General features: G+C 33.6%; 1 protein-coding gene across 3 annotated transcripts; it reads right to left on the minus strand.

The window, feature by feature from the left end:
- Positions 1–20,213: 20,213 nt before the first annotated feature.
- Positions 20,214–49,581, minus strand: LOC145683755 (uncharacterized). 3 transcript variants are annotated; one of them, XM_081755309.1, is made up of 3 exons: positions 49,449–49,581; positions 35,083–35,618; positions 20,214–24,540 (listed from the first exon to the last, which is right to left on the minus strand). In XM_081755309.1, exons 2-3 carry the CDS (start codon positions 35,523–35,525, stop codon positions 23,025–23,027), a joined length of 1,959 nt encoding a protein of 652 aa, XP_081611435.1. In that variant the 5' UTR covers positions 35,526–35,618; positions 49,449–49,581; the 3' UTR covers positions 20,214–23,024. The 3 variants fall into 3 exon arrangements, with proteins under 3 accessions (XP_081611435.1, XP_081611437.1, XP_081611438.1); XM_081755311.1 differs by lacking the exon at positions 49,449–49,581 and adding an exon at positions 47,785–49,428; XM_081755312.1 differs by lacking the exon at positions 49,449–49,581 and adding an exon at positions 47,083–47,777.
- Positions 49,582–51,411: the final 1,830 nt, after the last annotated feature.

Below are 51,411 nucleotides of genomic sequence, written 5' to 3' on the forward strand. Positions count from 1 at the left end.
ACCACTAACGCTAGTGCTTCATTCTTGTAGGTGCTAAAAGTAAAATATCTTTCGAGGTTTGCTTGAATCCCCCCCCCGAAAAAAATAGTGATATTCATTAGTATATCGATAGTGCTTCCATTAAACACTAACAGCTTGTATGGAATTTTATGTTTCTGAAGTTGGCCCTTCAATAAAAATCTTCAATAAATCACAATATATGGTAGCACTAACGTTAATGCTTAGTACGTTTAAATGCACTAACAATGCTATAACGATTGACGTTAACCCCATGTTTCTACATCAGTTTTATAGATATGGATATTTCTGGAGTTGTCCCCCAACCAAAAATCTCCAATAACTCGTAAACTCTGATACCACTAACGTTAGTGCTTAATGCGTTTACGCGCACTAACGATGCACTAAGGATTGCCATTAACCCCAAATTTCTACGTCAATTTATATGGAATTTGATATTTTTGAAGTTGGCCCCAACCAAAAATCTTCAATAACTCGTAAACTCTGATATCACTAACGTTAGTGCTTAGTGCGTTTAGTGGACTAATGATGCACTAACAATTGCGACGTTTGTTGTAATTTGGAAGGTGGGAGCCAAACTTCAGACACGTCGCATAGAAAGAATATTAGTACTATGTATGAACGCGCTTCTAGTTGGCTCCCATCTCTTCCAAATTACTCGAAACGTCACACATCGTTAGTGCATTGTTAGCGCACTTAAACGCACTAAGTACAAAGGGTAGTGCTATCTGAGTTTACGAGTAATTGAAGATTTTTGGTGAGGGGCGAACTTCAGAAATATCAGATTCCATAAAAAATTATGTAGAAACATGGAGTTAACGGCAGTCGTTAGTGCATCGTTAGTGCACTTAAACGCACTAAGCACTAACGTTAGTGCCATCATATTTTGTGATTTATTGAATACTTTTGGTGGTGGGGCTGCTTCAGAAATATCAAAATCCGTACAAATGGACTTAGAAACATGGGGTTAACGGCAATCACAAATCCATCTTTAGTGGGAAGAATAACTACATATGAAGTTGGCCCCTACCAAAAATCTTCAAAATCTCGTAAATTGTGATTGCACTAACGTGCACTAACGATGCACTAACGATGTACGACGTTTGTTGTAATTTGGTAGAGGTAGGGAGAGGGCAACTTCAAACACGTCGCATAGAAATAAAAATATTGCTATGCATACACGTGCTTGAAACTGGCCCCCTACCTCTCCCAAATTATACCAAACGTCGCACATCGTTAGTGTATGGAAAGTGCACTTAAACGCACTAAGCACTAACGTTAGTGCTATCAGCGTTTACGAGTTACTGGAGATTTTTGGTGGGGGCAACTTTAGAAATATCCAAATCTATAAAAATTGACGTAGAAACATGGGCTTAATGACAAATCGTTAGTGCATCGATAGTAGATCACTTAAACGAACTTAACACTAACGTTAGTGCTATCATCTTTTGGGATTTATTCAAGATTTTTGGGGGAGGCAACTTCAGAAATATCAAATTCCATATAAATTGACGTAGAAACATGGGGTCAACGGTAATCACTAGTGCATAGTTGTCCCCTTAAACGCACTAAGCAATAACGTTAGTGCTACCATATATTGGGATTTATTCAAGATTTTTGGTGAGGGCAACTTCAGAAATATCCAAATCTATACAAATTGACGTAGAAACATGGGCTTAATGACAAATCGTTAGTGCATTGTTAGAATACTTAAACGCACCAAGCACTAACGTCATTGCTACCATATTTTGGTATTTCTTCAAGGCTTTCGGTGGGGACAAACTACAGAAATATCAAATTGTATACAAGCTGTTAGTGTCTTCTAGAACTAATGAATGACACTAACTATCTCGTTAGTTCTTGAAGTAGGGAAAGTTCAAGCCAACTTCCAAATATATTTTACCTTAGCACCTACACTAATTAAGCACTAACGTTAGGGGTTGGTACACTAACAAGCACTAACACTGCACTAACGATTGTACTAGAAGAGGTCATGAGTGCTTTTAAATGTAGTGGAACTTCGATATAGTGAGAAATTCCTCATAAATTTCTTATAAACACTAACGAAACTTTTTCTAGAAGCACTAACGATGCACTAACGAATCGCACTACTTTTTCCTAAGTGCTTAGAGTAGGGCCTAAGTTCATACTATTTCCCAAAGTATTTTACTTGTTGAACCTATACTAATGAAGCATTAACGTTACGTGTTGGTGCATTAAAAAGCACTAACGATGCGCTAACGAATGGCTCTAATTTTTTCCTTAGTGGTTGGAGTATCTGTAGCAGCGAGAAATTGTCCCACGAAAGGGTTTTCCTTCTAATACCTTCATTAAGAAGAACTAACGACGTCCCTGAACATAACCTCCACATCACGCACTAACGATAAATTTAGTGTCAATCGCTAGTGCATCCCTAATGATTCTTAGTGCATTAACGCCTATCGTTAATGCTTTATTACTATAGGAACTACAAATAAAAACCTTTTATAGCGCCAAGTTGACACTGCACCTGAAATTTCAAGAACTAATGAAAAACTTAGTGCTTCCTAGTGCACCGACAACTAACGTTAGCGCTCCATTAGTGTAGGCACTACAAGTAGAAAAACATTTGTGACCAGCGTGAATTTGGCTCCCATTTTAAGCACTAACGGAAAGTAAGTTTCATTCGTTCATGCATCGTTTGTGCTTCTACAAAACACACACAGTTTCGTAAATGCTTAACTATTGATATAGATATGGCTAATTACATGTCACGAAACTCCATAGGAAATTCATGGGGAAGTTTTCATTGCGTTAAATTTCCATCAAAAATCAAAAGCACTGATGATCCCTTCTAGCGCAATTGTTAGTGCTTCTTAATGCACAACAACTTACCGTTCCTGATTTATTAATGTAGGTGCTACAAATAAATACAAAATCTTTGAAAACAGCGTAAACTTGGCAGAAATAACGAAAATATTAGTGCCGTTTTTGTCGTTTGTGTAACAGCACTAATTTTGAAAACTATGCCGAAAATTAGTGCTTAATTAGTGCTGACGATACCGCATAGAAAGAAAATTAGTGCTATGTATAGCATGATAAAAATGAGGATCGATTGTTTTCTTTGATGACGCCGCCATATTAGATTTCGAATATATTTTTCCTACTGATAATGTCACTAATTTTCTTTTTATGCGGTATCGACAGCAATAATTTAACACTAACATTGTGCATAGGTTTCATCTCAATCGGTTGAGTTGGTGGGGCCAGGTTCACGCTAGCCCCACCCACAAATTCTTGGCTTTTTGACGTTTCATGACAGCACTAATTTTGAAAACTATGCCAAAAATTAGTGCTGGCGATACCGCATAGAAAGAAAATTAGTGCTATGTATAGTATGACAAAAATGAGGATCGATTGTTTTCTTTGATGATGCCGCCATATTAGATTTTCGAATATATTTGTCCTACTGATAATGGCACTAATTTTCTTTTTATGCGGTATCGACAGCACTAATTTAACACTAACATTGTGCATAGGTTTCATCTCAATCGGTTGAGTGGGTGGGGCCAGGTTCACGCTAGCCCCACCCACATATTCTTGGTTTTTTGACGTTTGCGTAACAGCACTAATTTTGACAACTATGCCAAAAATTAGTGATAAATTACTGCTGACGATAACGCATAGAAAGAAAATTAGTACTATGTATAGTATGATAAAAATGAGAATCGACTGTTTTCTTTGATGATGCCGCCATATTAGATTTTCGAATATATTTGTCCTACTGATAATGGCACTAATTTTCTTTTTATGCGGTATCGACAGCACTAATTTAACACTAACATTGTGCATAGGTTTCATCTCAATCGGTTGAGTGGGTGGGGCTAGGTTCACGCTAGCCCCACCCACAAATTCTTGGTTTTTTGACGTTTGTGTAACAGCACTAATTTTGAAAACTATGCCAAAAATTAGTGCTTTCGATACTGCATAGAAACAAGATTAGTGCTATATATCTTATCATAAAAATGAGGGATCTTTTGTTTTCTTTGATGATACCGCCATTGAACATTTTCCAATATATTTTCGCCTTCTGATAATAGCACTAATTTTCTTTTTATGCGGTATCGACAGCACTAATTTAACACTAACTTCTGATATAGGTTTCAGAAACCTAGCCCCACCCAGATTTTTTTGTTTTTTAAGTCTGTGTAACGGCACTATTTTTTTAACATTACAGGTCGTCAGCACTAATTGGGCACTAATTTTTGGCGTATGTTTTAAAATTAGTGCTGATGTGGGTGGGGCCAGGTTCACGAACATATAAAATGGGCCTAAAACCAAACCAGTGGTTGTACTAAAATTTGGCAATTTTGTACTCCTAAAAGGGAACGAGGTGGACCACCCAAATTTATAATAATCTATATTGGGTCGTATTTTATAATACCATATGTTTAAATTGGACAATTTCCAAAATTTAAGGGGTGAGCAAATGTACCCATCCCAAAATTTTAAAGGGGTGCATCAATGTACCTGTGTTTTATGATAGGGAATTAACACCTATACATAACCATATAATAATATAAGGTGTAGGACCTCATCAAAGGTGATTATTTAGGTCAAAAACCAAGCACGTAGTACGACGTATTACTTACGTTTATAATTTGGCAATTTTGTACGCCTAAAAGGGAACCAGGTAGACCACCCAAATTTATAGTGATACATACTAGGGTTCTATACTGTTATACCAAATGTTTAGATTGGACGATTTCCAAAATTTAAGGGGTGGGCCATGGTACCCCTCCCAAACATTTAAAGGGGTGCATCAACGTACCCATATCTTATGAAAGGGAATGGACCCATGAATACGCCCATATAACTATGTAGGGTAATAACACCTCATCAAAGGGGTTAAAGTAGGTAAAAAAAAAACATTTAATATTTTGGCAATTTTTTACCCATGAAAGGGAACGATATGAACCCCAATACTAATAGAAGTGCACACCCTGGTCTTAGCCTACCGTACCTAATTTTTATATTTGGCAATTTCCAAAATTTAAGGGGGTTGGTCCTAGGTACCCCTTGCAAAATTTAGGGATTGGGCAAAGGCACCCATGCTAAAATCTAGAGGGGGTGGTCCGAAGTACCTCTAGGTCATTGAACCCTGGCCAAGGTCATTGACCTTTGACCTATGTCGTCACAAATGTCGGGGTCAAAGTCCAAACTGAGATCAGGTGTCCCCATTCATACTACAGGATTTGGCTCGACTCGATTCGAAACTCTATGAAAGTTTTCGAGCCGAGTTCTCGTGTCGAGCTAAATGATGTCGGTTTCGAGTCGAGTCGAGTTTCAAAGAGAACTCGCTCGTGCCCATCCCTACAGATACAGGTTGATGATATATTAATACATTTAATTTCAGCAATGTTGCTCGATATAAGTTTAAAAATTACACAATTATAAGAACACGGTCTGTAACGTATAGGTTTGAGCACACTGTGAACTTGTCTGCGAAATGCAACACTGTATTACAAAGAATATTTAAAATAAACATGGAAAATTCCCTTGCGCCTGATTAATTAGCTTGAAGCAATGAAGATGGTACGTAAACCTCAAAGACTATGTTACATCAAAATTATTTCTTTTTACCAAAGCCATTAGAAAAGTGATCTGTTCCCACCTTAAATGAGGAAACTCCAAAGTTGAGATTGAATTCACCCCTTTTCTTTGGTTCAGTGATGATTTCAGAGGTACCGCTGTTCTGAAAAAAAAAAAAAATCTAGTTTCCAAAGAATTCATTGTTTGATCGGAAACAGCATTGCATTTATAGTACTAACTTGACTGTTCTTTCTTTTGTCTTTCATTTCATGAGAGTTCCAGACGCTTTTGACTTTCACAGGCAGGAATTCTTTACATTCACTGTTAAAATTACAGATTCATGTCGTAATCAATTTGCAATTTTCACCTGCTAAAGAATTGAAAAAAGAATGAGCTAACTGTTCGATACATTTCAAATGCTTTAATTTTTGCGTGGCCCAATAAGGAAATTCGTATTTCATAATAATATCATTTAAATAAGATGAACGCAAGTTATCCGTAGCCTTTACTCTACGGACCCACTTGCACTCTTAGTGTTACTACGATATATGCACTACAAATTAACACGAATCGCTGTTTTTTTTTATTTTCAATAAACATTGAAAGATAGTCAAGAGTAAATCGTAGTTTCCTCGTTTCTGAGAATAGTTTTGATAATAAGTCAACCACTTAATTCTGGTTTTTCAAAGTCACCCTCACTGTGCAACTTCATTGAGGTGCTAGAAATTTCCCCCTTGAGGAAATGTATCTCCCTGGAGAAGAAAATTTTCATCTCTGGCAGTTATAACTTTCCCTCCTCTACATTTTTTCGAATTGGCATGAAGATAGATGAAATGACTTATTGTGGCTAGCCAAACTAAGAAAACACATTTTACTGAATTTAAACATTTTATTAGACATTTCGCATCTCAACCTTTTTATAGCCGTTATAATCACACACTTTTGTTCCTTGAAATATTTATCTATTCATGTGGAAAGTACAATGTTTTGCAAGGAGCAATTTGAAGAAGGTTGAAGGGGTGGAAAACTCAACAAATGTTTAGGTCTGAATTCCTGGAAAAGCACTCGTGTCAATGCCACATCATTCACTCAAACAGGTCATATTGTAAACTAGCCTGTGGTACCAGCAAGAACTTCGTGTTTTTTTCTATAAAGGGGAACGAGAATTGTTATTGTTAATACAATTATCATTGAACATCGTTTTATAAATACTTTGCAACTCTGATCAAAGAGCAGCATAAATAGGATGAAGTGAGCCGATGTGCTGAACACACTCCTCAACAAAACGCTCTGTGGCCAGCGATAGTCCTTTCGGGATCTAAAGCCAGGGACTTACGTTAGTCAGTCCTTTCAATGCGTAAAGCAACTCCACCTCTATTATTTTGAAAATATAACCTGAAAAAGACATGCTTTGTTTCTCTTTTAGTGCTTCTTGAATGACACGTAAAGTTTGATTTCTGCGAATTTACAGTAAACTCACAAATATTTTATTTGGTAACCTGTGCGTTAATTTGGTGATATGTACACACAATTTGCTACTGTTCTTACTATTCGACATTCTATCTGTGACTCTTGTCATTCTTTCAATGAAACGTACATCCGATGTTATCAGAAATGATTTTATTTTTATAACAATAAAATATCGTGTAATTCTAATCAGTGGTAGATGTCCAAGTATAAAACATACACTATTTAAAGAGAGCTAGTATAACCTGAAGCTGTATGAAACGTGGAAGCCTCTGTCAACAGATGGAATCACGATTCTCGCTGTCTATCACATGTATTTTTTGAACCCCCCCCCCCAAATGTACAGTGAACGTATACATATTTTAACATTTATTTCAAAAAATAAAATTGTTTTATTTATATTTTGAAAGGTAAAAAATCAGGACTTAGCACGTATTGCACTCTTCAAAGCGTTATAAAGCCTTTGGAAATGAAAAATAAAATTTGTAAGTTTTACGTCCCAGGTTATGTCGGCTAGGCTAAAAGATACGGTGATGCTGAGAAATGAATGAAATGGTGAATGAAGAAAATGGGAGAAAAGAGGAGAACCCCGAGAAAACCACAAACATGGTTTTTGTCCACCACAAAGTTCATTTGGCGCGAGCTGGGATCGAACCAGGGATCCCAAGCACAAAGGTAAGCCTTGAGCCACCGCGGTCCATATGAATGAAGCCTTTGGGTTCCAAAATTTGTCTTCCTTAGTTGAAATTTGTAATTTTGAGTTTTTGTCAAAAAAAGAAAAAAGGAAGAAAAAGAAAAAAAACTGAATACTCTGCTATCTATTACTGAAGCCAACATACAGTATTTCAAGCTCCACTGTAGTTGTACGTGTTTACCTTCCCACTTTAATTTAGCTAAAGGAAAAACCAACTAGTTCTAATCAACTATAATTAAAAAAAAATATTGCTATTTTTACGAAAACAATAGTGCTGTACATAATTTCTACGAATTTATTGAAGAAAAATTACTCTGCTCTTTCCGCTCAATCCATCTGCAGAAAAATAAGTAAAATGTTCAGAACTGGAACGGCATACAATAGTGTTACGAACTCGTACTCATTAGTGTATTATTATTATTATAATTGTTAGTAGTGGTAGTATTAATTGAGGAATAAATTAATGTTTTATATAAATGGCCCAGTTTTTTTTTTTTTTTTTTTTTTTTGCTCAAGATGATATTTCGCCGATGCTTTCACAATATAAATAGCATATTTTATGTAAGCAAATACAATTATAAATGAACCAATATATTCTCATGTTTCTTTGTTTACTTACATCGTGACATTTCGATCTTACAGTGAACACTTGATTGAACACTAACATACACAACAAGTTATTACATTGCTCAGTACAAAATGGATTTTACGTAAGAAAAGGATAACGAGATCCGCTGTTCGAACAAAAGAATAACAAAATATTGTTAGCGCATAGTGCACTTGTTTTCTGTAGTAAAAGATATAAGTTGTTGTTTGCTTGTCGTTCTCCTTGCATGTATTTTAAGCTCACAACAGATTATAATGCTTTCAGCACCAAAAATGTTTTGACCGTTATCACTTTGCCAGGGTTGAGAACCTGTCTCCTTCCCCTCCCTCTTTAATGACTAAAGAACAAAAATATTTCACTTGAGATATTCTGTTAAGCTTGATTACACAATAGTCATGACATTTTTTCAGTATCTCGGAGAATTTCTAAGAAACAATTTCCTTTCTTTTACCCCCTTCATTGACCATCCTCAACTTTTACACGTTTAATTTCCATATTTATGTGTGAATTATTTAGCATCAAAGATGGATTATAAAACATTAACATCTTTTTACTTAATCTCTGATTTCATGTAATGCTTACACTTTTTTCATATCAATTACCACGTATGAGATTTGCATCTATGAGCAAATATATAGAAAAGGAAATGTTTGAGTTAGTCCCACTGCTTTGCCTGTTAGGCTAAGGGAGACGATGATTAAAGCAAGTGAATGATAATGTAAGAATTGGCAGAATGAGAAATTGGGAGGAAACAGGAGTGCCCCGAGAAAACGCAAGAGCACGATGTTTTCCTCCACAACGTCCTACAAATATGCCCTTTAGCCTAAAATTCCCTTGCGCCTGATTAATTAGCTTGAAGCAATGAAGATGGTACGTAAACCTCAAAGACTATGTTACATCAAAATTAATTTTTTTTACCAAAGCCATTAGAAAAGTGATCTGTTCCCAAAGAAGTACCAAAGAAATGAGGAAACTGCAAATTTGAGATTGAATTCACCCCTTTTCTTTGGTTCAGTGACGATTTCAGAGGTACCGCTATTCTGGAAAAAAAATCTAGTTTCCAAAGAATTCATTGTTTGATCGGAAACAGCATTGCGTTTATAGTACTAACTTGACTGTTCTGTTGTTTTGTCTTTCATTTCATGAGAGTTCCAGACGCTTTTGACTTTCACAGGCAGGAATACTTTACATTCACTGTTAGAATTACAGATTCATGTCGTAATCAATTTACAATTTTCACCTGCTAAAAAATTGAAAAAAGAATGAGCTAACTGTTCGATACATTTCAAATGCTTCAATTTCTGCGTGGCCCAATAAGGAAATTCGTATTTCATAATAATATCATTTAAATAAGATGAACGCAAGTTATCCGTAGCCTTTACACTACGGACCCACTTGCACTCTTAGTGTTACTACGATATATGCACTACAAATTAACACGAATCACTGTTTTTTTTTATTTTCAATAAACATTGAAAGATAGTCAAGAGTAAATCGTAGTTTCCTCGTTTCTGAGAATAGTTTTGATAATAAGTCAACCACTTAATTCTGGTTTTTCAAAGTCACCCTCACTGTGCAACTTCATTGAGGTGCTAGAAATTTCCCCCTTGAGGAAATGTATCTCCCTGAAGAAGAAAATTTTCATCTCTGGGAGTTATAACTTTCCCTCCTCTACATTTTTTCGAATTGGCATGAAGATAGATGAAATGACTTACTGTGGATAGTCAAACTAAGAAAAAAACATTTTATTGAATTTAAACATTTTATTAGACATTTCGCATCTCAACCTTTTTATAGCCGTTATAATCACACACTTTTGTTCCTTGAAATATTTATCTATTCATGCCTAAAGTACAATGTTTTTGCAAGGAGCAATTTGAAGAAGGTTGAAGGGGTGGAAAAGTCAACAAATGTTTAGGTCAGAATTCCTGGAAGAGCACTCGTGTCAATGCCACATCATTCACTCAAACAGGTCATATTGTAAACTTGCCTGTGGTACCAGCAAGAACTTCGTGTTTTTTTCTAGAAAGGGGAACGAGAATTGTTATTCTTAATACAATTATCATTGAAGATCGTTCTATAAATACTTTGCAACTCTGATCAAAGAGCAGCATAAATAGGATGAAGTGAGTCGATGTGCTGAACACACTCCTCAACAAAACGCTCTGTGGCCAGCGATAGTCCTTTCGGGATCTAAAGCAAGGAACTTACGTTAGTCAGTCCTTTCAATGCGTAAAGCAACTCCACCTCTATTATTTTGAAAATATAACCTGAAAAAGACATGCTTTGTTTCTCTTTTAGTGCTTCTTGAATGACACGTAAAGTTTGATTTCTGCGAATTTACAGTAACCTCACAAATATTTTATTTGATAACCTGTGCGTTAATTTGGTGACAATATGTACACACAAGTTGCTACTGTTCTTACTATTCGACATTCTATCTGTGACTCTTGTCTTTCTTTCAATGAAACGTACATCCGATGTTATCAGAAATGATTTTATTTTTATAACAATAAAATATCGTGTAATTCTAATCAGTGGTAGATGTCCAAGTATAAAACATACACTATTTAAAGAGAGCTAGTATAACCTGAAGCTGTATGAAACGTGGAAGCCTCTGTCAACAGATGGAATCAGGATTCTCGCTGTCTATCACATGTATTTTTTGAACCCCCCCCCCCCAAATGTTCAGTGAACGTATACATATTTTAACATTTATTTCAAAAAATAAAATTGTTTTATTTATATTTTGAAAGGTAAAAAATCAGGACTTAGCACGTATTGCACTCTTCAAAGCGTTATAAAGCCTTTGGAAATGAAAAATAAAATTTGTAAGTTTTACGTCCCAGGTTATGTCGGCTAGGCTAAAAGATACGGTGATGCTGAGAAATGAATGAAATGGTGAATGAAGAAAATGGGAGAAAACAGGAGAACCCCGAGAAAACCACAAATATGGTTTTTGTCCACCACAAAGTTCATTTGGCGCGAGCTGGGATCGAACCAGGGATCCCAAGCAACAAAGGTGAGCCTTGAGCCACCGCGGTCCATATGAATGAAGCCTTTGGGTTCCAAAATTTGTCTTCCTTAGTTGAAATTTGTAATTTTGAGTTTTTGTCAAAAAAAGAAAAAAAGAAAGAAGAAGAAAAAACTGAATACTCTGCTATCTATTACTGAAGCCAACATACAGTATTTCAAGCTCCACTGTAGTTGTACGTGTTTACCTTCCCACTTTAATTTAGATAAAGGAAAAACCAACTAGTTCCAATTAACTATAATTAAAAAAAAAACATTGCTATTTTTACGAAAACAATAGTGCATACATAATTTCTACGAATTTATTGAAGAAAAATTACTCTGCTCTTTCCGCTCAATCCATCTGCAGAAAAATAAGTAAAATGTTCAGAACTGGAACGGCATACAATAGTGTTACGAACTCGTACTCATTAGTGTATTATTATTATTATAATTGTTAGTAGTAGTAGTATTAATTGAGGAATAAATTAATGTTTTATATAAATGGCCCAGGTTTTTTTTTGTTTGTTCAAGATGATATTTCGCCGATGCTTTCACAATATAAATAGCATATTTTATGTAAACAAATACAATTATAAATGAACCAATATATTCTCATGTTTCTTTGTTTACGTACATCGTGACATTTCGATCTTACATTGAACACTAACATACACAACAAGTTATTACATTGCTCAGTACAAAATGGATTTTACGTAAGAAAAGGATAACGAAATCCGCTGTTCGAACAAAAGAATAACAAAATATTTTTAGCGCATAGTGCACTTGTTTTCTGTAATAAAAGATATAAGTTGCTGTTTGCTTGTCGTTCTCCATGCGTATATTTTAAGCTCACAACAGATTATAATGCTTTCAGCACCAAAAATGTTTTGACCGTTATCACTTTGCCAGGGTTGAGAACCTGTCTCCTTCCCCTCCCTCTTTAATGACTAAAGAACAAAAATATTTCACTTGAGATATTCTGATATGCTTGATTACACAATAGTCATGACATTTTTTCAGTATCTCGGAGAATTTCTAAGAAACAAGTTCCTTTCTTTCACCCCACCCCATTGACCATCCTCAACTCTTACACGTTTAATTTCCATATTTATGTTTGAATTACTTAGCATCAAAGATGGATTAAAAAAATTAACATCTTTTTATTTAATCTCTGATTTCATGTAATGCTTACACTTTTTTCATATTAATTACCACGTATGAGATTTGCATCTATGAGCAAATATATAAAAAAGGAAATGTTTGTTAGTCCCACTGCTTTGCCTGTTAGGCTAAGGGAGACGATAGCAAGTGAATGATAATGTAAGAATTGGCAGAATGAGAAATTGGGAGGAAACGGGAGTGCCCCGAGAAAACGCAAGAGCACTATGTTTTCCACCACAACGTCCTACAAATATGCCCTTTAGCCTAAGTAAGACATTGATTACAGAAGAAATGAACGATGATAGAAAAATTGGTGCAATGAGAAAATGGGAGGAAACAAGGGTACCTGAGAAATTCCATGGTCACAGTGATCTCTACCAGAAACTTACTTGGCCGTAGGTCGAACCAGAGACCCCAAGCAACAGGCTACCACTAAGCTACCTTGCTTCCCGTATGACAAAAGTGAGACCCCAAACAACAGGCAACCACTAAACTACCCTGCTTCCCGTATGACAAAAGTGAGATAGAATAATGTCAGTCGATTCTTTCGAGTTTCAATTCTCTGCTTATCACCTGGAGATTTTAATTTAAGAAGGCATGCAAGTTTTTGTTTCATTGAGAAGAACATAGAAAATGAACACACTTTCAGACCTGTCACATCATTATGCGTGCTAGCGCAATATAAATGTTAAAATACTACACAAGTCGAATTAAGAAATAAGTTTTTTTAATATTTTTTTTTACGTGAACAGAAAATCCTAGACTGAGTCTTGATAAAATCTCGGTACTCCAATGTCTTTTTAAATGGTTATTTAAAAGGACATTGTAGTAGCGTTTGGCTTAGTAAGTATTATTTTACTTTAAATTTTACCTCAGCTGTTACGCATACTATGGTTATTGCGAGCAAACAAGAAAATATTTCGTAGATGATGATAGTCAAACAAATCCTTCATTGCAGTTCACATGATTGATGGTTGTCATCAGTATGTTAAAATGTGCTTTTAAGTAGATAGTTTATGAGAAACTTTGTAATATCTTCTGTGTATGAATTCTTCGACATTTATCTACTAACATAACACCTGTCATAGTTGAACTTCTACTAAATTCTTTACTACAATCATCTTTGTTGGAAGATATTTGAATGATATATTTAAACATATGCTTTGCCAAAACGGCAATACACTAAATCCTTTATCAGATTTCTACACGGATGATCTTTTTAAACTCCATGTACTGAAATGCGTCTTGCTAGTACCGGAAAGAAATTTTCCCATACTTTCAAATATATATCTTACAGGTTAGGTGTATACATTAGCATGTTCTTTGCGAAATATAACTGCTAACTAGAACGTTTAGCAAGCTCCGCCTACGTGTTGTGTTTTTCAGCAATTCTCACCATCATATGGTTTCTCCAGGCTTCACTTTGGGTAAATCCTATATAACACCCGTAACTCTATGACGTCTTACATATGTATGTATTACTGTACTCTTTTTCAAGCATTAAAAAAAAAAAAAAAAAAAAAAAGTTGAAATCCTCTACCACACTTTTTATACGCGGTATTAAACTTGCATGCCACGATATATTCCTTGACAAGTTTTAAGTATGATTACATACATAAATGCATTGTTCACATTTATGAGTACTCTCACGACTATGTACAAACACATGTCTTTTCAAAGTCTCAAAATAAATAATTTTTTCCTCAAGCTTCAAATGAATGAGTATTTTCAACAGTATGTAACAACAACTGTTTTCTTAGTAAATCTTTTTACACAAATCTAAGGGGTATGGCTTTCCTCTCGTGTACATACTAACATATGATTTTTTAAGCTTGAACTGTGAGTAAATCGTTTTCCACACTTGTCACATACATAATTTTTCTCACCTGTATGTAATAACATATGCCTTTTCAAGGTTGATCTAACCCTAAATCTTCTGTCACACTGTTTACAAGCATGAGGTTTCTCACCAGTATGTACTAAAATATGGTTTTTCAAGCTTGAACCTTCACTAAATTTTTTTCCGCACTTCACACAGCTATGATTTCTTTCACCTGTATGAACTATCAATATATGCTTTTTCATGGCCGATCTTTCACTAAATCCTTTACCACACTGTTTACAGGCATGTGGTTTTTCACCTGTATGTACTAACACATGGTTTTTCAGATTTGAACTTTGACTAAATTTTTTTCCACATTTGAGACACGTATGACTTTTTTCTCCTGTATGTATTATCATATGCTTCTTCAAGACAAAACTTCGATTAAATCCTTTACCACATATCGTACATGTATGAGGTCTTTCACCAGTATGTACTAACATGTGTCCTTTTAAGCTCGACTTTCCTATAAACCCTTTTCCACAAATTTCACATATATGACTTCTTTCTCCTGTATGTACTAACATATGGCTTTTCAAGGTTGAATTGTGACTAAATTTTTTCCCACACTTTTCACACGTATGATTTCTCTCACCTGTATGTACTAATATATGACTTCTCAAGCTTGAATTTCGCTTAAATCTTTTACCACATTGTTCACAGGTATGAGTTTTCTCTACAGTATGAACTAACATATGTTCTCCTAAATATGATCTTCGACCAAATGCTTTCCCACACACTTCACACGAATGGTTTCTATCACCTGTATGTACTAACATATGACCTCTCAAGGTTGAAATTTGTTTAAAACCTTTACCACAGTGTTCACATGTATAAGGTCTCGTATCTGTATGAAATACCATTTGCTTTGTTAGATGTGATTTTCCAAATAATCCCTTACTACATTTATGAGACTTCTCAGCAGTATGTGCTAACATGTGATCTGCAAAATTTGATCCTTCACTAATTTCCTTTTCACGCTTGTCACATATCTGACTTTTTTCATCTTCATCTAATAATATCTGCGTTACAAAAGACGTGTTTAAATTATCGTTTTCCACACACTCTTCAGGAGAATGAGTTTTATCATGTGTATGCTGTAGCACATGTCTTTGCAAACGTGACTTTCCACAAAATTTCATTTCACAGTCTTGACGCGAGTGACATATCTTATCCGTATGTTTTAATGTTAGGATTCTGGAAATCGACTGAACATTTAATCTCTTCTCACGAACATGGTATGTACAATGTTCCTCATCACTGTGTGTTAGAGTGTGATTTGGCATTTGTGAGCTTCGAATAAACGTTTCGCTACACGCTTTCGAAGTACAAGACAGCTTGCCTGAATTATAAAGCATTTGCCTCCCTGAAGTAAGAATATTCCCCCTTGTGGAAAATGCACGATTATAAAATCTACAACCAATAAATAAAACATTAAAATAAACATTGAAATAAACACAGTAGTAAACAAATATTACAGAAAGAAATAATTACCTGTATGATAGAAAAAAGACAGTTAATTTGAACAATCTACAAGTTAGTCGTTGAAACATTATGTACTCCGAGGTTATCTGCACTAAGGCACTGAAAAGCTATTTCGGAAAATATATATATTAAGACAATGAAAATTATCAACCAATAACATTAGTTGTCTTTCTAACTTAGTAAAAGTAATTTACTGTAGTTTGTTTTCTTTAAAGTGTATAAACAGAGTAGATGTCTCCTTGAGAAACGGTACTCCGTTTTCTAAACGGATACAACGGATGCTATGTATTTGTTAAAAATCACCGATATTTCGTAAAACTTAAAAATCTAAAAGCAGATATACTCCAATATATCCTGCAATATTCTACAGTAACAGAATTGCTGACTTACTATAATGATGCATTTCTTTAAAAGACACTGTGTTAGTATATGACATAGCTCAAAACTACACACTGAAAAGAAAAGTAAGGGAAAAAAAAGCTACACTTACTAACAATGAGACAAATAATAAAATTTCATTTACATAAACATCAAAAAATAACAATAATTTCGTGCCCTTTACAGCGGTAGTAATGCACATGTGAAGAACCAGGCAACATACATCTAGAAAATATTAGTAACGATCATGTGAATAATTACGAGTCTTAAATTTCTGTTGCTGTCTACAGAAATTCATACCTAAAACCTTCTCCGAAATAAGTTTCACGAAGGTTAAGGCTAATGAATGCTCAAAATAATGGCTTCTCGAGAACTTCCAAGCAGTAAAGGCTACTGAAAATTGTAAATCGTTTGTTGTATAGTTTTACGTTAATAACGTTTGTGAGTACCTATTGAAGTAAATTAATAACAAGCATTGAAAACTTGCATATTAAACTGAATTATGCGAGAAAAAATTTAGCTAAACCTTATTCAAAAGAATAAAGCCTATCAAAATTAAGAAGCAATTAAATCTATTATACTAATGATTTCCACAGACAACTTCTCTCTATAGAATAAACATATTAAAACAGTACAGAATATTTATATTTTACTCTTAAGTACTATTTGATAACTCTCAAATCACGTAGTTCACGGAAGCAAAAATATTTTCCATATACCTAAAGATATCTAAGAGCTGTTACCAACATCTAGAAAAGAAACTCCTTGAAAACAAACAACTTTTCAGCAATATCATCAGAACTACAAATATGGCAAAAACGACACCTGGAAGATATAAGCGGAAACTGAAGTGAATATACTAAGTTCCAGAAACAATTCTGAAAAATTTCGGTCTATGTGATTTATCCATATGAATAATTTCGAATTTAGATAAGAGTATTATCAGTGCTGAGTAAAGAAAAAATAGGACTACTGAAATCAATATTGTAAATTATATCACACAAATGTATTAAAATGTTACAGAAATATCAATAGAAATCTAGACATTTGACAAACTAAAAAAATAAAATAGTAAATAATTCTAAAGAATAAATAGAGTGCAGAGACTTGGGTTAACATTTCAAGAACAGGTTCTAGCGGAAGGGTGAATATCGTATACATATGGCCAAATAAATCTTCATTACAAATGTGAATAAAATTTATCATTAACAAAGCAATGTGGTATTACTTAAGATTTATAGAGATTATGTATTGATAATATGAAAAAGATACAAAGAAATTATGTAATTTGAAAGGACTAAAATGACCGTTGATAATAGAGAATTGACGTTAAATATGAGGCCGTACGTATACGCCAAAAGAAGTTTACTTTTCATTCAGATGAACAATCTATGCATCCACGTTTGAAATTGGACACATTGCAGATGCCGAATAGAGCTGAGTGCGGATGGAAGAAGATGCGCTAAGGCAGTTGTATATTCACAATTTGTAGAGACTACCAATGATAATGTAAGAATTGGCAGAATGAGAAATTGGGAGGAAACAGGAGTGCCCCGAGAAAACGCAAGAGCACGATGTTTTCCTCCACAACGTCCTACAAATATGCCCTTTAGCCTAAAATTCCCTTGCGCCTGATTAATTAGCTTGAAGCAATGAAGATGGTACGTAAACCTCAAAGACTATGTTACATCAAAATTAATTTTTTTTACCAAAGCCATTAGAAAAGTGATCTGTTCCCAAAGAAGTACCAAAGAAATGAGGAAACTGCAAATTTGAGATTGAATTCACCCCTTTTCTTTGGTTCAGTGACGATTTCAGAGGTACCGCTATTCTGGAAAAAAAATCTAGTTTCCAAAGAATTCATTGTTTGATCGGAAACAGCATTGCGTTTATAGTACTAACTTGACTGTTCTGTTGTTTTGTCTTTCATTTCATGAGAGTTCCAGACGCTTTTGACTTTCACAGGCAGGAATACTTTACATTCACTGTTAGAATTACAGATTCATGTCGTAATCAATTTACAATTTTCACCTGCTAAAAAATTGAAAAAAGAATGAGCTAACTGTTCGATACATTTCAAATGCTTCAATTTCTGCGTGGCCCAATAAGGAAATTCGTATTTCATAATAATATCATTTAAATAAGATGAACGCAAGTTATCCGTAGCCTTTACACTACGGACCCACTTGCACTCTTAGTGTTACTACGATATATGCACTACAAATTAACACGAATCACTGTTTTTTTTTATTTTCAATAAACATTGAAAGATAGTCAAGAGTAAATCGTAGTTTCCTCGTTTCTGAGAATAGTTTTGATAATAAGTCAACCACTTAATTCTGGTTTTTCAAAGTCACCCTCACTGTGCAACTTCATTGAGGTGCTAGAAATTTCCCCCTTGAGGAAATGTATCTCCCTGAAGAAGAAAATTTTCATCTCTGGGAGTTATAACTTTCCCTCCTCTACATTTTTTCGAATTGGCATGAAGATAGATGAAATGACTTACTGTGGATAGTCAAACTAAGAAAAAAACATTTTATTGAATTTAAACATTTTATTAGACATTTCGCATCTCAACCTTTTTATAGCCGTTATAATCACACACTTTTGTTCCTTGAAATATTTATCTATTCATGCCTAAAGTACAATGTTTTTGCAAGGAGCAATTTGAAGAAGGTTGAAGGGGTGGAAAAGTCAACAAATGTTTAGGTCAGAATTCCTGGAAGAGCACTCGTGTCAATGCCACATCATTCACTCAAACAGGTCATATTGTAAACTTGCCTGTGGTACCAGCAAGAACTTCGTGTTTTTTTCTAGAAAGGGGAACGAGAATTGTTATTCTTAATACAATTATCATTGAAGATCGTTCTATAAATACTTTGCAACTCTGATCAAAGAGCAGCATAAATAGGATGAAGTGAGTCGATGTGCTGAACACACTCCTCAACAAAACGCTCTGTGGCCAGCGATAGTCCTTTCGGGATCTAAAGCAAGGAACTTACGTTAGTCAGTCCTTTCAATGCGTAAAGCAACTCCACCTCTATTATTTTGAAAATATAACCTGAAAAAGACATGCTTTGTTTCTCTTTTAGTGCTTCTTGAATGACACGTAAAGTTTGATTTCTGCGAATTTACAGTAACCTCACAAATATTTTATTTGATAACCTGTGCGTTAATTTGGTGACAATATGTACACACAAGTTGCTACTGTTCTTACTATTCGACATTCTATCTGTGACTCTTGTCTTTCTTTCAATGAAACGTACATCCGATGTTATCAGAAATGATTTTATTTTTATAACAATAAAATATCGTGTAATTCTAATCAGTGGTAGATGTCCAAGTATAAAACATACACTATTTAAAGAGAGCTAGTATAACCTGAAGCTGTATGAAACGTGGAAGCCTCTGTCAACAGATGGAATCAGGATTCTCGCTGTCTATCACATGTATTTTTTGAACCCCCCCCCCCCAAATGTTCAGTGAACGTATACATATTTTAACATTTATTTCAAAAAATAAAATTGTTTTATTTATATTTTGAAAGGTAAAAAATCAGGACTTAGCACGTATTGCACTCTTCAAAGCGTTATAAAGCCTTTGGAAATGAAAAATAAAATTTGTAAGTTTTACGTCCCAGGTTATGTCGGCTAGGCTAAAAGATACGGTGATGCTGAGAAATGAATGAAATGGTGAATGAAGAAAATGGGAGAAAACAGGAGAACCCCGAGAAAACCACAAATATGGTTTTTGTCCACCACAAAGTTCATTTGGCGCGAGCTGGGATCGAACCAGGGATCCCAAGCAACAAAGGTGAGCCTTGAGCCACCGCGGTCCATATGAATGAAGCCTTTGGGTTCCAAAATTTGTCTTCCTTAGTTGAAATTTGTAATTTTGAGTTTTTGTCAAAAAAAGAAAAAAAGAAAGAAGAAGAAAAAACTGAATACTCTGCTATCTATTACTGAAGCCAACATACAGTATTTCAAGCTCCACTGTAGTTGTACGTGTTTACCTTCCCACTTTAATTTAGATAAAGGAAAAACCAACTAGTTCCAATTAACTATAATTAAAAAAAAAACATTGCTATTTTTACGAAAACAATAGTGCATACATAATTTCTACGAATTTATTGAAGAAAAATTACTCTGCTCTTTCCGCTCAATCCATCTGCAGAAAAATAAGTAAAATGTTCAGAACTGGAACGGCATACAATAGTGTTACGAACTCGTACTCATTAGTGTATTATTATTATTATAATTGTTAGTAGTAGTAGTATTAATTGAGGAATAAATTAATGTTTTATATAAATGGCCCAGGTTTTTTTTTGTTTGTTCAAGATGATATTTCGCCGATGCTTTCACAATATAAATAGCATATTTTATGTAAACAAATACAATTATAAATGAACCAATATATTCTCATGTTTCTTTGTTTACGTACATCGTGACATTTCGATCTTACATTGAACACTAACATACACAACAAGTTATTACATTGCTCAGTACAAAATGGATTTTACGTAAGAAAAGGATAACGAAATCCGCTGTTCGAACAAAAGAATAACAAAATATTTTTAGCGCATAGTGCACTTGTTTTCTGTAATAAAAGATATAAGTTGCTGTTTGCTTGTCGTTCTCCATGCGTATATTTTAAGCTCACAACAGATTATAATGCTTTCAGCACCAAAAATGTTTTGACCGTTATCACTTTGCCAGGGTTGAGAACCTGTCTCCTTCCCCTCCCTCTTTAATGACTAAAGAACAAAAATATTTCACTTGAGATATTCTGATATGCTTGATTACACAATAGTCATGACATTTTTTCAGTATCTCGGAGAATTTCTAAGAAACAAGTTCCTTTCTTTCACCCCACCCCATTGACCATCCTCAACTCTTACACGTTTAATTTCCATATTTATGTTTGAATTACTTAGCATCAAAGATGGATTAAAAAAATTAACATCTTTTTATTTAATCTCTGATTTCATGTAATGCTTACACTTTTTTCATATTAATTACCACGTATGAGATTTGCATCTATGAGCAAATATATAAAAAAGGAAATGTTTGTTAGTCCCACTGCTTTGCCTGTTAGGCTAAGGGAGACGATAGCAAGTGAATGATAATGTAAGAATTGGCAGAATGAGAAATTGGGAGGAAACGGGAGTGCCCCGAGAAAACGCAAGAGCACTATGTTTTCCACCACAACGTCCTACAAATATGCCCTTTAGCCTAAGTAAGACATTGATTACAGAAGAAATGAACGATGATAGAAAAATTGGTGCAATGAGAAAATGGGAGGAAACAAGGGTACCTGAGAAATTCCATGGTCACAGTGATCTCTACCAGAAACTTACTTGGCCGTAGGTCGAACCAGAGACCCCAAGCAACAGGCTACCACTAAGCTACCTTGCTTCCCGTATGACAAAAGTGAGACCCCAAACAACAGGCAACCACTAAACTACCCTGCTTCCCGTATGACAAAAGTGAGATAGAATAATGTCAGTCGATTCTTTCGAGTTTCAATTCTCTGCTTATCACCTGGAGATTTTAATTTAAGAAGGCATGCAAGTTTTTGTTTCATTGAGAAGAACATAGAAAATGAACACACTTTCAGACCTGTCACATCATTATGCGTGCTAGCGCAATATAAATGTTAAAATACTACACAAGTCGAATTAAGAAATAAGTTTTTTTAATATTTTTTTTTACGTGAACAGAAAATCCTAGACTGAGTCTTGATAAAATCTCGGTACTCCAATGTCTTTTTAAATGGTTATTTAAAAGGACATTGTAGTAGCGTTTGGCTTAGTAAGTATTATTTTACTTTAAATTTTACCTCAGCTGTTACGCATACTATGGTTATTGCGAGCAAACAAGAAAATATTTCGTAGATGATGATAGTCAAACAAATCCTTCATTGCAGTTCACATGATTGATGGTTGTCATCAGTATGTTAAAATGTGCTTTTAAGTAGATAGTTTATGAGAAACTTTGTAATATCTTCTGTGTATGAATTCTTCGACATTTATCTACTAACATAACACCTGTCATAGTTGAACTTCTACTAAATTCTTTACTACAATCATCTTTGTTGGAAGATATTTGAATGATATATTTAAACATATGCTTTGCCAAAACGGCAATACACTAAATCCTTTATCAGATTTCTACACGGATGATCTTTTTAAACTCCATGTACTGAAATGCGTCTTGCTAGTACCGGAAAGAAATTTTCCCATACTTTCAAATATATATCTTACAGGTTAGGTGTATACATTAGCATGTTCTTTGCGAAATATAACTGCTAACTAGAACGTTTAGCAAGCTCCGCCTACGTGTTGTGTTTTTCAGCAATTCTCACCATCATATGGTTTCTCCAGGCTTCACTTTGGGTAAATCCTATATAACACCCGTAACTCTATGACGTCTTACATATGTATGTATTACTGTACTCTTTTTCAAGCATTAAAAAAAAAAAAAAAAAAAAAAAGTTGAAATCCTCTACCACACTTTTTATACGCGGTATTAAACTTGCATGCCACGATATATTCCTTGACAAGTTTTAAGTATGATTACATACATAAATGCATTGTTCACATTTATGAGTACTCTCACGACTATGTACAAACACATGTCTTTTCAAAGTCTCAAAATAAATAATTTTTTCCTCAAGCTTCAAATGAATGAGTATTTTCAACAGTATGTAACAACAACTGTTTTCTTAGTAAATCTTTTTACACAAATCTAAGGGGTATGGCTTTCCTCTCGTGTACATACTAACATATGATTTTTTAAGCTTGAACTGTGAGTAAATCGTTTTCCACACTTGTCACATACATAATTTTTCTCACCTGTATGTAATAACATATGCCTTTTCAAGGTTGATCTAACCCTAAATCTTCTGTCACACTGTTTACAAGCATGAGGTTTCTCACCAGTATGTACTAAAATATGGTTTTTCAAGCTTGAACCTTCACTAAATTTTTTTCCGCACTTCACACAGCTATGATTTCTTTCACCTGTATGAACTATCAATATATGCTTTTTCATGGCCGATCTTTCACTAAATCCTTTACCACACTGTTTACAGGCATGTGGTTTTTCACCTGTATGTACTAACACATGGTTTTTCAGATTTGAACTTTGACTAAATTTTTTTCCACATTTGAGACACGTATGACTTTTTTCTCCTGTATGTATTATCATATGCTTCTTCAAGACAAAACTTCGATTAAATCCTTTACCACATATCGTACATGTATGAGGTCTTTCACCAGTATGTACTAACATGTGTCCTTTTAAGCTCGACTTTCCTATAAACCCTTTTCCACAAATTTCACATATATGACTTCTTTCTCCTGTATGTACTAACATATGGCTTTTCAAGGTTGAATTGTGACTAAATTTTTTCCCACACTTTTCACACGTATGATTTCTCTCACCTGTATGTACTAATATATGACTTCTCAAGCTTGAATTTCGCTTAAATCTTTTACCACATTGTTCACAGGTATGAGTTTTCTCTACAGTATGAACTAACATATGTTCTCCTAAATATGATCTTCGACCAAATGCTTTCCCACACACTTCACACGAATGGTTTCTATCACCTGTATGTACTAACATATGACCTCTCAAGGTTGAAATTTGTTTAAAACCTTTACCACAGTGTTCACATGTATAAGGTCTCGTATCTGTATGAAATACCATTTGCTTTGTTAGATGTGATTTTCCAAATAATCCCTTACTACATTTATGAGACTTCTCAGCAGTATGTGCTAACATGTGATCTGCAAAATTTGATCCTTCACTAATTTCCTTTTCACGCTTGTCACATATCTGACTTTTTTCATCTTCATCTAATAATATCTGCGTTACAAAAGACGTGTTTAAATTATCGTTTTCCACACACTCTTCAGGAGAATGAGTTTTATCATGTGTATGCTGTAGCACATGTCTTTGCAAACGTGACTTTCCACAAAATTTCATTTCACAGTCTTGACGCGAGTGACATATCTTATCCGTATGTTTTAATGTTAGGATTCTGGAAATCGACTGAACATTTAATCTCTTCTCACGAACATGGTATGTACAATGTTCCTCATCACTGTGTGTTAGAGTGTGATTTGGCATTTGTGAGCTTCGAATAAACGTTTCGCTACACGCTTTCGAAGTACAAGACAGCTTGCCTGAATTATAAAGCATTTGCCTCCCTGAAGTAAGAATATTCCCCCTTGTGGAAAATGCACGATTATAAAATCTACAACCAATAAATAAAACATTAAAATAAACATTGAAATAAACACAGTAGTAAACAAATATTACAGAAAGAAATAATTACCTGTATGATAGAAAAAAGACAGTTAATTTGAACAATCTACAAGTTAGTCGTTGAAACATTATGTACTCCGAGGTTATCTGCACTAAGGCACTGAAAAGCTATTTCGGAAAATATATATATTAAGACAATGAAAATTATCAACCAATAACATTAGTTGTCTTTCTAACTTAGTAAAAGTAATTTACTGTAGTTTGTTTTCTTTAAAGTGTATAAACAGAGTAGATGTCTCCTTGAGAAACGGTACTCCGTTTTCTAAACGGATACAACGGATGCTATGTATTTGTTAAAAATCACCGATATTTCGTAAAACTTAAAAATCTAAAAGCAGATATACTCCAATATATCCTGCAATATTCTACAGTAACAGAATTGCTGACTTACTATAATGATGCATTTCTTTAAAAGACACTGTGTTAGTATATGACATAGCTCAAAACTACACACTGAAAAGAAAAGTAAGGGAAAAAAAAGCTACACTTACTAACAATGAGACAAATAATAAAATTTCATTTACATAAACATCAAAAAATAACAATAATTTCGTGCCCTTTACAGCGGTAGTAATGCACATGTGAAGAACCAGGCAACATACATCTAGAAAATATTAGTAACGATCATGTGAATAATTACGAGTCTTAAATTTCTGTTGCTGTCTACAGAAATTCATACCTAAAACCTTCTCCGAAATAAGTTTCACGAAGGTTAAGGCTAATGAATGCTCAAAATAATGGCTTCTCGAGAACTTCCAAGCAGTAAAGGCTACTGAAAATTGTAAATCGTTTGTTGTATAGTTTTACGTTAATAACGTTTGTGAGTACCTATTGAAGTAAATTAATAACAAGCATTGAAAACTTGCATATTAAACTGAATTATGCGAGAAAAAATTTAGCTAAACCTTATTCAAAAGAATAAAGCCTATCAAAATTAAGAAGCAATTAAATCTATTATACTAATGATTTCCACAGACAACTTCTCTCTATAGAATAAACATATTAAAACAGTACAGAATATTTATATTTTACTCTTAAGTACTATTTGATAACTCTCAAATCACGTAGTTCACGGAAGCAAAAATATTTTCCATATACCTAAAGATATCTAAGAGCTGTTACCAACATCTAGAAAAGAAACTCCTTGAAAACAAACAACTTTTCAGCAATATCATCAGAACTACAAATATGGCAAAAACGACACCTGGAAGAAATAAGCGGAAACTGAAGTGAATATACTAAGTTCCAGAAACAATTCTGAAAAATTTCGGTCTATGTGATTTATCCATATGAATAATTTCGAATTTAGATAAGAGTATTATCAGTGCTGAGTAAAGAAAAAATAGGACTACTGAAATCAATATTGTAAATTATATCACACAAATGTATTAAAATGTTACAGAAATATCAATAGAAATCTAGACATTTGACAAACTAAAAAAATAAAATAGTAAATAATTCTAAAGAATAAATAGAGTGCAGAGACTTGGGTTAACATTTCAAGAACAGGTTCTAGCGGAAGGGTGAATATCGTATACATATGGCCAAATAAATCTTCATTACAAATGTGAATAAAATTTATCATTAACAAAGCAATGTGGTATTACTTAAGATTTATAGAGATTATGTATTGATAATATGAAAAAGATACAAAGAAATTATGTAATTTGAAAGGACTAAAATGACCGTTGATAATAGAGAATTGACGTTAAATATGAGGCCGTACGTATACGCCAAAAGAAGTTTACTTTTCATTCAGATGAACAATCTATGCATCCACGTTTGAAATTGGACACATTGCAGATGCCGAATAGAGCTGAGTGCGGATGGAAGAAGATGCGCTAAGGCAGTTGTATATTCACAATTTGTAGAGACTACCTAGATTTTCTTTTCCAAATGTAAAATAAAACATCATCTAAATTTTCAGCGTTTACTTTTTCATTATTCCAGATTTTAAAACAAAGCCTTATTTTAAAGCGACTTCTCCCATGGGCTGCTAAGGCTACCATGAGAAATGTGTTAGCTGAAGTAGAAATATATGTTAACATATTGGTTTTAGTAACAGTACTTAGAGAATACATGAAAGATAGTCAATCTATTCAGAAAAGTCACAGAAGTACAGCTTTTATTCTGAGGGCCTTGTTTTCTAGTCTTTCCTATTTCGATTGAATCATGATCATTTTTTCATTTTGTGGTAACTTCTTTGTGGAAAGAATTAAGCAGCGTCATGAGAGGTGGCATTCGTAGTAGAAGAGTTTCTACACTAGGGTAATAAAGAGTAGTATGTCTTAGCTGTAAATACGTTATTCTCTGCGTGTACTGATTTTGAATTGATTTCACTATGCTTCGTCCGTTTCAGATACAAGAAATGTGAACGGTTCTGCTGAAAAAACATTTAAGCGCGAGTCCGAAATAATAGATTATTCGCCAGTATTACAAAGCTTACATAAAACTTCGGTTTCCTTAAATTAATACAATACTTTTCTTTTGTCAAATTTAATTTACAGAGATTATTTTGGTCTCTTCTCTTTGTTTTAATTTCTTAGGAGTTTTGACGTATTGAAAACATGTATTACATCCATTATAGTTTGCCATTTACAAACAGTAACTCAATATTCAAAAACTTACAAGTGAAGAGAAAACCTATTGTCAAGAATTCTTGTTGAGAGCTTGGCCGAAATTTTTCCGCTGACTAAAATTCTACTTGATTATAACGATTGTCACTGTCCCTTAGAATGTTTCAAACATTTGAAATAATATAAAATATGCACTGCTGTAATAAAAGCTGGTGTAACGTTCGTTTCCATAAAGTGTAATTCTGAAAAAAAGTTTTAAAATATAATGTAGAAGATATATAGATTTATATACTTTATGTAGATTATTTAGAAATTGTAATTTCAACACTGATTTCATATTGAATTTCATTAATTCTTCTTTGCCTATGTAATTACATGAAACATTTCGAAAATATTTCGGTGTTGCTTCAATTTCTTTATCTTTTCGTGTTTAGATATACGTACAGGGCTCAGGCAGAAACACATGTTATTAAACCTTTAACTTTTAGAGTTTCTTTAAAATATTACACAAAATATTAATAATAAATTAGTTGAAATGTCCAATCTAGGCACGGGTAGGATACGTTTATAAGAAATATTTGAATTCTCACCCTTTTAAACAATTTATTTTACTGTAAGTTTGATAAAATGTAAATCACGCTACTCTATACTTGACAAATATCGATACAACCTACTCAAACAGAATGCCTAAAACAAAACTGGTATGATTTTTAATAAAGCAGCGTGAATTCGGTACTAACTATTGTAAAGTTCTATTGTGCAAGTGCAAGTAGAGCATAGGTAGAACAAATTACAGTCTGAAATCGGTTTCACACTATAGATTTTTATTACAACATCCATTAAAAACAGTATATTACAAACATATTTCTCTAATGTAATTCTCTAATACTGGGTAAATAGAGATGGCTGAAAGCCCGAGCTGCCTAGAGCAAGATCTGCACAGAGCTCCGTAGGAAGATAGGCAGAGTGGATTTTGGATCCCCAGTGCTGCGTGAAAGCAGTAAGGAGGTAAGTGTCATTGAGCTCCAAAGGAAGCTAGGTGACAGGTTGTGATGCCGAACAGAACTAAGAACAATCTAAGAGGGCAGATGGAAAATTTAGGGTACCGACGCAAACTATAGGTTTTGGGATAAGTATGCATCTCCTATAGCTCCAGACCAAGCCGGAAGAAAGATGATAAGTAGTAAACAGATGTTTTTACTTAAAATCCTGTTGGTTATATGGGCGCTTCAGGTAAAGTGATGTACTTTGCTGTTCCCTCATCATGATATTGCCAGTAATGTCACTGTTCCTTCTGTCGTTTGCACTACGGTAATTCCTAGTAAGACGTACATATATGATTTTTGTAAATAGAAGCACATATTGAGTGTTTGCAAACAGAGCCACAGAGGATATTATACCCATAGGAAGTTTATAAAATATGGCGAGAGACTCTAAAGAACATATGCTCTGAAAAGCACTAAAAGCAAAAAGCGCCAAAAATTACACTTCGAGCATTGGAATAATGCTAGGGTAAAAAGCTGAACATTTAATACTTTTGTACAAGCAGGATCTGTAAAGAACATATTTCCCTCAGGGAAAAGCTGATTTAAGCTTTGGTGAAAAACTAATATTATACATACACCAACTCACTGGTGGTAAGCTGTGGTTTAGAGAGTGGTACGGTGTTCCCATTAGGAACACTGTTCTCCTTAAAAGTATCTAGTGTAATAGAATTTATCGATTACTGCTCCCTTCATGGTTCGTGGAGTCAAACGAGGGCGAGAATATAGCACACATGTAAAAATAACACAAGCACTAGAAAAGTGGTTATAGTCACTACTATTATGAGAAAGTCTATAGTGGGAAAGTTTGCGATATGAACGACGTCCTTTTTTGGACATCCTGTATAATATATACTGTGCCCGAAGCAGTTGCACTAATTACATATTTAAATAAAGGTACCCAATGCTGATTGACAATTAGTGATGCATTCCTGGAGATATACTATTTATAGTAATGCTGAAGCTGATTTCATGAATATTCCGTATAATGTTTAAATGGCATGTCTGTGAAAATTACGGAAGTTTAAAAAATACATCAAGGAAATGAAAAATTTTTGTTGATGTTTTTATTCAGATCGTTAGCCTTTTCATACTTAGATAAAATAAATGCAAGATTATAATATAAATGCAAAAAATACATACAATACCTCATCTTTGACATCGTCAAAATTGACAGCCAAACGCTTCAAACAATAAAGAAAACAGGTTTATGCAAAACTATACATGCAGTAGGAGAATTGACGACAACTGCCGCAACTTTTTAATAAGTTCATCTGCTACATTTCAAAGCACGAGTTGCCGACAGAGCAGATCGTTAATACGTATGCCCAGATTTCGTACAGTTTTGTTCTAGGAAAAACATTGTGTTTAAGAACAGAATGACGAGGTGGCATACAACGGGTTCATTCGCCGCCATGACCCATTCAAATATGATTATGCCCGTCATTGGAATAATTGGTAAACGGCTTCCACATATATAAATTTAACCACTGGAAAGTTTGTCTTATTACACAAGACTGAGTTGTGAAATCGCGAGATCTTTCTTTCCGTCAGTCATCGTTCATTTCAGTGTCTTCCGCAAGTTAACTCGAAATTTTGATCAGCTTAGCGACCTTCAAAAATGGCTATTTTAGTGAATCTCTTGGGCCATGTAAATGACGTTTAAAATATTGTTTTGAAACAAGACAGAGAAAGGAATGCTGAACGAGCATATGTGACATGCATCCTGAAATCCCCTGTGTCTTTTGCGAGAAATGTTTGTGTGTTGACCACCCACACATCAACAAGTTTCATAATATCTGCAGCGAAATAAAACGCATGAGTATTGTTCTCTATAATTTCCATCCAATCTTCCCTCCTATGCCATTTTGCGCACAAACATTTTATAACCTACCAACGTGTACGTAATTATTCTTTCTTATTTTCTTTTATCTTATTTATGTATTTTCGGTATGGGAATTACTATTTTATGTGCAATATACGACATAACTATCTTCTAGTTATCTGGGAGCACTGCTAACTGGTTGGCAGTCTCGATTTAGTGTTTCATACTTCTTGGTGCTCTTTTCTTAGTTGATAAGTTAGTTTTATTTTGCTCATTTTCACTTCTTACAAGATATATCCCTTCATTATCATTACTACGTCTTTTTCATTTCTGTCACATTCAATATTTTCTTTCTCCTACCTCCAGTAATTACGGTCCATAGCAGTCTAAATTTTGATGATCTCTAGTTTTTTGCTGGTCAGCCAAATGTATGTTTGTGTAGAATTGTCGCAAAAACCACACAAAGATTTATTTGTAAAAACACAACTGTGCTTATTCAGAAGTATCAGATTGTGAGCATCAATATAGATAATCTAAGATTGTAAGAAACTCAGGTAAATGATAATAAAGCAATAAAAATGCCAAGTTCTTGCTGAACATGGGACGTAATTCCAATATACTACAGAATTATTTTAAAGAAAAGTTAAAATCCTCATTTCCTCAGTTTTTTTGTTTTGTTTATACACAGTGTTCTTTAGTTCAATGTCTATTTTGTTCTCGCGGTAAAACGCGAAACGTACTATAATAAGAATGTAAACAATAAATTTACTTCCTAACTACGACTATAATTCATTTACATTGGGAAAATTAGAAATTGGACCGAACTTAAAAAAAAAAAAAATAAATAAATAAGATCTAAGGCTAATGTCTGATAAACTTTACCTTTTTGATAACCCCTCTTTATATACTAACTTCGGGATGCTAAATCCAGTTAATCTAATTTTAGACATATTTGTCGGTGAAAAAATGGTTTAATTATCTCGAAGCATAGAGCTTTGAATTATCGTTTACAGCAATAATAACAATAGCCATCATAGATAAGTCTTAATTATTGCATATTAACTTACGGATGCTAAACCCAATGGAGCTTGTAACGATTGCGTTACACTGGATTAGAAAAAAGTTATTTTTCTTAGCTACGAAGAACAAAATTTGAAAGAAAGAATAAAAAAATAGCAAAAAGTAAGAAAAAAATTGGTTAAAACACCTGGAAAAATGTAATAATTTCTAATTATATATTATTTAAGTATATAAAATATTTCTCTTTAAAGTTGAAAGATAAAGAAATAATTAAATTGCTTTGTTTGTTGTAGTGAGTACGAGTCAACAAAATTTATAAGCGATGCAGAATGTAGGAAAAACGCAAAAATTCAACGAGCAAGCAACGAATTGTCTCCTCCTTGACTCGATCTGTAGTTTCAAAGCTGTGGAGAAAAGTTGTGAAAATCACGATATTCGTTAAACATTGGTTGTCTTTTTTTGATTAGAGTAGAATTTCATTTAGTTTGTTAGCTTTGTGGTATGGTTAGTTACGCTTGAAAAATAAGTGAGGTGATAGTGAGGAATACAGTGAATTTGTTTGAATCAATATCTGCATTCATGGAATGATTGCTATTTTTGCAGTTTGTGATTTGTGTATTGATACGATGTGAACAAATGAATGGGAGAAAGTGTTAGAATAGCTATTTGTTAAAAAAAACAAGTTATGAGTGATAAATTATGTATTACAGAATTTTTGTTGTTTCTATTATAATACTAGTACCTTTTTAACCAAAGAAACATTAAAAAAAAGGAACAATTTAAGCTATTAGTCTTGTTAAATGTAGAGTCTTATATTTGTCTGAACAACAAAGGTTACCGCTTTTTAATAATTTATACTGTGTACTTACTTAACCAAATTTTTTATTGTTAAATTGACAAAATGTCCAGGATATTGAAAGCACACAGGATGAATATATATATCTTGGAGAAGTAAAAAGCAGTAATACTCGCAAAAATATTCAAACTTTGCATATTGTATATGTCATTCGAGACATGTTATTTGATGAAACGGAATGGTAAATAGGTTTACATACTAATATAATGGCTCAACCGTTTCGTCACATTATGCATTTCACTGAGTACAATATAGTAACTGAAATATTTTATAAAAGTCCTTTTCTTTTCCGCTCAGAAGCGGAATGTTCGCGAACGCTGGTAAATTTTTCTACTAATTTATAACTTGAAACAAATTTACAGATACTACATTCTCTATTGTACAATTACAATTGAGATATTACAATTTTCTATTGTCATTTGTGCTGTCTTTGATTCCCCTTAAGACATGAATTTCAGTGAAAGTGACAATACTAGAATCCACTAGATTAGAATTATATTTACATTATATAACTTATCTTCAACGATTTAGCCGCTTTTAAGATATGATGGAAAGAACAATGAGGATTTGAGTTTCATTTCTATTTAAAATATATACCAAAAACCCTAACATGTGAAACGGACCTTTTCCAGAAGTATTACTGATAATGTTATACGTTGCTTTGACTAATCACCCTGATGAAGTGTATAACGGATTAATGTGAAGCTTATTATCTTTATTTATGTCAGTAAAAAATGTGTTTGAAAATTAAAAAAAAAAGCTGCAGAAGGAACTGAAAGCCAAAACTATTATTTCTCTCTCATTTGTGTTTTGCAAAAATTTTTGGTCGATAGTAATAATAAAACGGAACTCGAGATTTTACTGAATCTTATCAAGAATTGTAGTTTTTATGATTGATACTCAATGTTTATATTTAAGCAAATGAATACGGACTAGAACTTTTCAATTTGATCCATAAGCTCCAGCAGTATAGCTCCAGGGGCTCTTTTGAGCAATGTCCTTAAGGTCTAAATAAAAAGAATTATATAATACAAATCACAAATCGAAACAAAAAGAAAAATATTACTAAAACAACAAAATTTTTAGATTTTACAGACTTTCACGAACTTTTAAAAATAATTAATTAAAAGTTTTCTGATATTTCGAACCCCCCTCCAATATCTCCACCTTACTGCGGTGGGGGCATTTTCGTGCACTAATGATCCCAAGAGCTATGTCGGAGATAGCTTTGTTATCACATTGCTTCCCATGCCGGACAGGTCTCTAGAGGTACGACCCAGACGAAGAGAGATATTATGGTAGTGGGCAGCAGCTCTACCATTACCACACTAAGGCTCAAAATAACTGACATCGGCAAGGCTCAGATGAGGAAAAATAAACCGGCAGGGACTTCTATGAAAGAACTGGAAGCTGTGAGGTAGAAGAACTTGGGACATCACCACCTTTTTCAGTACCTACAAAACATGGAAAGACAAATAAGAAAATGTAATATTAGGGAAAACAAGACTGTTTCACAGACGGTTGTCCCAGCAGTGGAGGGAATCAAAGCAAGGCCTCCACGGTTAACATCAAAAGAAACCCCTGCAGGCTAAAAACCTTAATGTCCGATCGCTGTTAGTCTGGTAAACTGGAAAACCTGAAGAAAGAAATGGAACGCATGAAGATATATATTTTGGAAATCAGCTAAGTTAGGCGACCTTGTGTAAAGTAAGATAATAATTTGACTAGAGTATAAAGTTTATTGGAGAAGTAATCCAAATGAGAATTCTCACCTCTAAGGGAAAGCATTCAATTGTGTTATAGCAGTGAATTGCTGGTTCCGGTATATTTCAATATCGTTTCTGTATATATTTGTTCCACGTTAAAAATTTGAATGAGATAGTCAATATTTAAAGCTGTTATTTGTATATTTAATATATTAGAAAGAAACGCCCACAATAAAAGATATTTATTCTTATATATGGAGTTCTCATTGATAGAATCAAGGTTTTTCGTATGCATTCAATAAAGTTACGCTGGATAGTCGAAACGAGAGCGAAAAATTGATAGTACTAAAGAGTAAATTAGATATTACTGCACAAATGCTCGAAGGTGAACATATTGTTTGTGATTTGATCTAATTCTCTTTCGTGCTTTTATATTGCGTTATATACCTTAATATTGAAAGATTTTGTTGTTATATGATCAAACAGATTTATCAATTTAAAGCGTAACGTAAAACTCGAAGATTTCATTTCATTTCATTTCAATTTACAAGGTGAAGTACCTTATCGTGTGAAGGCTCAATTAAGAATGAAGTATTTTGTGAGGAACCAGCGACATGTATTAAACGAAAACACAATTAACATTTACTGTAGAGATTCGGAAGAAACCATCAATTTATTCTTTCCGATTACTGGCATTGTTGGAACTAAATTCATAAGTATTGATCGATGGACTGTAGTGCTAAAATAAAATAAATAAACCATTTCTTAAACACATATGAAAAAAAAAATTAGTTTTCTAAAAATATAGTTGGAACAGAAAGTGCTATACGAAAATTTTGAAACATATAATGTAAAGAATTTATAATAGGTGGTAGACAAACGTTTTGATTCCATAATTTACCTCTAACTTTGAAAAATTTTTTTCCGATCTACTTTATTCCTATGCACTCTACAAGTATAGATGCCTCAAGCACAGCAACTGCATTCTTCTTAATTCATGCCTAGGAGGCGAAATTACATAGTTTCTTAGAGAAAATAAAATAATATCTTTGCATATTACCTGTCCTTGTCACAGCAACACAAATGTTTAAGAAATTCATTTAAAATTACTATAACAAATAAGAAATTTTGTTCCCCGCTTTTAATAAGAAGTTGTGCTTTTGGGGTTTTATGAGGAACCAATTTATATCAGTCGATGTCCTTTTTTAAAAAAAAACTCAATTTGTGTGAGATTTATTATTAAAAACTACTTTTTTTCTAATATGTATCATGTTTTACCCAAAACTTAACAACGGTCGACGACTAGAACGGACTCTGAACTAGGTGACATCGTCTTACTTATTAAACTAAGATTTAACTAGCTAGTTAATGCCAAAAATATCCATTTAAAAAGGATGAAAGTTTATGCAACGTTTCTCTGAGGAAATTGTCACATGTAAACCTACCTCTGTTTCTGAGTACTGCTACTTATTTCTTGATTCTTTACTTTGCTCTGTTTCACCATGCTGATTGAGATGTGATTGCTAGATTCACTTTTAGTGCTTGTAAAATTCTCATTATCTGGATTCGTGTTACTGTTGTCATTTACGAGTAAATCAGACAGTGGTATAACTCTGATCAACATTACTGGTTTTGCATTTAGATTCAAATTTTCTATTCCACAATGTTCACTTTCAATTACAGCACCTCTCACCTTAGAACCCAAATTTTCTGTTTGCATAAATAGCTTATCGTCCTCATCTTCGTTCCTTCTGTTTTCTGTCTCTTGCTTACATTCAAAACTTAAATTACAAGATACTAAAAGAGGGTCTTTAAGTTCCAATTCATTGGTATCAACATTATTTAAGTCAAAATTGCAATCTTCATTAGGTTCATATTCTGATTCCATTTCGTCTTTGGTTAAAGCAAATTTAAAGGCAATCAAGGGTTATTTTCTTATCATAGGCTTACGTTGAAGGTTGTTTGAAACAAATTAGCTATTCTGAAAGTAGAAAAAATATATATTAATCACGAAAGCATATATATTATTCATTACATTCTACGAAATGTTAGATACTTAAAGCAAACCAATATAAAAATACAGATAAGAAATCAATGTGTCCTGCTGGTGGCATAATTAACTGCCTAATATCCACTAGTATACCTTTGGTCACACGCAAGTTATCTCTCCCGTTCTCACATCTTGTAATTAAGGAGCAGTCTAAAAAGATTACAGTTTCTGCTGTTCTGTTACAAAGCGCTTTTGAAATTTGCAGTTGAAAAGTTGTAAAGGGCAAAACTATAGTGTTTGAAATCAAAAAGGATATGGACAAATGTAACATGATGTCGGTCTTAGTACATACTTACTGCATTAAAAAGTTGCCTCGTTTATTAAAAGTACAAAGGTATTTATTTCTCTCTCTCTCTCTCTCTGGATATATATATATATATATATATATATATATATATATATATATATATATATATATATATATATATTGTAAAACTGGCCCATGCAGGTTGTAGGTAGAGCAAAGTAAATAAAGTGAGCGTCCGGAATCAACTCCTTCTACCTGCTTTTATTATAAAATTCACTAAATAACAGTATTTACAGAAATACTACATAGTTATTCTTCTCTAAATTTGTTAGCTCAGAAATTAGGTATTTCTTGACTGTCAGGCCGGCGAAAGGATGTCTACAGAGCATAGTGGCAGGCTAAGCAGAGTGGCGAAAGAATCACCAATGCTTCTTGGCAAGCAGTTACGAGGTTAGAGGTAACAGAGCCCCGAAGCAGACTAAGCAACAGGGGTAGGATTCTCAACAGGGCCCCGTAACACGCTAAGCCAGGAGGAAGGGAATACCAAGAGTTTCGTGGCAAACTAGAGGCTAGGGGTTAGGCTACTTCTAATGTTCCGGGGCAAACAGTAGGAGGGACACCACAGAGATTGAGAACTGTTGGTTGCGTCCTATTATATACACGTCCTGGTGACGTGGGCGCTGCTGCTCAGATGATGTCATGTGCTTCGTAGGGGTGCCTGAGGTTCGTCGTCTGATGGTTGTAGTAAATCCATCCGGTGCGTAGTATATTGACGTAAAACAATATGGTTTTGTCTCTACATACAAGCGTAAAGTATTGTTCGTATACAATACCACGTGGATAATACTATATATATATATATATATATATATATATATATATATATATATATATATATATATATTACCAAATAATCGTACTAGGTATTATACCTTGTGGTTTATAGCTTTCTGCTGAAATGCAATCTGAAGAGAATTTACATGAGTAAAAACAAAAAATGAAAATGAAATCTTTGAGTTTTACGTCCCACGTTCATGCCGGTTAGGGTAGAGGAGACGGTGATGAGTAATGAATGAAATGGTGGAATGAAGAAAGTGGGAGAAAACGGGAGAACCCCGAGAAAACCCACGCCCACGGTGTTTGTCCACCACAAAGTTCACTTGGCGGCGGCTGGGATCGAACCCGGGACCCCAAGCACCAAAAGTGAACGGAATACCACTGAGCCACCGCGCCCCCTTGAGTACAAACAAAAAGTGTCTTCTTTTTTGTTATGTTGGGTCACGAAACGTAAGCAAGTACAATGTATTCGTTTTGTACAGAATGTGAGAAATGGATACTCAGTTGATATTTGTGATTGAAGCTACGTATTCGATTAGTTATACAAACAATGTGTACGTAAGGTTCTATGCATTGAAGTTATCAGAGTAAATTTACTCTCAAGAGTTGGTAGCCTAATTTAATGACAAAAACGAGAAACTAACTGTAGTTATTTATAAGTGTGGTTGTTTATCCAGTTTCCTAAATGAAAGCTGTTGAGCGGAGATGTATTGCAAAGAGAAATGAATATATCTGCAGCATTTTAAGCTATCGGAACTTAAGAGTACAGTTTTAGATAGCAACTAAACTAGTTGAAAGAAATATATAAATATGGATGTGGGTATTGTCTGGAAAGGCTCACTTCCCCAGCTTATTACTGTTCTTGCAGATCTTTCATTATTATTTATTATATCAGTTGTTTGTCGTGGGAGGATACACCGAAGATTTTCTGTTGTAAATAATTTTAAAGAAAAATAACAAAGAAAAAATTCCGAAGAATATTTCTGTTTCAAACATTAGAAACTTAACCACAGAGATCAGTTAACAAACATCCATTAAGATGTAAGTTAGTTGGTACTACGCACAGAAAGCTAATATATATCAAACGAATACTGTAATTACGGTTACGATGAGTATTGTGTGGTCATGAAAACATACTATTATTCTATGACTGGTGATACAGCAACTTGGAGACCTAGTTTATTTCAGATAACCATTTCTAGAAACATGAAATTATCAACTATACGACTTTTTTGTTTACAGAAATCATTAAATCAAAAGTAACAAATAAGAAAGTAAGTTAGTAGCACATTGAAATGACTTACTAAAAGAAACGGGTATTCTCATAGAAGATACGTCACGATAAAAAGCTCCTAACAAGGAACATCTTCCAAACAGTAAGAAAACATATAAAAATGTGTCCACTCTATCTGTTGGAGATGCTGCAAACAGGAGGCAGAGTCTATACGGAAAATGCGATTAACAGGGTTGCGGTCTCTCTGAATCCACCCTTTACTAGAAAGAAATACAGTGCGTTCAAGAAATATTTTGCTTTACACAATTTTGTCGTCAACTTTCATACACTTACAATGATATGTTTTTTTCTACAAAGTAGAAAATCAACTTCATTCTCCACATGTTTTCTACCTTCTAGTATCTGCGTTCATAGGTTTATATGAAGTATTTAGTTTCGTTGTCAAGAACCTAAAAACTCGGTACTGGATGTTCTGTTCATGTTAGAATAAATTCAAGAAAACCTTTACATATTTGTCCCAGGATACAAATATGTTAACAAAGTAAAATTGAACACTTCTGAAAACCGGTGAAAAATATTTAACCTTACATAACATTAAAAAAAACTTTATCGAAAATATTGCATTTTCGTAAAAAAAAAAAAAAATACACTAGTAGAATGTTGTTCCACCGAATTACTGTATATAACAACGGGCTTGTTGAAGAGAGTGAGTTTACAAATAATGTCTGCTCCGGGAATTTCGTTCATTCGGTGGTATATATTCCGTTTTTGAATTGTGTATTTGGATATGTAACAATTTAGGACTGCTTCTGTGTAACGTGGTGCTTGATCGGCACAGGCAGAAGCGGATCAGTTATTAACAACGAACAATCAGTTAATTTTTCTTACCGTGAAACATATGTATCGTGCTGACATTGTGAAACATAGCTCGCGGAACAAAAAGGGGTCCACTGCACATTTGTAAAAGTCGCCAACCTTTCCACAGAAAAAGAAGCCTTCGGAAGCCTTCTGTGATTCTAATTCTTCTTCATAAAAATGGAATAGAATATAAAATTCAGAACAAAAACATCAGATTCCAAATTTTGCAATCTAACTGTCAATTTAAAATCTTCTGTATCTTTACTAAAGAATCCCAAAAGGTGATCGGTCATCTGTAGCTATAGAGATGCCACATTGTCTTGATACTTAGTCTTCCTTTCCAAGCGCTGCTATCGGCTGAAGGAATTCCACTCTCTTTCGTCATCCGTAGAGCAATGTTGCCGCACTTCGGAACGCGAATCTTGCGGTCAGTACAGAACGTGCGAATTCTATACGATAGTTTCTTGTTTTTAAATCTGGCAATAGCGTAGACGACTGCAAGGTTCTCTCGCTCAGCAACAGCTCAACTCTTATTGGCTCAACGCGTGGGTGTGAGCTTTAGTTCGCATTTTTGCCACGGCTCAAGACATATTGGCAGCATAATACCTCTCTCTAAAGTGTTATCCGTCGACTTGTAAACAACAACGGCTTAAAAGAATGGATGGAACTATTTCCTTATGCACCTTTAATGTTCCGTCACAATCAGTTCAGTTCAAATAAAACGACCTGGGTCATGCAGTGTGCAAATAGAATAATCCTCACGAAGTTCATTACCCCATCATTATACAATATATATATATATATATATATATATATATATATATATATATATATATATATATTGTTATAGGATGTAAAGAGATGTCATATTACACTTTAGGATATTTATGGAATATTATCAAATATTATGGTTTTAAATTTTAATTTTAGTAAAGTTACAATATTTTATGTCATTTAGATTTAAGTTTATTTACATCATTATTTTACTTATTAAATTATGTCACACAAATATTAGGAATAACATTATGTCATGAATATCATTTAGTTTGCTGACGCTTCATTATTCATTACTAAAAAGCAAATAAAGCAACCTAGTTACATTATGTTAACAAGAAAATTTATACAATGTAGTTATTACGTTTGTTAGACAATTACAACTAAATCAGCATTTTTATTTCCAAAATTGAAAACAGAGTGTTTATGTTATTATAAGAATTATGTATCTTTTTGTTTTTAAAAATTCTTAAATTATCAAAATCAAATCATCCGAGAAATTGTGTCTGGGAATTTTAGAGATTTCTGGTCAGCAAAATGTTCTGTCCTAATTGTTCTCAAAAATTCCACGTGCTATCTGGAGCCTGTTGTTGTTATAAATATCTTCAATGTTTACAACCTCATTTCTTAATTATATAAAACCGTTTCCTTAAAAAAAAAAAAGCAGTTAAAAAGGAGTTAAAAGTTAAAAGGAAGTTAATAAGAAGTCAATACAAGGTTTATAAGAAGTTGAGAGTTAATCATAATAGTAATTCAGCATGCAAAGCAATACGTACTTGTATCCTAAGTATTAAATCAAAATAAGTTATTTTTAACCCAAGTTTCAAAAAAATTAAATACAAACTTTATTCACGTGTATTTTCGAGTGATAAGCTCATTTTTCCATGAACGATTTATAAAATTTGGAGCTAAACTGCAAATGAAATTACCTAACAACATAGAACCAGTAGTCATCCAAATATAATATTCTTAAGGCCAAATTTCCCTAGTTTCTTTATTCATGACCTTTCAAATATTTAATCAAGTCAATCTCAAAACATCAAATTCATTAACCAATAAACTGTTACAAATTAATCTACATGCCTTTCTTTAAATTAAATAACACCTCCTTTAATCATAACTAAATTATTCTTAAAATCCATATTACACATTTTGCCTAACTTTCAAGGGCATGTTAAAAAAAAATTCCAAATATTTCTCTTAGTTTAATTTGGTCTTCTCATTCTTGCTACTATCCCCACATTCATTTCATACAAAAGTAAACCAGGCTAACAATATATATATATATACCTCAACATTCTTGTGACCCAATATTCTTTAACACCAAAAGAGTTGAAAACAAACTCAACTATATAGACATAACAGGTGCTGTAAGATTATTAGTTTGTTCACCGCTACAAATAATGCCTCTATTATAGAAACACTTAAGGAGATAATATACTTCACATTCAGACACGTTTTCTTTACTCTTTCAGAAAACCAGCCCAATATATCAAGAGTTTCAGTTTGTGAATTACGATATGCTAAAAAATCCTTTCCATACGGATCCGCTGGAAGTACTGCCCGTCTTCGTCCTTCGATTCTGAAAAATTTGTTCTCACATAAAGAACCAGGTTCAAAGGAAAGATTAACTACACTGAATGATGAATTACTTTACTTAACCATTTCGCGTAATGTACCTCACGAAGTAAGACCAACTATGTTGAAGCGTCATTTATTGCATTTAATGAGGAGTGGAATTCGACCAATCGCAGAGGGTAACATGCTAAGAAGGATAAACGCAAAAGTTATATGTTCCAGAATTTACGAATCCAATGTTACTTTCCTCTATCCTCACCAACTGGGAGTATGCGTCTTCAATGGAGGCGAAGCAGCAGCACATGCAGTTCGCATTTACTCTCTACTCTTTATACAGAAAAAAGTATTTTTTGAAATTAGATATTCGTAAAGTTTTCAATAAAAAGAAACCAAGACGCAATGCTACTAACAGTAAAAACTAATTTGCCATCGACTTATCACTATATCTATCTATATCATGTGCAACCAAGTAACCTGTTTTTAGGTGATAACATTATATTTTGGCAACGTGGAATGCAGCAAGGAGATGCTTAAATCCCGCTTTGTCCATAGGGTCTAGCATTAACCCAACAATATATTTGGTGGTTAGATGATAGTACTATAGCGGGAGATCCTTAAATAGTTTTAAGTGAGCTACACAATATTCGAACATGGAAGCACACTTTCCACTACATTTAAATTTTATGAATTGTTAATAGGATTTTTAGCAAATTCGCAAGCTCGAATGAAGTATTATATTGAAAGTATAAAAATTCAGTACCAGACATAAAACTCATCAAAACCTCTTCAGCCTTTCTTCTTCGTGTACCTCTATTATCTGAGGCAACACGTAATTTGTTTCTCCAAAAACCAAAAAAGATATTTTGTTCTCTCGTCTCGCCCTAGCACTTTGACATTTTTGCCTTCGTGCGTCATTCTCCATGACAAAAAAAAAAAAAAAAAAAAAAAAAACGCTGTTTTCCTGCTTGGCGTGAAGTCGGTTTACTAGAGAAGTTTGACGTTGTTCTGAAAAGTTGACTACAATAATTATTTAACTGTAATCTAATTAGTAACACAAAGATACAGGCCTCACTTCCAGTTGATTCTGTAGCTTTATTCTTCGTCGAGCTATAGTTTTAGCGTATCCTACAATTTTAGGGTCGTTTTACAGATCTCGTCATACACTTCAGATAGTCCTCAATCAAAAAAATGAGCCTCATATACAATTTGTCTGATGTTCTGTGTGAAGATTACATATCGGGCTGGTCTGACGTAGTTGTTTTAAATCCTAATGATATTACGAGCAGAAGTTCCCAATCAGTTAGGGACAACCGGATAACGAAATTACATCAACCAAGGCAAGATCAGACTTCTCGCCTCATCTTCAATTTTATATGCTTGGTTACAGGCATTACCTTCACACAATATATGGCTGGACGTTTCGAACGGAAGTTTTTGCATTGAAATTACTCTTTGCCTAAAGATAGATATCTGTGACACATGCAACTGCTCTAAATATGGTGTATCAGTCAAACGGAAAGGTCTAAACGGTCTTTCTTGCATAAGTAGCTCCAGAATACATGTAAGACCCTCGAACGTCAATGACAATCTGGAAAGCACTCAAATCGTCGGAAGTTTCAACTATTCCGAAACTTGCAAGATGTAACAGATCTGACGGCAGAAGACCAGATGGCATGCCGCTAGTATCTTAGAAAGGGGGAAAAGTGCTTCACTAGTACTAAACATGCTTGACACTTTCGTTTCAACCGACCTTAACCTTTCTTTACCAAGGGAATGAGCTATTGTAGAACACAGAGAATAACAGAAAAGGAGAAAATGTAAAGAACTACTCAATAAATACTTTTGGTGACCACAGCCATTAAGTCGAGCGGCATTTCCTGCCAATAGGTTTAAATTTCATCAAAAAAGTAGGTCAAAATATTTGAAACAATGTTTACTGCAATTAAATATTTCAAGAACTTCCGGAGTTATTACAAATATTGGTAAAACCTACAACACTGCTTAAAATTACGTTATTTCTATAAGTTGTGATTATAGCTCCCAAAAATGTATTACCGGAATATCGCAGAAGCTAGCAAAACAACATTTAAAAAAAATCGATTTCATTTTACGATGTAATGTAGCATACTACAAGAATATTGTTTATATGTCTATTTTTTGACCTTCATCTCTTGGAAATGTTTTATATTATTGGATATGGTATTTAGATAAATCTTTTATTTTTAATAAAACGTTTTGAAGAAAGCGAAATTAGCCTCTTTTTTCTCTACTTGTTACAAACGCATCATATTACGGTCATAGTATTGGGCGCTAAAATACTTCCACGTGTAGACACGTTCGTCTTCCTCCCATTATTGCAGCTAAATAGTTCATCAAAATCTTAACGTTCATGGATGTTTGTGATACTGTAGTGTCCTCGTTTTGAGATATTGAATAACACATGTGATACTATAAGCTTTGGCTTCATATACATATTTATAAAATATAATAACCAAACTTGATACTATATAAAAACATAAATCAAACTTTATGTTGGTTTAGGAATATTCATAATCTTGTGATAATTCGGTATATGCTAAACAATGTCCTGGTATTGTTATGTGCATGCTATACAAATTCATCGAATGTTATACGTACGTTTTAAGTTATACGAGCGAATCATGATACTTCCGTCATTCAGTGTATGTACATAATTAAAAGAAACTGCTAATTTCTCTAAAATCAAGAATGAAATATATCTTGTATAAAATCAAGTATGAAGTATATCTTGTATCCACTGCTAAAGACGTTATACTCGAAACAAACAACTCACTAGAAAAAGATGGAAATGTAAAATAACTACTGGCATGTTATATGTTTATTCGTGAGAACTCAAAGTTTTAGAGTAAGAAATAATAAAGAGGGGAACAATACAGAATTATTGATTACATTAAAGAGATATGCAATTTTGAACTACAGTTTTACAGGAACCTGATGTTATATAAAACATTTGCGAATTGTATTTCATTGTTTATTAACGAGCGAAACAAAAAAGATTAGTTTCTTAGGAGACTTGAATTGAAAACTCATTCGAATAACGTGATTTTAAACTTATAATCCCAGTGAATATTAGGAGCTATTAATAACATATTTCATTTGCAAATTTCATATTACAATATCTTCAAACTCAAGTCAATGCTACTACTTTTCACAAGCTTATGACTATAAACACAGAACGCCGATGTATTCGTGTACTCGAAGAATAAGGGACAATATGAAGTAATATCATTTTGTTACAGATGAAAAATGTGTAATGTATTCAAATCACTGGAGTAGATTTTTAACATCTATATTAGGTAGATATGTACGGAGCCCTGTAATATGAAATCAAAATTTGGAAAACAGATAAATAAAATCATTTAACTCACAAAGGTACATATCTAGAGCATTTATAAGTGAGCGATGCAATCATAACGTAGTAATAAGAAAACGGCACATTGTGTAAACTTAAAATATTTCCCTTTCTACAGAAACTCTACATAGAGTAATCACGTTCTAGAAATTGTGAAAAATGTGACAAGGCTTTACCACCACTCAACCCGATATATTCCGTTCAGACATAGAGCAAATATATCACACCCAATTGTTCCGGGTGTTGTTGTTTGTTATGTTCAGATGTGGACTACTCTAATGATTTCTTCATGATAGAAGTCGTCACAGGGAGAATCATCCTGCACTAGATTGAACCTTAATATCATAAAGTCGTTGATTTAACAACTGGTTGGAATGTTAGTCACGAAAGCACGCATCTAGATTAACTTTTAGTATCAAAGGAAAAAAAAAATCTTCGGAATATAATTCTGCAAAAAAGATGATCATTGACTGGTTATGTGTTAGCTGTTGTACGTACCACTGGATTATAATAATCACTCATAAAATTCGCTGTCTCTTTCTTTATGTGCACTCTTCAACTTCCTAACTGAGAGTTGTATAATATAGTAAATCCATGGAATAAGCGCACCAAGTAAAAATGACAACCGGATAATGGAGTATGCGATTTTATGGTAGCAGATAACTTCTGCACAAAGTAAAGCGAAATAATAACTAATGTGTATTGGTCTCCTAATAATCAAACTGCCCGAACATTTTAAAATTTTCTAAAACTGGGGTCGCCACATATTGCGCCAAACTAAAAATCAGACACGTGCAACTAGCCAAAGCTATCAACATCTTTTCATAAATATAAGCATGTTGCATGTGCTCAAAACAAACATTCAGCCTCGAGTTACCTCCTTAAATAGATGGAAAAGCGTTACTGAAGTTGCCTACGCTTTATTCTGAATAGGACTAGTAATGACATTTAAGCAATCTGTTCAAAGACGGTAGTAGAATGAAAAGTTAAAGAAATTTTTTAACAAAAATAGTATTACATCAGATTATTTCGATAGAAAGAACTAAATACAGGCAATATTCGAGTGGGATAAAATAAAGGTATGAAGAGTGCCATAATAGAGTTACATAACTTAATTAAGTGAATTGTGAAAAAAAAGAAATCATTTACAGACTATTTTAAGCTTTAATTTGAGACGCCAGAAAAGTCTGTGGAGAGAATAGCATATTCAATTTTGAAACAAGTTTCGTTGTAATAGCAGATCAAAATTGGCACTGTGTTTCAAATAGACGGATGGGATATTTTTCATAGCTAACAACTATGGACATACAAAGATAACTTTTGATTATAGAAAAGAATAACTTTTGTATTATTTCACTCATATAGTAGGTAGACCATGCTATCAAATGGCATCTTGCGTATTACGACTTGTGGTGGCGCCAAGAGCAGATGAAAATTCGTATTGTTTAAGGTAAGAGAAATTGAAAAATAATTGTGGCTCGTAACTTGTAACATTTCTCTATCTTTTACATCCAACAAAACTAATTTATAATTTATTTCAATTATACAATAAGTATCATATATCTTAAAATGAATTTTAAAAAATCCTAACGTGCAGATGTGAAATGTAAACAGCGGTTTCAAAGTCTGATGCTTCTTAGAAGTTATTGTTTGAGAAAAAAACGACCTTCGATACATAAATAAAAGAATGTCTGGCAATGAATATTGGTAGACATGGCAGAAAAAGAAACAAAAGAAAAAAGTATTTACATCACATCAGCGGCACACCTAACTATAGGAAAAAAATGCTTGCATTTACCACAATCTTTCTGTGCGAGAGGATGTAAAACAATTTCATTGGTTTAAAATTTTTATCTTTTAACACAGACTTCTGTTAAAGAAAGAAATATTTTTGGTATGCAAGGGAAAATCTTATAATGATTATTTTTGAACCTCACTGAAAAAGGAAGAATAAAGATTAAATACGGGTAGACTTAGAATCTAGTTGTTCTTTCATAATAAATGCAACGAATAATTGGTTATCATTATGGTTTTAGTTTATTGACCGACCGTTATTTCTTTGGGCTAAATGAAACGGATTATAAATAAAACTGATTGATGATAAAATTTATTTTTTGTGCTCTCAACCGGAAATGCAACTTCAGACCACGTACACGAAAGGCGCACACTTTAGTCGTTAGACCAGCAGGAAGAGTGTATTCGCTATGAAGTTAAAACGAACATTCTATAGAGATATATACACAAGGAAAACATTACTTTCACATACCTCGTTCCTTAGTTAATATTCTGAGGCATATTCTTATAAAAGTAGTTCAGTGACGTTACTGTGTTACATTTTTATTTCAAAATTCTTCAACACAGTCAAAAATTTACTACAATGGTATTGCTATTGTAACTTAATCTGCGATTCTGGATAGAAGGGAGCCCCAATTCATATCTAAACTACTCACTATAAGTATATTAAATATTATCTTACCTTGTCATCAATGTCTCATGTTTTACTTGTTCCTTCTATATTGCGATAAAGTTTTGTTGAGCAGTGATTGCATATTTAGCGAGATTAACTTTAAAGTAGCTTACATTTTGTCAATTTGTTCATATTAAAAGAAATTCAAAATAAAGCTTTATTTTGTAATTTTTATTTATGGAATTGCACTATTTCCGCCACTCCACAGAGTGTTTTGATCTAAGATGATATGCGTAATTCGAGATGGTGTGTTTTGCATTCGTTGAGAGCGATCTATTACCTCAGTTTGTTACGATTTATCGTTCTAAGGATTTTCAGTGCTGTAATGTTGCCATGTAATGTGTGTGACATGTCGCCTATGTGATAGGTGTCGGAGCTACTCGACAAGGAGATAAAGTTAGCAAGTGGTGTTTTGCTTAGTGTTGATTTGAATTCAATAGTATAGTATTAGGGATCATTTTTTAAAGTGCGTTGTTTCATTCGGAATGCACATACACCGCAATTGAGTACTTGAGTATTGAAAGAGTGATATTTTACATGAGTTTTTGGAAGGAGGGCGGTGTAAAAGAATGTAGAAAGAATTACATCATTACCGTGTTACAACTTTTAGCAGGATAAATTCTGATTTCAATGGACCAGAATTCTTTTTTCCAAAGAACCACATTTTTTGTTAACTATAACCTAATTTTGTTAAGGTTACACTCTTCTTACCTTCTTGGATTGTATAGATCAGTACTGACTTTCAAGAAAACGTGTGTACTATATTCCTTTCTTTCATTGTTGATCTGAAAACGAATTCACCCAAAAACAATCTCATATGTTCTAATCTTGTTCCGAATTTATGTATAGAGTACAAACAACTCGTTTCTGATGTGAACTTCATTTCTTTTCTTTACCTTTTTTTTTTAACTTCTTGTAATTAGAATCCCTTTTACCATTGTACTACTTGGAAATACCTTAAGTCTTTCTATATTATTATTTTGCAGATTTTGTTCCAGAAATGTAATTATATTCCCATTGTTTCACCATCCAGATAAACGTATATAACCCGATTTCAGCGGGATACACACTACCAAACTTCACACATTCTTAGTTTACACTCGCTCTGTCTATACATATAGTACAAACAAAGCAAATTCTAATAACAGTGACCTGTTTGAACACGATGACGGTGGATGGGGTATTTAGACCAGAACGCTGGCAAATTCATTTCATGAAAGTATGTTGATAAAATAGGTTAGATCCTAGATTTATATTATTAGTATGTTATGATTTGCGGCAAGCCAGAAATCATTTGGCTTTAATTGTCAACGCTAAAGACTAAGAACTTCAGTTTAGAGTTGCGCCTCCGCTTTTTGTAAACATTAGCAAAATTAACAGAAAAAGTGAAGCAAGAAGTGATGATTTAAGTTCTAATGTGATGTTTAGGTGTATCAGTTTGGCAGTAAGGTTGTGTTTAATACGATGAAAGATATGTGGAAGAGGGTACCATTTGCAAGACGCAGACGGTTTCAACGATTGAACTGCCTGCCCACTTAATTTCGAGAAAAAAACCCAACGAAATATTGTGGGGCTTCTAACCCGTTACTACTACTATTTATACTAGGGATACATATAGTAACAATGCGCGTTTTAACGTTTGTACTGCTTTTTTGTAGAACTGAAACTGGAGATTTAACTCTAAACTTAAGGCCCGATACTTCTTACGAAGCATTTTTGAAAGTGCTACAGAAAACTATTTGAGATGTACATTTTGACTTGCTAATATTAATGTTAAACCTGATTTATCTTAGCCACATGGTTATTCGAAAAAGACAAGACCAGCCAGAACATTTTGATAATTTTTGGTTCATCAGCTGATTTTGGCTTTACTTCGGTTGTACATGTAAATACCTAGGTAGATAGAATCGTAGTAAGATACACTTCGGTACTTGGTATCCATGATTAAGTAAATTGCAAGTCACTGGCAATGAATTAAAAACATTTACAAGGGAAATCGCCAATAAGTAAAGCGGAGGTTAAGAATAACACAAGCTAAGAATAGGAAAGTATTTGTTTGTTGTACAATGTACGGGTGAAAACAATTGACTCTTCATTGAAAAGTAAATTCACTTAACGTAACTTCTACAAGGTGCCAAAAATATAATGTCAAATTAAATTAGAAAAACATTAGTATTGTAACTATTTGAAAGTGTATAATTATATATATATATATGCAATTTGTATCATACTAAATGGAACTGTTCGCAAGGAAAGGAAAGCCAACATCGATAATATCCATTAAAAAACAATGTTACTATAATTATATTACTGGCATCGTTATTAACTTGTGTTTGGCTGTTCATGAAACGTAATGATTAACATAAATAACTAACCAGAATCATGTTGAAGGAAGGTATAAAAATTTCGTCTTTTTCTTCTTTTTCTTCTTTTGCATTTTTATATTTTATTTTTAATATTGTATAAATCTATCTTGAACATGACCTATTGTCAATTTATTATGCTAAGAACATAATGATGACAGATGAAATTGGGAAGAAGAAAAGTACTGGAAAGATTAAGGGAAAACCATCAAAAAAGGGAAGAAAAAGTATGTAGGCCCTACTGTAGGAAAACATGTGAATTGTAGAAAAGTATTGCGGGCCATAAGACGATCAAAGAAAGCTTGAACATGACTCTTGTTCAAGCGCATACAATATAATTTGTTTAAAAAGAGAGCAACACTGACATCATTTTTCCCAGGAATTCAATAGTTTGTTCATTCAAAAGATTTCGCTTTGGTCCTGGTCTTAACTATGTAACTCAAGAGTATTCAATTCCCAATCTACGCCCGAGTTGATAGCAGGGAAATACTAAACAACTATGAAGGTGTCGTGAGACAGAGCGGCAATTATTGAATAAATACCTATCTATTATTATTATTCATAATTATCTGATATTCAAGGTATGCATTATGCAGTTACAGTCTTGCATGAACGAAACTATTGTTAAATTTGGAAGCAATAATAAATATTAATTTCAGAATTCAAAATACAAGGATGTTGGGTATAGATTAGGAAAGAAGAGTTCACTGAACAAATATATATATCTTGCATTTCGTTTTTTAATAAAACGTTTTGTAATGTTATAGTTCTCTGATAATAACAAGTAATTGCGTCCAGATTCGTAATATGCCCAAAAGCAATTACCCTGGAAATCATGACATATCCTATTATAATGTATCGGCGGCGACAACTCAAAACCTGCTATGTGACATTTTCGGCCATTTTGAGATAGTGCTATCTGGTGGAGCTTTTAGTGTCTTTTGATGTAAAAAAAAAAAAAAAAAAACTGTTAAATGCAGCATTTCAATGGGAGAGTGAATAAATGCCGAAAAACAATTCCTCTTATGTGAACATCGGCATTCAAAACCTGCTATATGTCACATAGCAGATTTTGAATTCACGTGTCAGTTTATTATTCATAAAATTCCTGCACATTTCACCTTTTATTTCTATATTTTACCGCGCAATTTTGGTGGGAAATGCACAGTTTTGGTGTTAGTTTTCAATGAAATGTGTCGAAGAGTACGGCTTATTTCTTCTGTTAAAGTTATTGCATAAAAAATGATAGTGTTTTAGGTTTCGTTATTGTAATTAATTCAAAATGTCATTACTTGAGTCACTCACGGAGCAGGAAATCCTTGCTGAACTTTTTGATGTAGCCGATGATATTGTTGAAGAAGGTGAGTTACAAGTTGCTGCCATTAATTTGCCAGTAATCAACATAGAAGAAAGAGGTGAAGAAAAAGATAATTGTCTCCAGGGAGTTTAAAAATTTTCATTTCAGACGAATATGTTGAAGATAAAGGGCTACGTGAACCAGTAATTCAGATAGGAGAAGAAAAGACATTTCCATACCGTAATGTCTCACGTAACTCATTATCACTTATAGTGTCTCTTGATTCAATTGCTGATGATTCTAAAAGTGATTCACATTCTCCACAATTGCAAGTTGCAAGAAAGCTGAAGAATGGCAGTATGAAAATGGAAAACCAAGAGAATCGTTTAAAAAGGGAAGCATACACTGGATTTTGTAAATCAAAATCGGCGAAATATAAGCTGGAATGTGAAAAATAAAGCAGAAATTTGGGCCCACTGTGTAACCACAAGATGGAAAAAGCAAAATTGGATCTTAGTTTCCTTTGTGCAACTATAACTGATTTAAAAAGAGAAGAAATATTCTCCGATTTCTGGAAGCTGAACAGCTGGGAAGCTAAGCTCGAATTTGTAAAGACCATGACTGACACAATAGAACCAATTAGGCGTCGTCAAGGGTATCTAAGCTAAATTACAAAAC

The sequence above is a fragment of the Thermobia domestica genome, chromosome 4 (genome assembly GCF_964235325.1).
Source record: "Thermobia domestica chromosome 4, izTheDome1.hap1.1, whole genome shotgun sequence".
Lineage (NCBI taxonomy): Eukaryota > Metazoa > Arthropoda > Insecta > Zygentoma > Lepismatidae > Thermobia > Thermobia domestica.

Coding starts and splice junctions, on each gene's coding strand:
- LOC145683755 (XM_081755309.1), bottom strand. CDS start 35,525: ATGGAATCAGAATATGAACCTAATGAAGATTGCAATTTTGACTTAAAT. Junction 24,541..35,082: donor AGCAGTACTCAGAAACAGAG/GTAGGTTTACAT, acceptor TATTGGTTGTAG/ATTTTATAATCGTGCATTTT.